We start from the raw sequence: 72,089 nt of genomic DNA, 5'->3' as shown, positions 1-72,089 counted from the left end.
AGACTTTGTCATTCCTCTTGGGAGGTGTGATCACATTGAAAGTGAATGGCTTTCTTTAAGTAGTTTTAGTGGGCATCATCTCTTCAACGATGGGCTATTTTCAGCCATCTTTATTTGTCTGATGGAATCTTTGAGTAGCCTCATTAGCTCCTCTACTATATTTATGAAAACACATACCTCTTCTACAGAGGCAAGTTCTTTGGTTTGGGGAAAATCACTCATGGCATTGAAGAAAGTTTCCTCCCCTTCTTCAATAGCATGAGTTTCTTCAATCGGCTTGATGAGGAGTGATGGATCAACACGGTCTTCCTCATCAGAAATTGCCAAGGCATTCGAAAGCGTAGCATAATTAACACTTGGCTTCTTGCTGGCAAGAGGAAATGGAAGCTTGTTGTTGTCAATCAGATCTTGAATGGCTTCTTTCAACTTCAAGCAGTTTTCAGGAGGATAGCCCCTACCTTGATGGTATTTGCAGTTTGCATTGGGGTTCCAACTAACCATCCACTTTTCGACTGGCGAATCGCCCATAGGTCCAATAGAAGTTATAAATCCTTTAGCATGAAGGCGATCAAATGTCGTATCATAACTCATGCCAATAGGTGTGAAGTTTCTCCTAAATGGCTTCTTTTGTCCTTGATTGTTCATGGCAAGGACCTCATTCAAGTGAAAGGTTCTAACGTTGTTTGAGTGGGTAGTTTTAGAAGAAGAAGGATTGTCGTTCTTCTTTCCTTTCCATCCACTGTTTGTTGTTGTTAGAAGCTTTTTGTTTTGTAAGGTCGTCCTCGATATCAATACCTATGTTGTAGACAGCCTTGAAAGTATTTAAGTTATTTTGGTATTTCAAGTGCTTTGAATACTTTTCTTGGAGGTTCTTGATGAACATCGTTACAGATTCCTTTTCAGTAGGGACCTCGACCATTTTCGTGGAAGTTTCCCTGCACTTGTTGAAGACGGAGGTAAATCCTTCATTTTCTTTTTGTTTCAATATCTCGAGTTCTCTATGGTCGGTCTCGACTTGAATGTTGCACTTGTACCTATCTATGAAAATGTTTGTAATAATTTCTCAAGAAGAATTATTCTCCTTGTCTAGGGAGAAAACCATTATTGACAAAGGGTTTCAAGGGATAGTGAGAAAAGCGAGGGAAAAACCTTCTTATCGATTGCCTTTAATATTCATTATGGCCTCAAAAGCTCTTAAATGAAAGTAAGGGTTATCAGTTAGTTTGAACTTAGGGATGTCATTGGCATTGAAATTCTGTGGAAGAAGTTCTTTGTCCACTAAGACCCCTTGTGATCTAATTCCATCGAACTTATAGTCATTGTAAATTTTTTTAAGGCTTTCCCTCATGAGCTTAAGCTGTATTTGCCTGTTAGGGTCATTGATTTGAAGAGTGAGAGTCTTGATCATCTCAATAAGTCCACTGATGTTTTGTCTCATCTCATCAACTTCTTGTTGGGTAGCCATTATCACAAACTTCTTTCTATGCCGTATTGGTTTATCCAAGACTAAGACCTAGACGAAAGTGTTGTCCTTGGTTAAACACCCTTCTCTTTTTGACCAAGAGCTGTAATATTAAACCACAGACTTAATGACTTAACTTAAATTGACTTTGACTTTTATTGGTTTAAAAGACAAAAAGCAAAAAAAAATGGGTGCATATTTTGGGGATCAAATTATTGTTTAAAACAACATATTTATGTTGGGAGGATAATATCCATTTACCCGCCTAAAAAATTGACGAAAAACGCACACATAAGATTTTAGACATGGTCATAGTGAAATACATATACAAAGTGTGTGTTATTGATTAGTGAGTGAAAGTGACATGCTTAACACTTATGTAAGACTATGGGACTATGTGCCTAAACTCGATTAATGACCAATTTATGACCTCGGTTATTAATTAATTAATAATTAGACTCGACACAAAGACTTGAGCAAGAAATTAAACCGTCGCGTGACCAACGGCACTATCGCGTCGCGATGGACCCTGACATTACGTGTCACAAGCGAAACTTCCGCTTCATAATTGGCCCTCAACATGATCATTGGACCGCATATAAAACTCATTTCAAGCCCAGTTTAGTATTTTGGCCATAACTTCTCCGTTATAACTCGGAATTGGGCCTATAATATAATGTTGGAAAGCTCTTTTCAAACCCCATCCAACTACATAATCATTGGACCCATATAATGGACCAAACTAAATTAGATTGGACGTTTTTCATAAATAGGATACGAAATGGATGATTTTCGAACTAAGAAATGAATTATTTTTATTAAAACGTTTTATAAAACAGAAGAATTCACAAGACTCTTCCACATTTCACCTCGTTCGATATTCAATGACGCGAAAGGTACTCATCACTAGGTTTGGTTTTTGGGGAGACACAATCAGGTGCCTACAAGGAGCAATTGTTATTCTTAATCTTGTATGCTGATGACAAACTACTCATAAGGAATGACACACTAGTGCATATTGAGAAACAAGATCCACGAAATGAATCTTAAAGAATGATTGGACTAAATAAAGAGACTTATGTTGATAAGGTTCTTGACAAGTTCAAAATGCAAGACTTTAAAAGAGGATATCTTCCCAGGCTTCATGGTATTATACTCAGTAAAACTCAATGTCTTCAAAAGCTAGTAGAGTTGAGTCGTATGGATAATGTACCATATGCTTTTGCAAAATGGTCCATTATTTATGCCATGATATGTACAAAGCAAGATGTTACATATGACTTGAGCATGTGTAGCAGGTTTCAAGCAAATTCAGGATAAGCATAATGAAAGCTACTAAGAACAAATCCTTGAGTACATGAGAAGGACTAAAGGAATGTTTCTAGTTTATGAGATAATAGATATGAGATATGAGATATCACCTCTTTTATAAGATAACAGGCATGACAGTCATACTAAAGTCTTGGATTGTAGCAAGTTATGTAATTTAAGTTCACTACAAGAAATAAGCTATTTTGCGACAGCCAAACTCTGCCGCAAAAATAGCAAAAACTGTCACAAAAAGTACTTATGACAGTCAACTACCGCAATTGGTTTGTCACAGTCAATCGTAGAATTCATTCTTTACGACAGTTTGACTGTCGTAAAGATTTTTTACAATGGTTTTACTAATTTCAACGACAGTTTTGTATTTTATCGCTGTAATTAATTTACGACAGAAATAAACCGTCGCAAGTTACGACGGAAAAAAAAAACTGTCATAAAAAAAGGTTTTACCGACGGCTAGCCGTCAATGATAGCCGTCGCAAAAAAATAAAAAAAAATATATTAAAAAAAAAAGAACGGCCTTCCCCTGCTCCCTCTACCCAGGGCTCCCCGTCTCCCTACCTCTACCCCCACCCACTACAACCTTTTGCACCACCGCCACGCACCGACTCGCCCTTCCCACCACCACTGACAACCCCCTCATCTTACAAAAAAAATGTTCAGATCTAAAATTAAACCAAACAAACAAAAATATAACAAAAAAACCTTACATAATAAACAAAGATAAATGAAAACATCAAACAAGAAATAAAAAATATACATTATATATAATCAAAATCCCAAAAAAATTGAACAAAATATATTGAAACAACAGAAATTATTGAAAATAGTTCAAAAGTCGACCACAAAAGCCACAAAAAATCAAACGAAAAAAAAACCCCACCAATTATTCGTGACAAATCGAACAAAAGTAGAAATTAAACACATAAACAATAATAACCTTTAGATAAAGGAAATTTACCCCTAAAACTCAAAGTTAACTTAAAATTAATGAAAATAAACACAAATAACCAATATAAAATAATAAAAATCATCAAATAAAAAATAAAACGGAAATCTTTAGACCCAAAAAATCATAAAATAAACAAAAATCACAATAAGAAAAACGAAAAATACAAAAAAATAACATACCTTCGAAAATTTCCTTATCTTTGGGTTTTCATGATGAAATTCGACCATAAAAACTTTAGATCTGGAATTTTTATGGTCAAATTTGACCAGATGAACTCCAACATCACGAAATTGGACCTTAAAAATCCAACCACCTCGACTGAGAAATTCAACAATGAAGAAAGAGGAGTGAGTAACAAAGAGAGTAGAGGTGAAAGAAACTGAGAGAAGAGAGAAATAAAGAAACTACGAGAAGAGGATAGAGAAATAAAGACACACAGAATGAGGAGGAGAAGAGAGAGAAACCGAGAAAGTGGAAGAGAAGAGGAGAGAGAAATTGAGAAACCAAGAGAGAAGAGAGAAACGGCGGAAATAGATTAGGGTTTGTGGGCTTGTTGGGTACTCCGTATTAAATACCCCTAATTTAAAAAAAAACAACAACTTTGCGACAGTCATAAACTATCGTAAATTACGACGATTTTCAAAACCGTTGTAATTTACGACAGTTTATAGTTGTCGTAAATATTTAATTTTTTTATGATTATTTTTAATGTCTATTACGAAATTTTTATTGCCAAAAACCGTCAGTTTATAAAAATCGTCGTAATATTACGACAACCACTAAAACCGTCGTAAAATTAAAAAATTACGACAGTTTTGATAGCTGACGTAGAAAAATTGTCGTTATTTGCCCGGATTTTAGTAGTGGTTGTGTGTGTTTTGAGAAAAAACGTATTGCATAAGGGATACATATACTTGCAGAGTTATGTTTAAACAAAAATTTCATTCTCTTATTTAATTATGGTTTTGGAAATTAAATAAAATTTTCAAAATAATTATGAATTGATGGGCTCATCAGGTTGATGACCTGGTGAATGCAACCCCACATGTGAACAAAATTCATATATTATTTAAGTTCCTATTTCGAAATCATTAAAGTGGACATAAATGATTTCAATAAATGGACTAGCGTGTAAGATTGATTGGATAGCGCAGTTTCATGGATTATAGGGGCATATGGATTCTCGGTTAATCACTTAGATATGCATGAATGATGCATGATCGAACTATTGACCTACTTTGAAGTTTAGGTATAGAGCTTCCAAATATGTTAGTGGATTTCTTTGACATGAGTAGAACATTGATTCTATTCAATGATTTATTTAACTATGGTACAAACGTCTTCCCGTAACTGGAGATTATAAAGGGAGTTTCCTGGTTATTACTTCAAAAGTTGAGTGGGAGCTATGGTTGCTACAAGATTGGATTGAGTCTACCTATTAAATTAGGAAATGTGTTATGGCTGCTTGAAGAGAGAGAATTCAGAAATACTTGGCCGTGTTCAAATGTATTAAACAATAATCATTTGGTTTTGTAATTCTAACTCAGATTTCAAGAAACAATTTATGAATTAATATGTTCTCGACATGGGATGCAATCATATTATCAATTCGAAACACATTAACTTAAGGAATTTGAATATTGCTTACTTGTCTTAGACAAGTGGGAGATTAAAGAATTTATGTCTTCGTCAAGTGCAATACTAGATATATAAATGGATTAAATTGTAGCTAGAGGTACTAACGATCTTTAGGCTAGTAAAATAGACCAAAGCCCGATTGGACGGATCCTATAAGGACACAAAAGGCCTAGATCGAGCATTAGAGGACGAGGCCCATGATTGGCCTCATCACTCCAGGTGGCCGGCCATACAGTGGAGTATGGAGGTGTAGACACCCAAATGTATCTTCCCAAAACCAAACTCAGTGATGAATACTTTTTACGTCATTTGATAATCGAACGAAGTGAAAGTGTGGAGATTCTAGTGATGTGGATGTTTTTATTAAAATATCTCTGTTTTTGTTTTTGAAAATATTCCTTTTTACACTATAGCCTCTCTTTTATTTTCTCTCTCTTAAGGTTAGATTAGGATTCTCTCTCTCTAGTTTAGGAGTAGTTTTAGAGAGAGAAAGCTTGGATTTTCATGGAGTTCTGAGAGGTTGAAAAAGCAATTTGTAGATTTTCTTCTCATATATTCAATGAGTCTGTCTAACTTTCTCTCATCTTAATTGCTTTCCTTTAATTCTTGTTTTTATTTATTCTTTGTTGATTAGAGTTGTTAATTAGTTTAATAGTTTGATTCTAGCTTTAGTTCTAGTTTTACCTTGTTTTTCTTGTTCTTCTTTATCATGTTAGCTTAGGTTTTATTCTAAGGAATTGGATGAAGATTATGTTGATGAATTGAATGATTGATTGTGATTTGTATGCAATTGATTCTTAATTATTGTGTATGGATGATGGTTATATGGATTAGAATCTTTCTAGCTAATTGATTCTATGTTCTTAATTGTGCTTTCAATCAATTGTGCCAAAGTGAGTTGTTTGAGAGTCTAAATTCTTCCATACCTTTGCTAGGCTAGTTGCACGAGAGTGAATTAGTTTAGTAGGATAATTAGCATGCTTAATTGCGCGAGAGTGAGTTGAGTGTGTTGATTCTTCCTAATTGATGTCATTTTCATCTAATTGCAATATTGTTGTTGAATGCATTGATGTAATTGGATTCCACTTTCCCTAGTTTTAGTTGTTTGCTTTTAGTAGTGTTTAGTTGAATCTCTCTCTATCACCCAACCTTTCCTAGTTGTCTAATTAGCATAGATTGATACACTTAGTCTCTCTATCACCCAACCTTTCCTAGTTGTCTAATTAGCATAGATTGATACACTTAGTCTTCGTGGTTCGACCCTTTACTTACCACTAACTAGTTTTGTGTAAGTTTAGGCATATAAATTTCTAATTTGATTAGGGTTGTAGACCAACGACCTTCTTTACCCTCGATTAAGGATTTGTATGCGGGCTTATGTGCCTCACATATAGACGGCATGTCTCTAGCAGAAAGGGCCAGGCGGCAGGGCTACTTCTAGCCCACCCTTGAAGAAGATGCCATGGCTTTGGTAAAGAAATGTGATAAGGGCCAAAAATTTGGCAAACTCATACACCGTCCGGCCACAGATCTAACGCCCATACATAGCCTAGTATCATTCGTCAAATGGAGCATGGACATTCTTGGGCCATATATACTCCGGCATCAGGCGGACGGCGGTACATGCTTGTTACCGTGGATTACTTCACCAAATGGGTGGAGGCAGAGACGGTCAAAAACATCAAGACAAAGGACGTCATCTCCTTCATTTGGAAGAACATCATCACTCGGTTTGGGGTGCCTATGTCTATGGTTTTTGACAATGGTCCTCAGTTTGAGACGCCTCACCTCAAGACTTAGTTGGGAGATCAAGGGATCTCACACTGTTTTGCATCAGTCGGCCGACCCCAAGCAAACGGCCAAGTCAAAGCCTTCAACAAGCTAATCTCAAACGGCATAAAAAAGAAAATTGAAAGAGCTGGCGGTCTATGGGCGGATGAGTTACCTCACGTCCTATGGGCCATCATAACAACATAAAAAGGGGCAACTTGAAAGACCCCATTTCTCATGGTTTACAGAGCAGAGGTCGTTTTGCCCATTGAACACTATGAGCCGACTCTTCTAGTCATGTTATATGATGAAAAGGCAAATTAGGAGGCCATGCAGCTAGCATTGGACTCACTTCCCAAGTGCAGGGGCAATGCTGCCCTGCGACATGAGAACTACCGTCTGAGAAGGACTAGAGCCTACAACAAAAGAGTACGCAAGCGGCCCTTAAAAGTAGGGGACTTTGTGTTACGAAAAATGAAGGCAGTCGGTAGGGTGAATGAACAAGGAAAGCTAACCCCTAATTGGGAAGGCCCCTACCGAATCTATGAATAAGTAAGAGGCAGCACTTACTGTTTGGAAACATCATACGGAAGACAGCTAGCCAGAACTTGGAATGTAGATAACTTGAAAAAGTACTACTTCTGAAATTTTGTAAATTTTTGAAAGAAAATCTTAATCAATGAAAGTTGCGTTATATTTTCAAACCTTCTTATCTATTGCTTTAAATCAGGGTACCGCCTGCACAATGTGCAGACGGCCTGCGTTCACTTAGCTAATACAAGCTGAGTTCAAAAACTCAGCGGCTAAACCTCGTTCCAGACACTAGTTAATGAGGCTAACAGCCGAATATAATCTAAAAACAACCTACCGTCTACTCCGACATGAGTATGATCGTCTGCTCCAACATGAGTATGACAAACGGCGACGCCCATTTGGGTGAATTCGTCGAAGAGAGCATCTCCCATTTGGGTGGTACATTGCTCTATAAACCAAAAAAAACAAATGGCCCTACAGACTATCTGGATTAAGATAACGCTCGCAACTGTTTGAATTAATCTAATTTGAAACCTAAAAAGCTCAGCATCTCAACTGGTCTAATGAAGGCGGGAAACGACCACTATTTCATTTTAGAGGCTCCAACATATATACGTCACTGACTGTTATTACTCTGGGGCAATGCAGGCGGACAGATTCTTTTTAAATAATTATAAGTTAAGTCCGAAGACTTAGCAGCTTAAAGTTTATAAACAACTCATCAAGGCCTATTGCCAGATATTCCTAGCACTTACCCGTCTGCTCAAGATGGCCGACTGTCCGCTTGGTTTGGGGAAATCACCATAGTGATTGGTTGACTTAGAAACCAATCATACTCTTACAAGTATCAATAATTTCCAAGTCAATCATTCCACCCTTGAAACCAAGCGAACATCCGGCCAGGGGCAAAGACATCCGGTTTTGCAAACAAACGCATAGTATATAGGCAAGTTAAATACTTAGCTAAAATTTATGCATTCCAAGAAAAAAAACGCTTTTAAAATTATTAAGGCAAAAAAGATCAAAATGATAGAAAACAAACATAAGGCCAAAGGATTCATTAATAAACCAGTCGTCCCCATGGACGACTGTAAAAGTTAACCGAAGCGACCGGCAGAAATTGTTGAGTTACCCGACCCCTTGGTCGGTAAAATGACAAAATTACTCGGCACGCAAACCTGAAGTGATTGCAAATGGCCATTCGGCAGCAGAAAAAATAGAAAAAAGCTTAAGTCTTAGAGAAGAGCACTTCAGTGTTAGCAACCGCTTCATCCTGGGGTCCCTTAGGCGGTTGCTCTTGATTTCCTTTCTCTAGCTCCTCATCTAGATCAGACTCCCCGAAAGACGACCCCTCGGTTCGTAGACACCTAAAAATGTCTCCCTAAAACCAAACCCGATGATGAACAACCTTTCACCGCCATTATTGGCCGGGTTGAGTATTTAATCTTGGAGTGCTTAAATTCATATTCAATCCCAATACATTTAATAAACCAACCCAATTCCTAGCCCATTTTCCCAAACCATAACTTATTTTCCTCTTTTCGTCCTTTAAACCCAAAATAATTCATTTCGTGTCCCTTAAAATCATTTATTTCGTGTCCTTTTTATAAAAACGTTTAGACCAGCTTATTTTGGTCCATAATCTGGGTCCAATGATTGAATATTTTGATAGGGATTGAAAAGATCTTTCTAACGATATATCATAAGCCCAAATCGGAGTTATAACGAATAAATTATGGTCAAAATACTAAACTGAGCCTAAACCGAACCTAAGCCCACCTTACCTACGACCCAATGATCATGTGGAGGGTCCAAAGGATTTAATCCCATTCCTAAACCAATTAGGATTAATTAGAATTTTCTATAAGTTTCTAAAAGATCTTAATTATCCTTTTTGAAAAGATAAGATTAAAAGAGTTTGAAATTGAATAAAACTCCTCTTTTTTTAAAGTCCTAATTCTATTCGAATTGAAAGACGTTCAAAGATAGTCAGATATGATTTTTGTGCCACATATTCTTTATCCAAATCTTATGTGGTTGGATAGCTCTTGAAATTTTCTTTTTAATGATTTATTATAATATTAATTTCGAGCTATAACGAAAAAGATATAAAAGAAATACGAAACTCTATCCAAAGCTGACACCGTCCCACTATTTCGACCATATCTTTTATTCTACAATGTATTTTTACCTGATTAAATTGTGTTATAAAGTAGACTTCAAGATCTTTTCAACGACATATTATTTATCTTATTCTGATTTCTAGATCAAAAGATATGATAAAAACAAAAACCACAAAAACTGTTGCCTATCGCAAGAGTTTTATTCCGATTCGAATTTGGATTTTATCTTAATTCTTCGACCCTTCTTTTTTCTTTATAAATAGAAGTTATATCGCCCCTTTTTCAATCATTAACAAGCTTGATCACAAAATCATTCTCTTCTCCCTCTTTAGCCTAAACACTAGCCTCCCTATTCTTCCATAATACTTCCCCTGAGCACTCCAAGGAATCCATACAATACCCGAAGTTCTATACTTAAACCAAGGCGTGAAAGGTATAATTAACTGAGGGTTTGGACCAAATGAACTCTACTTTAATTTAAACGTTTTCAATTTAATTTATATTTTTATTGAAGTTACTAACAGTTTATTCATGATGTAGCAATTTAAGGAAACGCGGAAAAGTGAGTAATTAATCACTTAATTACTCTTATTTTTATTCTTGTTGCTAGTATCATGATTAGGTTTATTATGATGTGATTTGACTAACAATTTATTGTTGAATTGCTTCCAATATTAATGTTGATTTTTACTATATTTGTTGATCACTATATTGCATGTTTCAAGGGGATATGTAATCGAAAATCACGCCTAATAAGATAATTTGGACGACCGGTTTAGGTTCCTTTTTAATCTTGTTGTTTAATCAAGTGATCACGATATTTTAGAATTATGTGTTGCATTAATATTCAACCAATTTAGCATAATAATAGTTTGGAGCAAATGAATCTTTGTTTGCATGCCTTTGAGATCGCAGGAATACTTTTCGCTATAAGAATCGAGTAGAGGCCAATACGGGCGAATGTGACTCCATGACTCACTTCGTACCATCATCCCCGATCCTCCTTTCGTAGTTCTGAACCATATGGAGTTAGTAATCTCATGGATTATGAATGGGTTTTAACCTTCACAGGTCAATCATTGTTGCCTATCGTTGTCCCTTATTCGTGGTTGCCTTAAATAATCTGTGAACGGTTTACAAGTTCCTTAAATACTTGTTGGCGGCTCCCTACTTTCCTTGTCCCTAATCGTTTTCCCTAATCGTATATGTCAATTCCCACTTCCTATGAGTGCCAAGCATATTCACAACATGCTTTAACGTAGGCGCACTTCGAACGACACCTACACAGTTGAGTCGAACGACTCCTCCTTTTCGTCTCTCTCCGTCTCCTCCTGGGCTTCTTACATAAGCTTGGCATTGAACTCAGAAGAGGCTGAGTCGAATGAGGTTTTCCATCCATCATAGTCTTTTCCAGGGAAGAGAGACTTTCAGGTCATCCGCATAATAGAGTCGTAATCATCCATCATCTGCTTCACCAGGATCTCTTTATCCTCCTCGGCCCTTGACTTAAACCTCTTTTCGAGTTGGGCCTCCAGGTTTTGCAGCTTCTTCTTAAGTCTGTTGACTCTAATGCGAAGACCATCGGCCTCCTTGTCTGCGTCCTGGAGGGGCTCGAACTTGGCATTGAGACCCTTCACTTCATCTTCAAGCTCGGTGATCCGCCTCTTTGCTGCGTCCAAATCTTTCTTGACCTGCAGATTGGCCGTTACCTGAGAATATAGTATGTCAATGGTCAGATATTCATTTTGAGAAACTTCAAAAGCGATTGTATTTAAAGAAGAGGTGGCCCGAGAGTTTGCAGTTGTTACCTCCTTGGTCTTCTCATTAAACGGCCTTTTAAGACTGTTCACCCGTAGCATAGCCTGCATTCGACAAAAGGAAAAAGGGTAAATACAAGCAGCATGAGAAATCAAAAGATAGAAAAATTTTGAAGTATATTATACCTCTGCAAGGAGGGCAAGGATGGCGTCGAAGTTGAAGGTGCCGACTCCTCTAACCGACCCCCTTTCCTCAGCAGGGATAGCCCTCAACATGGTCTTAGCCATGTTTTGGAGATCCGTCCTGGGAGGAGCATCTGAACAATCAAACTCTGTAAGTAGGAGGCATAGATCCGGCCAAAAGACCAGGTGTCTTCAGAATTACTTGACGACTGTTGATTGAACTTAACCCTATAGGGATAAGGAAAAGGGCTGAAAGCGCTTATACCTTCCATCTCCTCCTCCTGCCTCTTGTCTCTAGGAGCCCGCTTGCTCCCCCCTGCTGCTGAGCTGCCAGTAGCATCGAATGGACTCTTTCCACTCTTCGACGCTTTAATAGCGTCCGGCTTCCTCAAGCCTTCAAGGTTTGAGGGGGATTTCCCTCCAGTAGAGGGATAGGTGCCGTCTCCCACCTTCTTGTGGGGTTTGTTAGCATTGTGCTTTCGGGAGAAGCCGGGAGTCTTCACGACCCCAGCCGACTGCTTCTGTAGTTTTGGATTCGGTTTCATGGGGGTACGCTTGCTCGAGTCTCCCTGTACACAAATCAAAAGATTATAAGCAAATGAAGGAAATAACATTTAGCTCAAAATTGCTAAATAAAATGAAAAACTTACCTTGGGGGGTCTGTCTGCCTCCTGGTCGGAGGGCTTCCTCTTACCCAGCACTTGTGCCCGGTAATGGGCGGCGCTGGCAGACGACTTCTTAGTGGCCGAGAGTTTCTCCATTGCTTTATCTGGAAGAAGAAAAGATTGGAGTTAGTATTTGTCGGAAAAACATTAAGTCTGACTAAGTAAATCTAATCAATCGGCCAACTACCTCTCGGCCTCTCAGTACTTAGACCGCAGGAGGCCAAGTAATTCTCATCAGACAGCCACTCGTGGCGGGGAATGTCACTCTAGGGAATGAGCTCTTTCTCCCCGGTCACTTTGCTAGACCTGATGACCACTCTTAAGAGGTCGCAGTCAAAGATTTGCTCTTTTTCTCGCCTAGGAACAGGCGGCAGTTCAACTCCACCAGAATGAAGTGGAGGGTTCCGGTTCTATTTGTTGTATTTTTTGTTCTTCAGGCGATCAAAGGTGATGATATAAAACTTGTTCCTCCAGTCCTTCCACTTGGACTCCTTCCCACCGTCATCATAAAGCCTTTGTGGCTTGTCAACGTATACCATCCGGACCCGCTTGCCTTTGGGGTTCGGCTGAGGTAGTGAATATGGGTGAACACCTCAAAGCTTGGCTCTACCTCGAGCATTTCACAGGCGGCAACATACCCTAAGATGTTGACCCAAGAATTTGGGGCAAGTTGCAAGACACCCAATTGGTATCCGCCCAAGATCCTCTCCACAACCGGATGGAGAGGGAATCTGAGACCAACCTCGATGGCCGCTTCATAGCAGTCGAAGCATTTGTCCCCGTAGCTTGACCCCTCAGGCCAAACTATAGTGTCCACAGGATCAGGGACACTCAAAATTATGTCATGTCCCACAACATAGTTGGCCCTGAATTCTCCCTCCTTGTCCTTCATGGCCTTACGCCTCCCAGCAGGGACATGGTGGAAATAGCCGGCATATTGCTCGCTGAGGCGAACAGAGTCCTCATCCTACCCCTCACCCATTTTAACGGAGAGAGAGTCTCTCGCCGTCTCTAGCCAAGAATGCCTCTCCTTAAAACCCTCAGAGGCTCGGTCGGAGGTGGACGGCTCAGAAGCACCGTCAGAACTTTCGGACTCTGAATCCGAATTGGGGGGCCTAATGGCTAAGGCCAGCAATGTCCTCCCCCAATTCTTCATCCGAAGCCAGATCAAGCGGCTTGAAGGCCATTCGCTAAGGTTCATCCTCCGAATCTTCCAAAATTGAAGAGCCCGGGGTATTAGGACTGGGCGGATGGTAAGAAACTTCATTAACAGGCGCCCTAATGGAGCCCTCTAATAGACTGTAGAACTTTCCGAATGGTACCAAGAACCATCTGGATTATACTTCCTACTTGTCTGCTTTGTTCTGGCCATGGTGCCCTGCACAGACACAAATACGGTCGGATTCAGAGAAGTTCGCAAAGGAGAGTCCAAGAATGAGCAATCGTCACTCCTACTTCTAGATTCAGCTGTCCCCGGTGACCGACTGATCACTAACCTAGGTCGTGCCGCGCGCATTTAGGAAACCATATTCAAAAGAAAGAAACAAAAAGTGAGGAAAACAGACGATTACCTTACAAGTGAAGGTACGAAGAGCCGCTTGAAAGTCTTAGACGTCTGCTGAACAGGCGGATTGGGTGACGGATGGCGGATGCTTTCACAGAACTTGACAAATTCTCAAAAGTCAAAGATTCTCTCTCAAAGTTTTTTCACAAATGTGTGAAAATGAAGGGGGGTCAACTCCTATTTATAGAAAGGGTGAAAAATTTAGGGTAAAAACCCTAACTTTTACCCATGGTAAACGGTAAAAAGTCGAACCAATGCCTAGCTGACACCTGTCACAATCGTCACGTGGCATGCCACATCACCTCCGTGAGGGGCAAATGATTTGGGTATTTCTACCCCGCCACATGGCCCAATGAGAGCGCGACACATGTCACCTGAAAAGGTATCCAAGTGGACCTTTCAGGGGCTGACACATGTCAAGCAAGTAAGCCCTCAAAAATCGGCGACCTTCAAGGCCTAATTCCCGAGGTAGTCGCAAAACGGCGCAGCCCGGGATACTAGGTCATCAAACCCTAGGACAGGGCACACATTTCTAGGACCCTATAAATAAGGAGATTCTCCCAATTATTGGGGCACCTTAAAATCATTACATCATTTACTATTCTCAAAAACGGAAAAACACTTGATCTCGGAATCTGAGAAGATATTTAATTTTCGCATGTTTTTACTCCGATCCCGTACTAACTTAACTGTCGGAGGCGGACCTCTGAACATCCGGAGTTCCGTTGTTTTGCAGGTACAGGCGGCTTGGATCTAGTCTGTGAGCTGTAACTCTCCCAAGGGATATAAAAAAAAAACCCCCCCAAAACAGGACAGAAGTACCAAAACCTATATTTTGTAACTTTGATGAGTACCAAAATAAAATAAAATTTTAGATGGTACCAAAAATTAATAGGGGTCATATTGGAGGAACCAAAATTCAAAATTTCCTTATTTTTTATATTGGTGTTTCTTTTTCTTCAATATACTTCATATGTTATTTACGCGTATAATTTTTTTTTTCCCCTATCCCCAATTTGTTGATAATATTAAGTGAAAATATGATAACCAAAATAACTTGCAACTATATTTATCTTGATTTAAGAATATGAGGGTTAAAGGTGAAATTGTTTTCAAATTTTAAAAAGGTGGGATTGTTTAAGAATATAGTTACAACTTAAGAATATGAGGGTTAAAGGAGGGATTGTTTCTACTTCCTCAGTTTCATAATAATCAAAATAATTTTCATTCAAATGCTAAAGTTGTAAATATATTTCTACTCCCTCTGTTTCATAATAATCGTAATACTAGCCTATTAGGTATCGCATAAAATTTGAAGGTAAGGACTATAAATGAAACACATGGTGTGGCCACATTACATAATCACATACTATAAGGCAATTAATTAAGTAATAGGGGTCCAATGATGTGCAAATAAGGTTACCTTTACGTATATAAATTACTTAAATGAGAAAAAGGGGTTATTCTCTTAAACATGTGGAATTATTCCTTATTTTTTAAAACAAAAGAATAGGGGTTACTCGAATGAACAAATTGGGTTACTTATTTCAAAATTACTTTATTTTACTCGTATAATAAATTTGGGTTACTTTATAGACAATATGGGGTTACTCTTACGAAAAAATGAAGTTACTCATACATTTGAATGAAGATTACTCTTATAAAAACAATGTGGCTACACCATGTGGTTAGCCACATACAAGACTTTCCTAATTTTTATTGAACTGAAATTAATTTTACAATACATAAATTAATTTTACTTATTAAAACTTATTTATACTCCATATTGATTTCCTATTATATTTGTTTTTCAAAGTTACTAATTTTTACCGATTAAAATTATATTTGCTAAATTAAAAGTACTTTTAATGAACTAAAGTTATTTTGTTGAATAAAGCAAGGCCCTAGTGGGGTTTGTAAGAAAGAGATATTATAAATCAGTGTCCGATTCATGTCGTGTCAACTTTTGCCAGCTCTATACGGCACAATGTCAATTGTATGTGCAACATGGTGTGTGCAAGGGAGGATGTAGCAAAAGCGAATCCGTTTCTTCTTTATTCTTGTAGTTTCCTTCTATCTTTGGCTTTCAAAAAAATCAATGTTTATGAAGCTTTTGTCAAAAATTGAATACTGAATTACATACTACCCTTTCACTTAATAATCTAAATTCTAAACATATGCATAGTAAACAGTCTCAAGAAACGCGATGCAACTTATACAGCAACACAAAATAGTGTGGTTCAGAAGTAGAAAATAAACAATTATTGTTGAACAAGGTAATCATAGAACAAATACGAGAAAAGATCAAAACTTTTCTACCAACACAAAAGTGCGGGATGAAGCCATAGATTACTCTATAAAGACTACGAGATTTCCCCATCTTCACCAAGTTCACCGTCTTCGAGATCATCATGGGCACCATTTTTCCGAGAACCTTCCCGGTGATCCCTCTTGTGCTTTTTCTGTCTACTTTCACCATCTGAATCAGGTGAGTGTTCATGCTGTAAAAAATTTACAGAGAAGCATTATATCAATCACCACCATTTTCAGAAAATTTTTATTGTATTGGATTGATTTTAAATTTTATACTGCCATACCTTTCGAGATTTTTTTCGATCACTGCCATGTCGGCGGGATTTTTTGTGCTCCTCTTTATCATCTCTGTCAGAACTAATATCATCAGTGGTATCATGATGCCGCTTTCGGTGACGTTTCTCCCTGTCGTCTTCTCTGTCAGAACTTACATCATCAGTAGTATCATGGTGCCGTTTTCTATGCTTCCTCTCTCTGTCTTTATCCTTCTCTTTCCTATTCTCATCCTTATTGCTATAGCTATCAGTTGCGTCCACAGCTTCATCATCTGACTCCTCTTTCTTAGAGCGCTCTTTTCGCTTTTCTCTGTCACGATCTTTATCTTTATCCTTCTTCTCCTTCTCCTTCCTTTTCTCCTTTTCCTCTCTTTCTTTCTCCTTTTTCACCTGTATCCATTCAGCACCATGATAAAATAAGACATGAAACTACAATATGCTAATAAAAACTATAATTATTCTTAAAAGATGATTAAAATAAATACATAGTAAATAAAATAAGTTTTTTGATTGCCTATCTAGATAAATACATAGTAAACTATAATTATTTTTAAAAGATGATTAAAATAAATACATAGTAAATAAAATAAGTAAATAAACACCCCCTGGCTTTACTCAGAAAAAAAAAAAAAAAAAAAATGGTGCACCCAATTTCAGGCCCTCACCATATTGGCTTAAAATATTCTGGATCTTTATTAAATATAATAATCAAAAAAAGGCAGCACCTTGTAGTCTTGTACATCCAATTTTAATACACTGAAAAAACCAATGAGGTATCTTGTCAGATTTGTATTACAATGTGGATCCGAAGTCGAATTATCTTCCTCTTTCAAGGTGATAAAATAGGTTATTCATTACTCAGAACCTCATATAAGATGATATACAGCTACAAACAGCTAATTGGCATGGCTAATTGGCTATACATCATAATGCCAAGCTCTGCTGAAATATCATAGAGGAACAAACAGTCAAGACCAATATTAACCTAAACCAACCCATTATCTACACATTTTTAAAAATCGCTAACAGCAGCAAGACAAGGTGCTTCCCAGTCCCAATACCTTTTCCTATATAGTAGTGATTAAGGAGATGTAAATTGGGTACTTATAACAAGAAAATAGTTCACTAAGATAGGTGGCTAGGCCAGTGAGTTCTCATTGAATGTATAGCAGGTTATGTAATTGAATGAAATTTCACCAATATATAATATTTGTTCACAGATTGCACACACACAAATAGACTAATAGTGATCCTAATTTAGTTGATATTATACCTTTTCTTCCTCACGCTTTCGTTCTTTCTCTCTTGCCTTCTCTTGCATGTAAGCAATATAGTCCTCAAAGGTCTCCTTCACCAATGTTTCATTCCCAATTTCCCTAGATAATATCATAGTTTAAAAGCAAGTTAAAAATAATGTTAAGAACCTCAAATGAAACAAAGCCTACCAGCATCAGTGACTTAGGTATACCTGTACTCTTCACTTTCTTCAAAGAGTTGTCTAGAATCTTCCCAAGTAGAAGATACAGTTACTTCCTATAATGACAACACGCCAATGAGTACAAGGTCACATCAAGCAGCCAATCACAAGTTATATGAATTCAGAGGTACCTTAAGAGAACGCAATAAATCAGTAAAGTCATCCAGAAGGCGCTGGCGCTTCTTAGCTTCTTTCTCTTCCTTTTCCTTTATCCTCTCAAACTGCTCTTCAAAAACCAGCTGTAAAAGAGTAGATAATTGATGAATCTATTTTATATATATTTTTATTCCCTGTCCCGTGGTCATATTTGTGCTTATTTGAGCTCTACGGAGCTATTTTTATTACTAATATACGTTTTCTAGTGTTTTTATAGTGTTGGTATTATTTTGTAGGAATTTGCAAATTTATGACAATTCCTGAGCTTATTGAGCCACTACGAGGACATTGGAGTTGAATCGTATTTTATGATCGTATATTTAAAGCCGAAGACCGAGCTAATTAAATTTGGTTCGGTGATTAAGGGCTCGATTTGACAGAAGATTAACTCTACAAGCTACCCATTAAAGTGCTAGTCCAAATAGAATAATCAAAGATAAAGCTCAAGCTTGGGCCCAAAGCAAAAACAAGCCCAATCACAAGTAATCAGCTATTGGGCGTGTAAAAAGGCGGGCCCGATCGGGGGCCCAGTGCCCGATCGGGCGTGAAGCTGACGAGCCCAATTAGGTGCCGAATTTCTTGCTGATTAGAAGTTGTCTGGGCTTTGTTAACAAAAGTCCATCAGCTTACAAGCTAAAGGAGATTCGGAGTCCTAATAGTACAAGGAGTAGGAGTAGGAGTAGATATAGATGTTTGACTTTTTATCAAATTCCTTTTCCTTTCCTTATAAAAGGAGGAAGTAGTACGTAGGAAAGGGGGTTAGTTTTTAGTTTTAGTTTAGTTCTAAATTTTGTTCCTTTATTAGTTTTGTTCATTAGTTTAGTTTTATTACTTTAATTTTATTAATACTTTTGTTTTGCTTTTGTTTATTTGATTGTTTTCATATTTAGTTATTATTATTGTTTTTATTTTAGTTTGCTTCCTTATTAGTTTTATTATTTTTGCTTTCAATCATGCTTTTTTAGTTGCTTTGCTTTTAATCATGTCTTCTTTATTTGCTTTGGTCAGTTTAGTTTTAATTATGCACGAATAGTTTTATTTCTAGGGTTGTGGGGATCCATACATAATATGAAGGGGTAATTTATTATTGTTGATTGTCAATGCTTGATTAATTTCCTATTGATTGATTTAATGCTATGCAATTAGATTTGGCCAGGTTTAATTGTATGAGTTATGCAATATTGATTCGAGATTCGAGATATGAGAATTGATGTTTAGGCTTAGTTTCAATAGGCAGGTTAATTTATAAATGGTTAAGTCAAGATTGAGAGATGCGATTTAATACCGGTAGATTATTTTTGTGATTGTAATACGTAGCGAAAACCCTTTATGATCTGATTAATTGATGCATTAATGATTGATTATTGTGTTTCAATAAGCAATGAATAAATAAATCAATACTTCACCCCAAAAAATAATTTAAATCAATAAATGTAATTCAAGGCAAATCCGACAAATAAGTATTAAAGTCAACCAATCAAATCCATCCAATTACCAATCTTCCCTGTCAAATAGAGCAAACCACAAGAGCATATAGAATTTAAGACTAGTGCTAAAACACTAACTCTCATATATGTGGCGAGTAAAAGATGTACTCGATCGCTCTCCAACCACCCCTTTAAATATGAACAATGCCCTCCCAAACTCACACACTCGTGTGTTTAAAAAGACAATTCATTTTTTGCATTGATAAACAACTAATTTCACATTCATACAACTCTATGCACAAAGATCAAAAGGTCTTCAAAGCTTGTAATGTAAGACTTAGGTAAAGGGTAGGAAATATTTGGGAAAATGTGAGATTAATTATCATATTATCACTAAAAACAAAGCATCAATTCTCAAAGACTCCTAGAGATAGATTGTGATAGATATGCACCTAGAGATTGGATGTAAGTTATAAAGCACGTTACAATGATGATCACACATATAATATCATAAGGAGACTTCTACAAGCAAATATTTGAGCACGTTACAATGATGATCACCCCATTAACTACTCTAAACTTTGAGAACCATGGTAGAACCACCCATTAACTACTCTAAACTTTGAGAACCATGGTAGAACCTCCAATAACCACACAGCACCCTTCACGACCTCACCACTATCCTCCAACTACCACCACATAGAGCCGCTTACCAACCTCAATTAATTCATTTAGGCCATCAAGGGCACACATCCATCGATATGAAAAAAATGAGAAAGTGAGAAAGAGGGTACTGGCCCCTAGAAATGGCAAATGATTTATCTCAGCACAAGAATAGCAACCACATGCGTATCTCATAATTTGACACTATCATGGCCAAATTTGGCTACCAATGTTCCAGATTTTAAACCTCCAGGCAGATTAAAACGCAATAGACAAATATCACCATATTACACATGTAAGCTGGTGATGGCTGTGGGCTGTGGAAAATAATAGGACAGAAGTCGAATTTCAATAATATTAAAAGGTGAAAAGGTATTATAAGGCATAGACCCAGTAATTATCAAAAAAAAATATAGGCAGTTGAGATGGTGGCAAATTGGCGGTGATGATGGTGGGAGGAGGGGGCAATTAGTTTTTAGAGGTGGAAATATATTTATCCAGTGAAACAACAGGAATTGAAACCCCTATTCTTCAAACCAGGCAAAAGAGGTATTATACGGGTTTTGATTTATTACCTTTACTTGATTCCTTTCCCTAACCTTGAACCAAAGAGCCCTTAGCGTACATAAGTAGCACTAACAGTTGCAAAAGCTAAAAGGACATAAATCGAGCAAGCAATAAGTTGATCAAGGTGGACATCTTCAACAACCCTATTGACTATTCTACAAATCTAAAAAAAAAAACACAAGAAATATGTACATATATATACCTTCAAATTGATATCTGAAATCGGTGGAGACCCAAGCTCTGGAGAAATAGATGACTTGAATTCCTCAAAGGTCCATGTCGAAGTCATAGTAATCTGTGATAAAAAATTAATATTTATAATTTTCTATTTTCAACCACCTGTCTCCAGAGCATACAACTACTAGACAATTAAAATACAAATGCAAGCAAAACAATTCATGTCATCTTACCTTGCTCAACTTCATAGCATCTTTTATTCTACTTTTGTCGTCATGATACTGTCAGGAGAGCAAAAGAAAGAAGACTTATCAGAAATTTATATATCAATTAGGACAGGGGTCTAAAAAGGGTGGAAGGCATCAATCACTAAATTACAACAAATAACCAGTTCACATGATAACATGCTCACAAATAACACATGAAGGTGGAAAACTAATGTTATAACACGAGAAATTTTTTTTAATTAGATTGATTCTAGCACAGAAAATCTAACAAGTTCATGAAGTCTCTAATTGGCTTATGCAAGTGGTGGTAGAAAATTCCACTTGAGCCTGTCTCCCTGACATGTCATCTAGAGCAAGTATAATAGGTGTCAAACTGGGAGGGACAGATGACTCATAATTGTCTCCTGGTAATTTATTTCAAAGGTTTGCCCATAAGACATATAGGTGGTTGCAACATTAATTTTGTGGATTTTGGTAAGGCAAAGATAAAGTGGCGATATGCAGAGATAGACACGCTGCAGATTATTTGACTTAAGCATAATGCCTTTATTTTCAACGGAATGCAGCTTCCAGTGATAGATTATGGAAAAGGCAACTTTGATAGCAACTTTTGGAATAAGGAAGCTAGCGCTTTTCATAACAATTCTATTCAACTGGACCAATTTCAGAAAACAATTACTAATGTCCCATGAGGACTCCTTGTTCTCCTGCTGTGATTCTTACTTTAAACATTTATAGTATCTCCTTGTCAAAAATAATTCGTTGGCTGCTGAATGCCATTGCCAAAGGCAATTAATGCATTATTTTAAGACTTATGTAACAAAAAGTGCATTAACAGAGGATAAGTATGGGTGCTAGATTTGTACCTGGTTCTCCAGCTCATCAACCACGTCCTCAAACAAATCTTTTGGAGTTGACCCTGATATGTTACGTGCCACAGCAAGATAAGCAGGAGATTCTTTGACCTGAAATTCAAGAACATAAATTCCAATAACCATATATACTGAACAAATTACCATTCCTTCTTCATTTAAAATCAAAAAAGAGAAAGACGAACTTTAGCACAATAATCGCGCCAGATTGATTTTGCAGTGAGAACACCAGCCGCAACATCATCCTCCAACATCTTGCGAAATTCATCACGATTTTTTCGTTCTGCTCTCCTCAGTTGTTCCTGAAAAGTTGTAATAAATAAATAACAAGAGAATACCTCAAATTTTCATACTAATAATATGAGTGCAAAGCCATTCAAGACATATTGAAGGACCTGCAGAAAAAGTAAATGATCTCCAAAAGAATGTGAGGGATGATAAACAACAAAGATGCATATATATTTATATTCACAAACAAGGGTGAGATAAGAAAGTAGGCAAACCTTCTGAAGCTTCTTCTGCTCCTCTTCTTCCTTCTCCAAGAAACGAATGTAATCCTGCCAAAGACCACAATTAAACAAGAAGTTCCATTAAAAATAAGCAGATAATAAGATATGCTATAAACCTGGAATATTTCTAAGCGGTCAATCTTTTCAAGGCGTGAACATCTCTCGTCATCCTCCAAGCGATCCTGAACTTTTCTCCATAGACTGTTTGCCTGCCATCCAAAATAACCTCATAAACCAAGTTGATATGCTCTGTAAAACAAAAATATCAAATCAAGAACTATAATTATGCACCTCAATAAAGTCACAAGATTCCAGATACTTCCAGTAGTCTTCTCTATTCCGCCTATACTCTTCATCAGCCTTCTCCTTTTCCTGAAAAAAACTCAGCACAAGAAGCATAAACTAAACAAGGTGGTGGTATACTTGATAATTCATACTAAAACAAAAAATGAATAGCTGAAAACATAGAGTAGAATAAAAGTGAAAGATTTTCAGGATATTGACTCATTAACGTGCTCAGTTATTGAATATCTAAATCACAATGAGAGAAAGTGCGAAATATGGTTCAAGACACCAGTCTTTTCAAATTGTGAAAACCACTTACAGTTCAATCAAAAACCCACAAGCAAATTTGCTGTTTGAAAGACTTGATTTAAATAATCCAAGCCTTTTGATACCTAACAGGGCCTCTTTACTACTGTAATTTGCAGAAATTTAAAAAGTCACGGCATATTTAGCTAACTGTATTATACTTCCATTGATTCTTTATAATTATACATTTGTAACTTTGCACTACTCAGATACTAACTCTGTGTCTCTGACCACATTTTTACTGATAAACAAGAAATGAAAGATAGCTTAATAATTTTTACTAACATATTGAAAATATTAATGGTTAAAGTTGTAAATTGGCAAATGTGCTAGTCAAATTGTTACAAATTTGAAGGAAACAGAGGAAGTACATTGTCGATGGGGGGAGCTAAATACACTGTTCTCAACTCCCTCCACCTCTAGCTTAATAAAGTGCCACATCACTCACATAGAAACTGACTACTACAACCAGAGACAAAATTAAGGAAAACAAGTAAACTCTTTTGCAGGCTGCACAATGCATAACATTAACTATCTACTTCAAGATGTGGAGTGTATTAGGGGTACATATTATCCATTCTCCATTACAATTAGTGATAGTCAATTTTTAATCAATTTTATCCTGCACGAGATGCTATTAAAAGCCAACACTTACTTTCTTTTGGAGTTCCACCAAATAATTTTCAAAAAGTTCCTGCTGATCTTTGGGCTTTTCAACAGCTTTGAAACGTTCATCATCTTCAAACATGGTAATAGCTTTACTGAAAACATCAATATTAATCAGAACAATTGAACAGAGAAGAAGCAATCAACCAAGACGAAGAAGAACGAGCTTGTAAGTTGTAATGCCAATATGCCATAAAACACATACCTCCATTTCATAGATGATTTTAGTACCTCTGACTCCTTTAAAGAAAAATGAAAAGATATAATCAAAATCACAGCCCATTCCCCCACCACAACAAACAAAATTATAAAATAAATAAACATGATAGAATTAGAGGCAAAAGCATTGAAAGAAAACAGCATACTTCCAACATTTTTGTAAACTCTTCCTTTGCTTTCTTTTGCCTCAAGCGTCGCTCCTCAGCCTCCTGTTTCTTCCGCTGTCCCAGATACTAGAACAAAGGAAGTTGTAAAGAAACTTGTAACTTTAATATTATTTATAGTCCTTAAAGTACAAAAGTCAATGAATTAGCAGAACAATAGCCTCAAGATAACAATAAATTATATGGAGGGACTAGAAAAGCATCATCAATGTAATACTACCTCGTTAAAAGCTTGCTTCCGCTCTCCTAATGTCTTCAAAGCACCATACCTCTTGTCATTGACTATCACCCTCATAGCCTGAAAACAGATTTAAAAAATTAAACCATTGGCAGGGTAATTTGATAGACTTTAAGCCACTTCATTCTATTCAAGAAAGATCCAAGTACCATACCTGATCCCAGGACCAGTCAGACTGAACATTTGCAGACTCAAGAAGCGACTTAAATGCATTTTTTGCTTCCTAAGAAGAGAGAGGATAAGTCAATGTAAACACGTAATCAAACATAAATAAAGAGAGAAACTCAAAATAATACAAAGAAAAACCAACACAACATGCTTGACCATGTCATCTGAATGCTGAATACCTGCTTGTTGGCAAAAACCAAAGGCTCATCATTTGTTGGTTTCTCACTCAAATCAACTTTGCCTGCAGCTGCCATCCCTTTCCGTGCTTCCTGGTATTTATGCAAAAATTCAATAACGCATCACACTAAGAAAAACATTTTTGTCGACATCATTTTGGTCAGCATGAATGCATAAACAATTTACTACAGCACAATGCAAGTCAGATAAATATCATCATCTATTACAACATATATCAGGCCTACCCATACCTGAAGATCATGCACAGAACCTCCGTCTGTCGAGGTTGAAATTTCCTGAGATGATACTCTGTCTGAAGCACTCCTGTAAAGAGAGTTATAATTAGAAGTTTAGTACCATTAGGAGATGATTGGATTGGATCTAGCCCTTCATTTGACCATTTGTTTGAACTGATATTAAAGAGTGAATATTTTTCAGACATTACAAATATTTTGAAAAGCTAAATGTCAAACTCTTCTTCTTTATTCATCAGTCCCCCTAAAATTGTTATAAAAAAAGACCTAAGTGTACGCCTTACCCCTCACTACTAGGCTACTAGGACACCCCTATGTCACTCAGACTATTAATTTCATCTCAAATACCCATGTCAAATCCTCGGACATTGGTAAGACACTTCAACCCTTTATTTCACCAAAATCATGGAAATGCATACATATGTCAGACAAGGGTACAAGAGTCCGAGCAAAATTTAGATACCCCCTTCTACGGTTTTGATTAGAAAAGGTGATTTCAACTCCAAAAAGGCATGTTCTCCCAATCTCAGTGCACTAATTCTCAAAGATGAAATCATCAAATTGGGCTAAAGAAATCCCTTGGCCCCCTTGACAAAGTATGACAAGCTGGATAAAAACCCCGAGTCCCTGACCATAGCCACAAGATCATCAAGGAAGCACTACTTTCCATGTGTTAAGTATTTCACCAAACCTTTTTTTTCCTCGTTGATTACGACGAAATGAAGACACCACTAGTATAGTACCACTGGATAGTCTAGTGGTACAAGCAAAATCTTTAGCAGTATACTTTTCTTCTTCTCTCCTTTGTCTGCCAATAGTTGGTAATTTTTCTTGTCACATCCTCCCTCTCTCCCTCTCTCTCTCTCTCTCTCTCTCTCTCTCTTCTTTTTGTTGTCTTCTTCCATTTGGAAATCCCTAGAATGCCTGCAACAGCATCATTACTCCCTCTTGCTAGTCCATCCCCAATAAAACTAAGAGCCTTCTGCTTTTTTAGGTAAAACACAAAGGACACTGAAGTATGTACACAACTTTCTATCTCAGACACCTTCTCCACTTGGGATTTCAAAAAACACAACAAAACCTCATAAGCCAAAACAATTAACTAACATTTAACAACTTGGCTTAGCTCATCCTATCTCATTTACAACTAAAATTTTTGGCTTAAAAGGATTAAAGCAGTGTTACACAATGGAGCTTTAACCCCAAACTATCCAATATAATTGGGTGCTTGTTTAGATTTTATAAAATTATCCATCATCACTCTTAAACCTATACGCAAAATCTACATCAGTGTCACTAGGCTCCCTTATGCTGAAAATGGGTGAAGATAGCGATGAGGCCTCATTTAATAGTACCAAGTCTGCTGCAGGTCTAGCATGTACATCATACGCTGAAAAGTGGTCCCTTCAGTGGAAATCGACTTAAACATAAAAGCCTATCTTTTTAGCATTGTGGAAATCGACTTAAACATAAAAGGCTATCTTTTAAGCATAGAGTTTGCTCTCCAGATTGCAGTTACATAGAATGGACATGACTCTTTCTTTGGATAGACAGATCAGAAGTTATTCTCTTGGTAACATTATCTTGAGTAATGATTAAGCCTCTGTTCGGCAAGAATGGAGATATTAACTATAGAACATTGGGCCAGATGATAGTCGGACATGGATCCAAGGTGATTAATTAAGTAGTAGGCTCACAAAATAAAAAAGGAAAAACTCACATGATTAATCCCAACTATCGGTGGTCTTCCCATATTAATCCCAACTATGGATTGTTTTGGAAAAATCTCAACTAGGTGCCTTCCAAAATTGATCCGGTGAGCTGTGTTAACCGTTTTAGCGGGTCTCTTGGGCTAGGTGGCATATCGTGATTGGTATATAAGCTTTTTATTATTTTCTTTTAAAAAATCAGCCTTAGTCTATCCAAAAAAAAAAGTAAATAGAACAAACCGGCCAAGTGGGGGTAGCCGGGGGCTGGTTTTGGTCGCAAGTAGCAAAGTAGAGGGTGGTGGTGCCACGATGGTTGCTTACAGAGGTGCTCAACTTAGATGGTTGATGATAGTTGTTGGTTGTTGCTTATTCATTGATTTTGAATGAAGAGAAGAGAGAATAATCAGGGGTGATTTAAGTAGGACAGAACGAGAGTGCAATATAGTGGTTAAGGAGATTTAAAAATCTTCAACTTCTATTAAAGATTGGGATTTATATCATCCTAAGCATTTGATTGGAATTGCAGTATCCTGGATAGCAAACTGAATTTTCCTTTTGGCAGTATTTTTTTTTTTTAGTCCAATTGTTGCCCCAAATTGTTTCGTAAGGCACATGGAGTTTTCTGTCAGTTCATGAGAAAAGGGACTCTCTAGTAATAATGCAAAACATGTTGTTTCATTGTCTTGAACACGAGCCAGCTATGATTTTATGGGCGCCAAAAAAATTTAAGTAGTTGGATCAGAAAGATAGATCCTAAAGCCTTATTGGTGGATGCAAGTGGTTGGTGGTTGCTGGATGGTAGCAGGGGTGGAGTGGACTGGTGGTAGAGGAGCCGGGCAAAGAGAGGAGAGAGTTATTTGTTGATAAAAAAAATTACCTGTTTAACTGGTTTCAAGTCATCTGGATCATTTTTGAAAGGCAACCCCAGTCCCCGTTCCCCACAGAGGGATTGATATGGGAAGACCACCAATAGTTGGGATTAATCATGTTAAGAAAGAAAGCTAGATTAGTATCTGCGCATTCCTTCTGTGTTAAGATATCAGCAGCTCTCTCTCTCTTCTAAGATGGATAATATCGCAACCCGTTTTTTAAATATCTTAATAATATAAACACAGCAACAAACAATACAATTTTTAATTGACTTTCTCATTCATACTACTATCACACCAAAAAACAGATTTAGATCTGACCCCATAAATAGAAATAAATGGCATAAATGAGACTAAGAAAAGCAAGACTAAAACAAGGTCATGAGTATAAGTGCATACACTGTTACAGAGGATGCATTTAAGGCAGCAGGAAGAACAGCATCTCCAGAAATAGAAGCAGATAGAGGAGTCACTGCAGGAGGATTTGTTACTGCCAAGCTGGTCGGAGCAACGGAATGCTCCACAGAGGGTTCTGATGACGCAACATTAACTACAGGTAATGGGTTGACAGCTGGTGGAAAACTTAATGGATTCGAACTTACACCAGAAGCAGATAATAAGCCATTGGTGCTGGCCAAAACTGGAGTGGCTGGAGATGCTTCCTCAGAAGTCAGACTTACAGTTGCCGCGGGTTGAGATATCAGCCCAGCATCTCCCTGACTAAATTCTTTTTCAGCTTGCTCACGAGCCAACTGCAAAACCCAAAACCTAAATAATAAGATTATAAACCAGAGGTCAGCAAGTACTATATCAATTCTCCCAAGACATTTAATATACCTTCAAATCTTCTGGTATAGTCCATTTTGATTCCTTTGTAACCTTATTATAGTAATACCTAGTAAGCAGTGCATACAAATTGTGAGCCAACACAGCAACAAATTTACAATGCAACAGCAGGTTAATAAACCAACCAGCAACTCATAAGTAATATCAAATTGAATATTGACCATACTTCTTCCCTTCTGGTGTAGTGAACTCCTTCCACACAGTTGACGCATCAGCTCTCTGTGAAAAAATGAAAGTTATTAGATTCAAGAAAAAATACAACATTAGAAGAAAAAATACAACATTAGAACCGCTTCAGAAAGTCAAAATCTGAACGAAAATACCAACATACTCTAATTCATAGGCGCGCACACATGCTCTCTCTCTCTCTCACACACACACAAAAACACAAAGAGAGATAAAAAAAAAGGGAGTAAAGTCTGAAACTAGATACTAGAAGCAAGAACCAAATTGAAGAAATTGACAGTGACACTTTATGATTCAATAAAAAATTAAAGCAAGTGGACAGAGCTTGTTGCTTCTCAAATATGAAAAAACAGTGTCAGCATTGATATAGTGATGTGGTGGTTCAGCAAAACCACCATGGATCAAGACAGATGATGTGCAAACACAAGTACACACTATAACTATAAGGAGCTTGCCAAATGTCCAAATTAAAACCTTTTAAGGAAACAAAAGGCCATACAAATACATAATCAATCAGCTTTTAGGAACTAACATAACCCAAAACAGCTTTGCACAACAAAATAATCAAGATACTTGATTTTAATTAAAAGGTGATGTAGCCACTTGGTAAAATATAAAATTTAATAAGAAGCTCAGCTGTTGTTTGAAGGGATAATGAACTTTTATTTATAATGGGAAGGTCAATTGTGGGCAGAAAAAGAATCAATTTTCAAACAACATAAGAAGAAGAAAAAAATTCAACATGAAAATGAGCAGAAAAGAAAAGCTATTCCTATCTAAGAAAATAAGTGTAGATAGCAAATCATTGCCTGCCTTGCAAAAGTGAATCCGCCGTCAAGATGAGATTTAGAGTAGTCTCCTGACTTGCCATGACATCTACAAACCAGGGCAACATGCAAACAAAAGGAAAATTGGAATAAAAAATTTTTGTCCATCTTAAGTATTCCTTTCATTGAAGATATAGTTTGCCAACAATCATGAACAGGAACATGCTCAGCCAGTAATAAGCAAAAAAAATGCATAATTCCCACTAATTAACTTAAGACAAAGCAATTAAAACACACATCTGCTAGGATGAAAATGATTAACCTCTGTTGGAGTCATCAACTCTAATGGCTTCTCCCAGCTAGACTGCTTAGTTTTCTTGTTATAATAATACCTGCTCAAGAGGATAGGATAAATTGCAATTAACAAAATGGAAATCATTAATGAGGAAACCATACACAAAGATTTAGTCTTTCTTTTAACCCCCTGAATATAAAAGGAAAGAAGAAAACACAGGCAACAGCCTTGCATATCAACCAATGCTGACTAACACAATCTATATAGATGTATCATGTACTCAGCAGAATCATACAAATAGATACACCAAAAATAGACAGTAAAATTGATGATGATAAGGCAGAACAAATACATACCTTCTTCCATCAGAAGTGTTGTGCTCTTGCCAATCGGAAGAAGACTGTTGACTTGTATCCGAAGGGTTGACAGCCTTACATCAATGATTATAAAAAAGGTTAATCATACGCAAACTTATAGCAAATATACAATGACAACAAAAAGTAAGAGGGCAGGATCATTAGAGCTATCTTCTTATGTTGTAACACTGTCTCATTTTCTATCGTAAACGGTCCTAAGATAATGATCTGCTTTAAAGTAATTGGGAAAGGGCTCAGGTAGCATTCCTGCGCAAACACTCTGGTATACAAGAACATATAACATTCGTTAGATTTAGGAGATGGATGGTGTTAAGATTTAATATTAATAGATTAAGCCAGAGATGGAGGTGATCCTCATCCCATTTCCCCCATATAATTAACTAATTCAAAATGCAAAGCTCCAACAACCTCAAACATCATCAACAAACAACAGAATCAAACACTGCAGTTAATTGGGAACCCAATTCAACAATTTCAACCTCATCAATCCAAAACAAAACGAAGCTAATCCTCTTTTTTTTTTTTTAAAAAGTTTTGCATGTACAGTAACGAGAATGTGGATGCTGATTAAAAGATTGGATTTATCAAGGAAGTGATGACTGATGATTTGAGGACAGGGGCGGATCTAGGGGGGTTCAAGGGGGTTCATTGAACCCACAGATTTTTTGAAAAAAAATTATAAGTTTAATTTTTTAAAAAAAAAAAAGAAAGAAAAAAAAGGTTAAAACGAATTTTTGTGAAGTAAATAACCAAATATGTAAGTCGGGCGCATTGGTAAGGGAGTGATTTATAGAGCAGCGAGGCTCCTCTTAGATCCTGGGTTCGAGACTAGCCGCCCTCATTTTTTGTTTTTTTGTTTTTTTTTTTTTTCTTCCGTTGTTCTTCGTGAGTTTGTCCATAGTTGGGTCAGTAATTTTAGGAGTATTATGTTGGTCATTTTGTTAAGTTAGAGAGACAGATGAATTTAGAAGTTAATGGGTTTAATTATGGCATTATGTTTCCACTTTTTTAGCTTATTATTTGTTGTTTGTTAGCCTATATATATGGCTCTTGTATTTGGTGAGTTAAGCATGAAGAAATATTATTGAGTTCCTTATTTTACTTGCTTCATACTTATCTAATATTATTATTTTTATCCTTTAGTACGTATTAGTTTCAACAGTCCTCTTATTCCTCTACTCTTAATTCTTAAATCTTTATTTGTTTGTAAATTAGTGATAATTAGATTAATTACTAATTTGTTTAATTAGTTTTGATATATTGTTGAATACTTGAATTGTTGACAAATTGAATTGTAGAAACTTAGAATTTAAAATTTTTACTTGGTCTATTAATTGATAATTAGAAGAAGTTTACATTGTCAAATTTGTGTTTATTGAGACTTGAGATTTTATGTGTAATATTGATTTTTTGCAATAGCATTATAGATTTATCATTTATAGAAATAGTAATGTATTAGCACGCTTTCAAAGTATGAAAACTCGAAGAATGCTTTTCTTTTTTTTTTTTTTTTTAATAACTGTGTAATCCATCCATTTGTAATAAAAAATTTGAACTTATGTATTGTGTATTTAATTAATATATGATCATCGTTTGTTTTTTAAGATTCCGAACCCATGGTTCAGAATTCCTGAGGATTGAGGTACGGTGATTAATGGGCATTTACTCCTTCTGATCCAATTTGTTCCAATTGAAATCGAGGAGCAAATTAAAAAAAGTGAATCTTAATGAGGGAGAAACTAAAGGGGTGGCGGTGGGGGGACAAGGTAATTAGTGTGGGCCGTGTGGCAATTGGGGAAAAAGAATGATGATTAAAACTTATTTCAAAAATTTCATGGAAAAGAGAAATTGGTATTAAATTTTGGCACTCACAAAACGAGAAGAACTTTATTAACCTTCCTAATCGAAAACGAGAAGAGCAAATAGGATCGAAGTAGTATGACAGATAAAGAGGGAATGGATGCAACAATTTGGAAGATGAAGAAGAGTGATGGGAGGTGGTGCTTTAGGAAGGTGGTGTAGAAGGTGGAAAAAAGTAAAGGTGTAAATGAGCTAAAACATAACAAACTACTCGCAGTGCGAGGCCTACAATGACGCAACGTGTAAGGGGCATTGTGCAACTTCTTAAAAATGAGGCCCTCCATTTTGTGAGGGTTTTCCAATTATTGGGGTCGCAATACTTGCAAAACAAATTGTATATTTGAATTTTGATTATGTTAAAGATTTATTTTTTATTTTGTAAAAATGGAAAAGTTGGTAAATTGCAAGTCTCATAATATTTTGGGAGATAAACACAATTTAATCAATTCCATCTTAAAATTGAATACTTTTCTATTAAAAATTAGAATTGATAAGAGTGAAATTAATTTGGGAGATAAAGGATTTGTGCAAATTCATTGAGTAACTGAAAATTTGAAGATAAAAATTGGTAAAATAATTTGAAAAGTAGTATATGTGGAGTTAATAGGAGAGAGAAATAATAAAACATTTATGCAAGTGGCGTTAGTGAAGAGAGAAATAATAAAATAGTAGTGGACCCTAACTAAATTAGGAAGTGCTATAATTATTATGAAACTGATGTAAAAGAAAAGTGTTGTGATTATTACAAAATGGATGGAGTATCCTAAAACTACTTTAGTATATTTATAAATCTTTAATCGTATATATTGTAAAAATAACAAATTATTTCATCGTATGTTGACATGAAAACTCCACCATTATCTTTTATAGAAAAAGAAAGAAAGCATCTTGTATTAAACTAAGTGGATACATTAAATCTTGAAAGAAATCATTTTTAATGATAAAAAGGGTTTGTTTATTTAATCAATCTTGATTTAAGCTTGTTCAAGATCAAGCTTAAACTCGAAATGCAATCAAACAAATTTGTGAACAAAGGTTCAACAAGCCAAATTCTTTTAACAAGGTTTTTCAATGCTCGTTCAAGCTTGAAATACCTCAAACCATGTAAGCCTCAAATTCTTGACTAGGTTCCTTGACTACCCCAAACCATCTAAGCCTCAAATCCCATATTTCATGGCCTTTACCCCATCTTAAAACGACTCATTTTGAATATCAGACTTTAATATATTACAGTGAAAGAAAGTGATCCCTTCTCTCCTTTTCTTAATTTGCTCTTATAATTTCAACCCTTCTATGACAAAATTTTAGAAATAAAATAAATAAATAAAAACTTTGGATAAGTTTTAATATTTGGAAAAGCATTAGTAAGAAAGCAAGATTTCACTTCTAATTGTATAAACTCACAGGAACAGCAGGAGCAGAAACTGAAGACTGGTCTGCGGTTTGTGGAACCGGTACAAAAGGCACAGAGCTTTGACTTCCAGATGATAACCATGGTTGACTGCCAACTGGTGCTGGTGCTGCAGGTGATGACAAATGGGATACTGGTTGAAACTGTGAAGAGGTGATCAACTATTTTAGCCAGTGCTTTTAAACAGTAAATAATATGACATATATAGCATAACATAAGACTGTTCAAAAAAAACTATCTTACTGTATATGACGACGAAAAAGGAGCTCCCATGCCACCTACACCAGAGGCGTGATTGCCAAAAGGCGGTGCAGAATGCTGATTCTGCTGCACACCCAAATTCATAGGCCTGTTTGGTTGACCATATGGCATATTCATACCTTGTGACGACATAGGACCACCAGGCATTCCAGGTCTATGTGGTAACTGCGGCATTGGTTGAGAGTACTGCATGGGTTGAGAAAACTGCATAGGTTGATTTGGACCAGAAGGCATATTCTGTCCAGGTGCTAGAAACTGTTGCGAAGACCCCGGTAAATATGGCTGCCCTTGCTGCCCCGGGACTGCGGGACGATACTGTAATAGCAATTACAAATGAGCAAAATCCAAGCAATTCCCACCATAATAATAAACCTCAAAATACGACAACAATCTACCTGTGTAGACATAGGAGGGCCATAGTTTTGTGCAGTGCCCATAAGAGCAATCAGACAGGGGCTGAAGCTGTTTTAACAAGCGAAAATTAAATCAAGCTAAAATAAAATAACGCACTGAACATCTCAGATAAGTGCATTTGAAACTAAAACTAACATAAACCTCACTAAATTGTAACAGAGATCAAGGATCAACAGAAAGAACGCTACTAAAATAGACGCGCAATAGCGATCTCAGAAGCCACAGTCGTGCAGCACGGGCAATAGAAACACCCAGACCCAACTAGGGCCAACATACTCGGGTTTGGCTCGAGCTCAATAGAATATAGGCAGGCTATCAAAACACGATGAGCTCAAAACCCAAGCACGCTCAAGCTCCAACAGCCTTAAAAATTTTAGGCTAGGTTCATGGACTCAATTAGGCTCAAAAATTGCAACGCATTAGCAACCAAAATGGACTCGAAAAATCACATAAAATTCATTTAGCTTAAGATAATCAACGTCATGGACTCAATTAGGCTCGAAAATTGCAACGCATTAGCAACCAAAATTGACTCAACTATCAAATTAAGCTCGAAAAATCACATAAAATTCATCTAGCTTAAGATAATCAACGTAAACTGCACATAGCAAAAATTCTAGCAACAAAATCGCTCATTCTAATAGTTAATAACTTCAGTAATCATAACCAAAAGCTCAACATCCAACTTAGAAGAACCCTAAATTGACTATACCGACAATTAAATTAACGAAAGTGTGAAACGACACCCTAGATTGTTAAATTGATATTCGACGATTAAAGAGAATATCTTACCTCAGAAGGCGCTTCAATGGCGGGGAAAAAGCTCGGAAGCCGCTTCAATGGAGAACTCAGAATACGGTTTAATGGAAGAGAAAGAGGTGCAGCGTAAAAGTGAAAATGCTTCAAAAGGGGAAAAAAAAAAAAAGAAATAATTGAAATCTAAACGAGGGCGTCCCAGGTTATCATTTTGACAGCGAGTGAGTAGTCCAGGCGGTGCCCGAGTTGTTACTATTATACACGATCAATCGATAACAATTTTTAAAGGTTTTTAAAATTGTAATTGTCATAATCAAAGTAAAATTGAGTTTTTTTTTAAGTATATTTTTTTTAATTGAATTTTGTGGTTTGCATTTCTATAAATTTTTTTACATATTAATAACATACTTGATAATTGGCTTAAATGGTGAAATAGTTATTCTTGTTATAAAAGGTTGAGGGTTCGGTCCATCTTATATATCATTACAACAATAATGATTCGAGTATGGGAAAAAGCGGTTGCAAGAATGGTTTGCATGATATGGGTAGCAGGATCAGGTGTGTTGGTAATTGCTCCCAAGAATCGGAGGGTTTGGAAGAAATTGTTTGTGAGGGAAGATCTGATCCTATTTTCCCATATAATGAAGGGCAAAGTACCCCGGATGATAGTGAACTAAGTCCAACAGGGTCACAATACTTGTCCCCTTTAAAAACAATCGAGACTGTTGAAACAGTCTTGGCTAGTAATCACATAAGTGTTGTGAGTGATGTGGAGGAACCAAAGGTGGGAATGCTATTTAAGACATGGTAGGATTTGGAAGAGTATTACAAAGAGTATGCTGAACAACAAAGATTTGGAGTGAGTAAAGTCCAAGTCGTGTTTTCTAAGGGTGTCTTACGCATTAGACCTGTAACAACATGGAGGTGTGAGTTTTGGGGTAGACCAAACATGCGGCCAATAAAGCTAAAAAAGGGCAAAGGTTATGGGTGTGGGTGGGTCTGATGGTGTAGTAAGTGGAAAGGTATGTGATGATGAGTTAAATCGTAGGAAGAGGAAATCTAAGAAATGTTAATGTGGTGTGATGCTATATAGTGGCGTAAATCATGACAAGGAGTGGGTGGTGAGGAAAGTAGTACTGAAACATGACAACCACGACCCCATCCCTAGTCAATCTAAGCTTGTGAAGGAGTATCGGATGAAGCACTTGACACCAAGGGTTAGGAAGAATTTGTTGAATTTCTATGATGAGGGAGTTCCTGTGTCACAAATTCATGGATGCATGGCCGTGGAGCGTAAAGGGTTGGATAACATGACCTTAACTGTGAAATACCTACAACATGAGGTGTATAAAGCAAGGGGTTGAAGATGGTTGGGGGAGATGCAACTGCTATGATAGCGTATTTCCAGCACTTGCAGGCCACCACCAACAACTTTTATTATGCTCAACGTGTTGATGACCAAGGGCGATTGAAAGACGTTTTTTGGGTCGATGGTCAGAGTCGGGTTGCATATGCAGAGTTTGGAGATGTTGTATGCTTCAATGCAACGTATTTAACTAATGAATACGAGCTTCCATTTGTTAATTTTGTCGGTGTTAACCACCACGGGCAATCATTATTGTTGGGATGTGCATTGGTATCCCATGAAGATTGTGATACGTTCTTGTGGATATTTACACAGTGGCTTCTAGTATGGATAATCGAGCACCACGTGCCATACTTACTGATCAAGCGGCCGCCATGAGGAAGCCTCTTAAGGAGGTAATGCCTTAAACATGTCATCGATGGTGTATTTGGCACATAATGAGGAAGATTCTAGAAAAGCTTGGAGAATGTAAAAGGTGAGGACATTTTTGTATATGTATTTGAGTACAATTTAAATTAAGTTGGTATTTGTTTTGTTGCATTAGGATAGTGCTATGTTTGTAAAATAACTGGTACATAATTTGTTGTCATTTTATCAAAGGTACAAGGAGTTCAAAAGCCAACTGAAGAGAATTGTCTATGAAGTTGTTGGTGCTCCTTTATTGTCGAGTACAAGTTGCAGATCAATGATTGGTTGACTACCCTGTACAATGAGCATCATATGTGGATTCCTGCTTTCATGAAAGATTATTTTTGGGCTAGAATGAAGACCACACAAAAAGTGGAAAGCATAAATAGCTTCTTTGATGGGTTTGTGAGTCAGCATACAAAGATGTTTGAATTTCCCCTAAAATATTCAAAAGCTCTCAAAAAACGTGCACATGACGAAGCAGATGCAGATGCAAATTGCACTAAATATGTGTGGAGATTGATCAGTGGATTCGAGGTTGAGAAAAATTTTCAAAAAGTGTACACCGACACCAAGTTTCAAGAAGTGCAAACAGAATGTGCTAAGATGATGTATTATTTTTGCCGAGAGGAAAAGTTCATTAGTGATACAGTTATTCAGTACATTTTGGAGGATCGAGTGTGGATTGTTCCTAAGGGAATGAGCGAGGAAAAGCTTACAAATCGTAGGCGGTTTTTATCTGCAACTTACAGGAAGTGGTGTGTGATTGTAGTTTGTCACTAATGGTATTATGTGCAACCATATGATTAGAATACTCGATCAAAATCACGTCTTTGAAATTCGAGAAACATACATTGTCAGTAGATGGCGCAAGGACATATCAAGGAAACACACCCGTGTGAAGGTAGAATATCACAATCCTTCGGAGAGTGTTAAGGTGAAGAGGTATAACCATCTTATGACTGCATTCGAAGGGCTATGTGACCAGGTAGTTACATTAAACGACGAAACCATAGAATTAGTCCTACAATCTATTAATCAGATGAGGGCTCAAGTTGAAGGGTGCAAGAAGAAGAATTTAGGGGAATCAACTCCTACCAATAACGTATATGCTGGCACAACAACCACACAGAACCCGAATTTGAATGACACTACACACCAACATGATGCCATTGTACCTCTAGACCCTATTCGGAATAAGAAACCACGTGGCCCGCCCAAAGGGAGTAGAAGCAAAACACTTGTTGAAATGGGGTTTAAACAACCTCAACAGAGGAAGGGAAAGGTAAATGATGATGACCGTTGTTAGGTGTAGTTATTCAACTAGTTAACTACATTTACATATTAATATATGTGTCGTTCAACGTTGATGATATAGGCTGCTAAAGATGGGGTGAATCAGCAAAAGTTCGGCATTCGCAACAGCAGGAAAGTCAAAATTTCCGGTAAATGATGACATCTTAGGGTTAACGCCAACACCATTTTCTGGATGGCCACACCGTTATACACATAACTTGTGTTGTTAACTTAATGTTTATGCAGGTATCGCGCAATCCGAATGTCATGGCAAATGAACCAAACGACCCACACGAATTTGATATGCTGCATAGTGAAGGGGGATGATGAGTTCCTTACCCGCAACACTTTGTACTGGTGTAGGGAATAATTCAAGCATCCCACACTTGAGCCCACTGTGATCATACACTTAAGCATGGTGGCGTCCAAAGGGAAGGAAGGTAGAGTAAAAGAGTCGCCAACAAGTTTTAGGAACTTGTAAACCGTTCACAGGATGAAGGTTACACCCCTTCACGATCCATGAGATCGCTAACTCCATAGTGGTCTGGAACCATGACTGGATATTCGGGGATGAAGGTACAAATCCAACCTAAAAGAGATTGAACCTGCCCTAATAATAGGCCTCTGCTTTATTCTTCTCATATCCATGTGCACTTTTTGACTAACATACAACCAATAAATTAACCCTAACCTGTTTAATCTAGGTTGGTTGAATATTAATGCACAAACAAAACTATTATTGGCGATCACTTGAATTATAATCAAATTAACCTAAACAAGATTATTAATTATCTTATTAAGCGTGATTACAAGTACAATTCCCTTTAAACCTGCAAGAGAGGGCGTGATCAAGCAATAACAATAATAATATATCAAGCAACATAATAACAATAACAATCATCATTTTCATAATAATATTCTCAATAAAGCATAATAATAGCAAGATCCTAGGCAAGATACTAACGAGATTAATAACAAATCCTAGCATGTCACTAAGCAATAAAGATCAAAGCTTTATCCCTAACATGATACTAACATGATATTGGAAAGAATAGGAAGCATCATACATGATATTAGAATTCTTAGTTATCACCCTAAACATAATACTAGGAAGCAATAAAATCATCCTAACATGATGATAGGCCGTCGTCGAGCCTACCAAAGATAAAAACCTAACTTGGTCTCTCTAATGGGTAGAAAGGGCAAGTAAGGGTCGATCCCACAAGGACTAAGGGGAGCACTAACAAATATTGATTTGTGATAAGCTAAGACAAGTCTTTTTGGGTTTTGAGTTATAAAGAAAAAAACTACAAACAATAATATAAAAAGGATCTTGGGAAGGTATCCACCAATTAAGTCATTCACAAACTACAATTTAACATACAAAACATAGCAATTGGGAATAAATTAGGGGAAGTCATCTAAGGCACCCAACTACTCTCTCAAGCTAGAGGGATTACTTGAATCATGAATACAACCTACTCTCGTGGTTACAAAGCATAAAGCAAGTGTTAAAGCATAATCACGATGACATAAACATTCCCTTGACTGGAAATTCCTATTCTCATGGCATTTCAAGTTAATTAAGCATAATGGAGCTAACTCAAGTTCATCTCTCGATCCTTCGTTGAGAAAGCTTAGATAAATAGTTCTAGCAATGGCCACTTACAAGAACTAACAATGAAACCACTTAAGCTCAACTAATTAACATCCCTCATTAGCTAAATCAACACATGCATACAAGTATTTGTGAATTCATCAATGGTTTCAACCATCCCAAGTAAATAAACTACTCACAAAACATTATAAATTGCAAAAGCTAAGGAATTAACAACTAAGAGCATGAAATCAAACACTAAATTAACATAAACAAGTAATTAAACTAGAAAATATGCAAAAATAAGTAATTAAAGCAATAAAATAAGAGAGAGAGTAAGAAATTCTCATTGATATTGCAAGAAATAATCAAATCTTCAAGTCTCCTTCCTTCAATTCTTCATATTCCAAGCTTTCAACAAGTTTTTCCCACTTTCTCTCTCTAGAAAATGAGAGTTTCTCTCTCTAAAAACCCTAACCTAAGCTAAAATTACACTAAGAAGCTCCCCCTTTTACAATCGGAGCTAAGAAGGTATTTATATTACCCCAAATAGAAAGGACGGAGAAAACGAGAAAAACGACCCGTCTACAGGTCGGCACGGACGTGCCAAAGGTTGCACGGACGTGCAGACCTGTTAAAATACGAGCAGTAGCTACTGCCTGACCTTGCACGGACGTGCTTCATTTGGCACGGACGTGCAGGGACCTGCACGGACGTGCCACTTATTGGCACGGACGTGCAGCCCTTTTCTGGCGAAACAGCTTATTTTCGGAAGGTCATAACTTCTTCGTTACTCATCGGAATAAGGCATGTGACCAGTCGTTGGAAAGCTCTCGAGATGAACTTTATTCTCCAATTTGAATCACTTCAAAATGTTAAGTAGAACAAAAGTTAGAGTCAGTTGAAGTTGACCCTTGTGCAAACAATCCTTCAAAGCTTTCCATTTCTCTTTAAGGCACTCATCCTTCTTCCTCCATTGCTCTATCAACCAAGCTTGCCCTTCTCCTTGTTCACTCATGATTGATCACATCCATATATGGTGCTAAAAATAGCTACATTACATCAAAAACACAAACAACCCATGAAGCATGGATGGTACAAAATTTGTATAAAAATAGGATAAATAATGAACTTTGATGTCGAATAATCACGAAAACAAGGTTCAAAAGTACCCTAAAATCGTACCAAATAACAAGTTATCAAATCCCCCCAAGCTAAGCTTTTGCTAGTCCTCGAGCAAAACAAACATGTCAAATCAAGAAGGAAGATAACTTGCTAATGATCAAACCAAGGAGAGGTAATAAAGAGGAAACACAAAAACACAAATCCGCATGGTAACAACCACAAACACTTTTAGCACAAGTGAAAAGCAATTTAAACCCCTAAGTCGCCTAAGAGGACGAGTTTTTATCTCGTGAGGGTTTCCATTGAGCTTAACCCACAACTCACACAAACTACAACACATCATCAAAAATCATGCATACAATTTCAATTTTTTTTTTTTTTTTTTTTTCACCCAAGTCAACTCATCGGGATATGAGACACAAGCAAGACAAGTGAGCAACTCTCAAGAATTACCAATCATACAAATGTACACATGAGTTGGGGGTAAAGAGGAAAACTAAGCAAGGTTGCACTAGGATACTTCTTTATACCTTTTACTAGTTCATTAGAGCACATCTAGATATTCCAAAGTTGCAACAAGCCCTCTTTCGGTTATAAAATCTCAAAATGCAAGTCCCCCTCCCAAAATGCACACCCAAGCCCCTTTAACTACACTCTAACTCGGGAATTACACAATAAACATCAAAATAGATAATGTGTGGGAGGCATCCACAAGTTGACCTCTAGAATAGAAAAAGTGAAAATTTTGAGAATTTTGGAGGAGTTTTTTTTATCTCCCTTTCTTTTTCTATATAATTTTTCTTTTGGTTTCTCTTTTTTTTTTTTTGTTCTTTTTTTTCAACATTCATTGCCCTCGCCTCTTTTAACTGTGAGCGGCTCTTTCTTTATTCAAAACATGTGGCTTATTATGCCACTTATTACACATGATACAAGTAGAACCAATTCCCTAATAGAGTTTCATTTTGGGGAGGAGAGGAGGCACATCAAGGGCACAAGGGACCGCAATTCGATTCAAACATATCCTACTTTGGGCAAATTTGACAATATCCTATGCTAGACGTGCAATTGAGCATTCTTTGGCTTTCATTCCATATACACTAATGCAATCAAGATTAATAAGCTTCTAAATGACCCCAACTCTAGCATACACCCATCTAAAGAACTAGTACTCATCACTCAAGAGTCGAGCAAGCAAAACATATAAGCATCATCATTTGAGTCTCATCCTTGGGCTTTTTTTTTTTGTGTTTTTTTTTGTTTTTTGAAGTTATGATAAAGAAAAGAAGAAAAAGCATGAATATCCAAATGTACAACTATGAACAAATTCAAGCATCAAACTAACAATCAACCCCCCTTCATGAAAGCGTGAAGGTACCCCCCCAAGCTTAGACGAAGCGTTGTCCCCAATGCTTAGAAGAGATAATCAAGAGAGAGGGAGGGAAGGAACACAATCAATCTCAACAAGTACATCTAGTCCAACATCCATAACTACAACGAAAAACCACAACATACAATAAAATCTAGCCCCAAGCCAAACTCTTAAACAAGCAACCAATGAATGGCAAAAATAATTATAAAATCAATAGCTTGAGAAGAGATGAATAGAGGAAGAGATATTACTCAATTTGACGCAAAATTCTTCATAAAATCTTCAAAATTTGGTAGAGTAAGATGTGTCTTCCAATGTAGCAAAATTAAAACTCCAAAATTCTTGTGAATTTGAGATTATAAGATGTAATTTGGAGTGGAGAGATCATAGAGAGTACCTAATTGAGAATCGTTTCATAAAGCTCGTTAGTTCAAATCATCATACAATTAAAATTCATGCACATCATTATTCAAAAATAAACAAATAAAAAAAAAGGGAAGAAAATTTGCCTTTCTTTTCGGTCTTTGGCTAGACCTTAGCTAGTAAGTAATTTGACAAACTCCTAAGGAGCTTATCATATGCACTTGAGCACATTTCATAAATTAAAACCATAAAAATAAGAAGAAAATTTAATAAGAAGAAGAAAAGAATATACATTAATTTACAAAGCTTCCTAAAATAAAAATGAAAAGATCTAAAAAAGGTCCTAGATTGAAAAGAAGGAAAAATAAAAGTATAACTATCAACAAAACACATTGGAGATTCATTTGGTAAATCAAAAACTATATTTACATCAAATTCACCAAATTGAGTATCATTGGTTGGAAAATGGTCATGCAAATCATAGAATGAAGTACAAAGAGGCTCATGTGAAGTGAACTTGGGAAGAGAAGGGGGGCAAAGGTTTGGAAATGAGACAATAATATCAAGAGTTTTTGAGAAAGGGACATGAGGCTCAAAAAAAGAATGTTCAATTGGTAAAGACTCAACAATTACCTCACTCTCAACTCTATGGTCCTGAAAAGAGGGATTTTCCTCAAATTCATTCCTTTTATGCTTACTTTCCCAAAATTCATCATGAATATCTAGGCTACTCTTTCCAAATTGATAGTTATCCTCAACAACTCTTGAAAATTCATCAATATAATCAAATTGAAGAATACCATCAACATTACATTGGGACTTTAGTAGGCCTATATCATTAGTGGAATTCAACAAACAATCATCAACTTTGTCATCATTCATAATTAATGGTACATTAAGCTCATTATGCAAATTAATGATATTTGGAAAAATAGGGTCATCAAGCAATGGTTTTTCAAGAAGAGGCTTCTCAAAATTTTCATTTTCATTCATTTGAACCCTAGAAGTTTCACTATGATGATTCATGGATGTACAAGTGTTGTTTATGTCCATTTTTTTCCTATACTCTTCACAACCCTCCACAAAACGTTCTAGAGCAAGCTCTAAAGAAGACTTGGGTTCTTGAGGATGGGAGAAATTTCGAAAATCACATTGGGAAGAGGTGTCAACATTATGCACATTAGCCACATCATAAGGAGTATATGACATAAAATTGGAATCCAAGAAAAAATTTGGAGAATTTTGACAATTTGCATCACCAAAACTCGGAACATTAGAATCCAAAACATTATCACCACATTCTTCAAATGAAATTGCATCATTAAAATTATCATATGTCTCGTAATTAGCCATCTCCCAATCATAGGTATCTTTAGCTAGCCACACAAACATACTCCAATTCTCATTAATGGTATTAGACATATATTGACCTTCGGACATGGATTCAACAACAACTCGCATTTCATCATTTAAACCTTCAAAAATTACTTCACAAATATCCACCTTTAAAAGTCTATGACCATAGTTATAACCAATATAATCATTAACCCTATGGAAATATCTCCAAAATGTTTCATTCTCATATTGGGGAAGGGAAAAAATTGCCATTTATTTCAATGGAAGAAACCCCAAAATAAAATTAAAAAAAAAATAATAAAAACAAAAGAAATAAAGAAAAAAAAAATATGTACAAACACCTAGACTCATCTAATCAATATTTAACCAATGTCAACCGAAGTCCCCGGCAACGGCGCCAAAATTTTGATAGGCCGTCGTCGAGCCTACCAAAGATAAAAACCTAACTTGGTCTCTCTAATGGGTAGAAAGGGCAAGTAAGGGTCGATCCCACAAGGACTAAGGGGAGCACTAACAAATATTGATTTGTGATAAGCTAAGACAAGTCTTTTTGGGTTTTGAGTTATAAAGAAAAAAACTACAAACAATAATATAAAAAGGATCTTGGGAAGGTATCCACCAATTAAGTCATTCACAAACTACAATTTAACATACAAAACATAGCAATTGGGAATAAATTAGGGGAAGTCATCTAAGGCACCCAACTACTCTCTCAAGCTAGAGGGATTACTTGAATCATGAATACAACCTACTCTCGTGGTTACAAAGCATAAAGCAAGTGTTAAAGCATAATCACGATGACATAAACATTCCCTTGACTGGAAATTCCTATTCTCATGGCATTTCAAGTTAATTAAGCATAATGGAGCTAACTCAAGTTCATCTCTCGATCCTTCGTTGAGAAAGCTTAGATAAATAGTTCTAGCAATGGCCACTTACAAGAACTAACAATGAAACCACTTAAGCTCAACTAATTAACATCCCTCATTAGCTAAATCAACACATGCATACAAGTATTTGTGAATTCATCAATGGTTTCAACCATCCCAAGTAAATAAACTACTCACAAAACATTATAAATTGCAAAAGCTAAGGAATTAACAACTAAGAGCATGAAATCAAACACTAAATTAACATAAACAAGTAATTAAACTAGAAAATATGCAAAAATAAGTAATTAAAGCAATAAAATAAGAGAGAGAGTAAGAAATTCTCATTGATATTGCAAGAAATAATCAAATCTTCAAGTCTCCTTCCTTCAATTCTTCATATTCCAAGCTTTCAACAAGTTTTTCCCACTTTCTCTCTCTAGAAAATGAGAGTTTCTCTCTCTAAAAACCCTAACCTAAGCTAAAATTACACTAAGAAGCTCCCCCTTTTACAATCGGAGCTAAGAAGGTATTTATATTACCCCAAATAGAAAGGACGGAGAAAACGAGAAAAACGACCCGTCTACAGGTCGGCACGGACGTGCCAAAGGTTGCACGGACGTGCAGACCTGTTAAAATACGAGCAGTAGCTACTGCCTGACCTTGCACGGACGTGCTTCATTTGGCACGGACGTGCAGGGACCTGCACGGACGTGCCACTTATTGGCACGGACGTGCAGCCCTTTTCTGGCGAAACAGCTTATTTTCGGAAGGTCATAACTTCTTCGTTACTCATCGGAATAAGGCATGTGACCAGTCGTTGGAAAGCTCTCGAGATGAACTTTATTCTCCAATTTGAATCACTTCAAAATGTTAAGTAGAACAAAAGTTAGAGTCAGTTGAAGTTGACCCTTGTGCAAACAATCCTTCAAAGCTTTCCATTTCTCTTTAAGGCACTCATCCTTCTTCCTCCATTGCTCTATCAACCAAGCTTGCCCTTCTCCTTGTTCACTCATGATTGATCACATCCATATATGGTGCTAAAAATAGCTACATTACATCAAAAACACAAACAACCCATGAAGCATGGATGGTACAAAATTTGTATAAAAATAGGATAAATAATGAACTTTGATGTCGAATAATCACGAAAACAAGGTTCAAAAGTACCCTAAAATCGTACCAAATAACAAGTTATCACATGATACTAAGAATCAAAATAATATAAACATGCTTTCTATATCAAAATAATAATAATTAAACTACTTATTGGATGCCTCGTATCTCTTTCTAATAACAAAATACACGCGTTAGTAACTTCAAGGAATATATTAAACAATTAAATTAAATAATTGAAATAGAGATTTGGGACCAAACCCTCAGAAATTATCAACCTTTCACGTCTAGGGCGAAGGCAACTTCGAACTTGGCTAGGTGTGACTAGAACTTGTGAATGTGGAATTTTGTATGAGGGAAGGTTTAGAAAAAGAAGAGAGAGAGAAAGCTTCTAGATTTTAGAGAGAAAGAATAGAATTAGAGAGAGATGATGATTGTGAATTGTTGATGATTCTTCCTAAAAAAACGGAGGTCTAGGACCCTATTTATAGAAAAATAGTCCGAAAACGATAGAAAATACTTCAAGTTCTATACGGAATAAAACTGACATCTGTCGCCAGGCGATAGACATCAGTGCCAGGCGACAAACTCTGTCGTTTGGCGCTAATTAAAAGATAAAACGCGCTTTGTACGCGGAATCCTCTTCTTAATATAATTAAGCAGCAAATTCCGTGTTTATCAAATTAAAATCAGGTTTGTCATAAAACACTTATTTTATTCCAAATAAAACTCTTTAAAAATATAATTATTAATCATAATCTCATTAGAATTTAAAAGAACCTTCTAAATATTCCAGAAGATTAAAATCAATCCTAATAACTTTAGGAATAATAATTAATAGGTCCTCCTCTAGATCATTGGCCCACATATAAAATTCGTTTCGAGCCCAATTTAGTATTTAGGCCATAACTTCCTCATTATTCATTGGAATTGAGCTTATAATATATCGTTGGAAAGCTCTTTTTGAGCCCGATTCAAATACACTATTATTGGACCCTTATCATGGACCAAAATAAATTAGATTGACTATTTTCATAAATAGAGCATATTTTCAAAAACAGAAAGAGAGATGTTTTATTAAAAATAACCGCATCACTAGACTTTCCACACTTTCACTTCGTTCGATAATCAAATGACGTGAAAAGTATTCATCACTGGGTTTGGTTTTGGGGAGACACATTTGGGTGTTTACAACTGGTGTGATGGAGAGTCACAATCCTTCTAATACCATCGGATATCGTTTTCCATTCCTTTCTCTGTTGTATTTCTTACTTGTGTAACTTTGATTATGTTTTAGCTTGATGGATAGTCACTACCTACCTAAAACCTTCAAACGTTGTTTTTTCATTCAGTTGTTGTGTTGTATTTGAAGTTTTTTATAAACATGAACTTTGTTCATCATAATTACCTTTAGGAATGACATTTTAGGTGTTTTTAGTGTTTATATTTTCAGTGACAACCATGCAGAATCTATGTTTCCTATAATGGATAACCTCTACGACGGATATGAAGTTCTTGGCCTACACACTTCTACCCCAACTATCTCTTTGTATGAACTTTAAATTTTTTAATTTAGTTTTCGGTAGCTAAAAACTTAATTAAAATTAAAACGTAATTTTAATTATCCCCATAATAAATTTGTTTTCCCTAAAGTTCCAATAATTGTTGCGTGATTAAATCTATGTCTTTCTCAAGGCCTAGTATATGGTACGAAATTTGAATAGTCCATATGTGTAATGGCCTAGCCCACCTTTTTATAATCCGTAATTGTCATTGGGTAGCCCAACATCATACAACATCATTTACTTTTGCTTTATACTCCTTGTGTGTGACAAACTACTCCCCATTTTACAATTCATATTATTGATTGGGTAGCCCAAATTTTGCAACGTCATGCACTAATGACACCATTACTATTTACTCGAAATAATTACATTTTGAAATGCAGTTATGAATAGTTTAATATATATTAGATCAAAAACATAATTTACGCTCATATATTCACACATATAAATGTAAAGAAAAAGAGATGTGTATTCATTAATAGATTATATCAAGTAGTAAATACATTAAACTAGTAATTAAAAAAAAAAATTATATAATGTGTTTGTTAGGCTTGAACCTAAGACCTAGTGAGCAAAATGGCACTCCCAAATTCCAAACCAAGCTTAGCCTATAAGCCAATCTTATTTCAATTTTGAATTAAAAAAAGTAATCCAATGTATCTGTCAGGCTTGAACTTAGGACCTAGGGAGCAAAATGACAATCCCAAATTCCAAACCAAGCCCATCTATTAAGCCGAACTTATTTCAACATTATAAAAAGATGTATAATGTACATAAACCTTCCTACTGCATACATACTAGAAAAAAAAAATATTGTTTGGCATTTGGGTGACAACTGTGCCCCACTGTTATACCTTGATCCCCTCAAGAGGACACTTCACAATAATTAATCAACAATTTTACCGAAGAAGTTATACGCTCTAGTGGTTGTTGGGTCTTTAATGCAGGCTTGGTTCTCCGTTTGATTTGGTCCTGGGTTCAAATGTGTTCCCTTACATTTTCTCGACAACATTTGAATTATTTTCTTTTATGTCTATTATTTTTTTTACATTTTTTTTGTTTAAAGAAAGTCCTTTTAAATACGTTTTGTTGTATATGAATTTTCTGCCTTCCTTTTTTTTTCCTTCTTTTTGCATTAGATCTTAAAGTGCATTTACTCGATCAACTCTTCAAACCTTAAGGTAGTGCCCTTTAAGTATTTACTCAAGTTTGTCATTTTTTAATTATTTACAACTACATAGATTACTGTAATTAAATTGAATAGTTTGGACCTAAATTCGAATTTCTTTCATACAGAATATACGCTACTAATATCATTCACAATACTGATATTATGTTTAGATTATTCGCATGTCACCCAAAGTTTGTAATAAATGTGTTAATTTTTTATGTGATTGCTTTTTTTTTGTAAACAACATTTGCAAATAAAGACTTGGTCACACTCATGGAGTTGTCTATGGGCAAAAGTTTTTCATTATTTCACCAATAGCAAAGATCATTACAATTTCATCACACAACAGTAGGTACAAGTATATAAACCACTAAGGCTTATAATACATTAACTCCTAAAAGTTGTTCAAACTTCCCATTTAAGTACGACTACTCCAGACTAATACTTCTACTAATATGCCCGCCATACATGTGGCTATATTACACAAAAGAAGGTCTACAAGTTCATTAAAACATTAACAACACACCAAAATCCCTCCAAAAGTTCCCTGCAGCTAAAGATGGGCAACGTGCCGTACCGTGCCGTCGTAGGCCGTGCCGCGATGGTGGGCGCGCTGTGCCGGCTCCGCGGCGGGCCTTGCCGTGCCGTGCCAAAATTTGGCACACCCCAGCCCACGGCACGGCACGGCCCACGTGCCTGATGGGCCGTGCCGTGCCGGGCCGCGGGCCAGCCCATGGCTTTTTTTTTCTTTTAATAATAAATGTAAATAAAAAAACGATATATATATATTTTTTAGTACAACTTAATTTTATATAAATAATGTTATTAATTTATGTTTATATTAATGTTAATATATTTTGTATTGAACAACTTTATTTTAATTAAGGTTATATAAATTATTTATCTAATTATGTTTAAGTTTATGTAAATAATTTTATTAATTTAGCAAAAAACAACAATGCATATAATAAAAAAAAAATTACGTGTGCGATAAGCCGAAAACACAAAAAATTGAAGAATAACTTATTTTATTATATGCCGGTAGCCGGTACGATAAATCGATAATACAAATAATTAATGATAATTAAAAATTGTACAATAATTGGTGAATAACTTCATTTATTATACGGAATACGAGGTTCGATAATACAAAAATTGTACAGTAGTGTATAATGTAAATATGTAATAATGTAATTATTATGGTTCGTCTTCGTCTTCTTGTGGTTTAAGTTCATCGGCCAATTGAGTTGATTGAGAAGTATGAGAACTAAAAGAAGTCGACGTTCCTTCATCGTCGTCGTTTTGTGCATAAGTACGATCTTGGGAATGAGTTTCGGCATCCAACCAATCCTTGAAGCAAACGCACATTTCAAGTGTTTCGGGTTTTGGTCTTGTTCTTATATCGTCTAAAACCCGTCCCGACGCACTAAAAGCTCTTTCGGAGGCAACGGAGGAGACTTGGATAGCAAAAATATCACAAGTCATTGCCGACAAAATTGGATGTTTCATGGTTTGTGATTTCCACCAATCAAGGATGTTTAGGCCGAACTTCTCTTCATCGTCCTTGCCTTTCATGAAATCGTAATTTAGGTACATTTGCAACTCCGAAACATCGCTTTGTGTTCTCGTAGTTGATGATGGTTCCGTACCTAAAAACTTGGACATCATGTTAGCAGCTTGTGCAAATAAACCTTTGGCCCGTTTACTTACGTTTTTGGATGTTTGAGAAGGGGCAAATCAAGACACGGTTCCATATTTACTTTCATAAACTCTATATAAAGAGAAAAACTCATTAGTCACCTTAGTTTTAAAAGTTTCAGCATCATCTTCAAAATCCATGTTACTATAATAAATATCAATTAATAAAAAAGTGCCATCATACTTTTGCCTAGGATCTAAAATAGAAGCAAAAATATAAATCATAGGAATATTAGTGTAATATTTACGCCATTTTTCCTCCATAGATGGAAGGTATCCATGATAATCTTGTTGTGATCGGTGTTCGGCAAAAAGTTGTGCAAGTAAACATGCATTGCTAAGAAAAGAATGGGAACAAGGATTATATACAGAAGAAAAACAATGTGTCATACTATATAGTAATTGTAAAAACTTCATATATTTTTCACAATTACCCAATCATCTTCTAGTAAAGCATTTTGTGGAAATTTTTGATTATAAAAATGTGTTAAAAGAACCTTGTAATCGATTGCCCTACTCAACATCTCATAGGTGGAGTTCCACCTACTTAGACAATTCGGTGCTATTTTTATAGCCTTTACCCTTTGTTGCCTGCAATAACCTTTCCATTCTTGATATCTTAAGTTAGAGCTATTAATAGCCATAATAGCATTCCTAATTTTGTGATAAAATGGACCAATTGCTTGTGTTCCATCATTCACACACAAGTTAAGAACATGACAAATGCATCTAATATGAAGTGCATCTCCATCTAATACTAAATCGGTTAATTGGGGTTTAACCAAATTAGCACTAAATGTCATAGAAGTTGCATTATCAAAAGTCATAGACATGATTTTATCCCTAAGACTATATGCATCAATAGCTTGCATTAAATGATGAGAAATGTTAAGACCGGTTTGAGGGTACTCAAGCATTTTAAAATGAATGATGCGTTTTTGTAACAACCAATCATTATCCAACCAATGACAAGTAACACATAAATAGTGAAGTCCGTAACCACTATCCCATGCATCGGCAGTTAAAGAAACTCTACTAGGAAGATTACCCAATTCATTTTCTAATTTCAATTTATACTCTTGATAATTCTTCATGGCAGCAGATCGAACGGTTTTTCGGGAGATTTTTTTGTGTTTGGGTTGTAGTGCTCAGTTAATGTAGTTGTTAAAGGCATCATTTTCGGCGAAAAGAAAAGGTTGTTCGACATGTACTATCATTCTCCCAAGTTCATCCCTATCTCTCTCATAACTGTAAATGAAGCCTTGTGGATGGAATTGAGAAATTTTGGGTTGGGTTGGATCACTAGATGGTTCACCACATTTTTTTGCATGTCTACTAAGGTGTCCCGTCCCTCCCTTGGTTTTGGCCGAGAAAACTTTCATACAAGTCTGACACCGAGCTTTCCATCCATCTTTACTTAATTGATAATGTGCCCAAACATCACTCTTTCGGTTGGTTTGAGCAAATTCCTCTTCGGTACACCACTCTAATATGTTTAGAATTTGGGTGTTTGGCATGTGGGTGGATTGTTCACTCGACCCGGAGGCTTGTGTTTGGCTACCTTGGTTACTAGGAATAGAAAATTCATGTTGTGATCCGTATAAATGAGGTGAGAATTGGGTTTGTTGAAATTCCGAACTAGGCATAGTCCAAGGAGCCATATCATCCATTTGTTCGTTAGGGGTGGGAAAGGGCATGTTTGAAAAGGGCATGTTAGGGGAGGGAAAGGGAATGTTAGGGGGGGCATTGAAGTGTTTGGGTTTGGTGATTCCCTACGTTTTGACTTGACTTTTCTAGAGGAGGAGGAAGCGTTCGGGTTTGATGCCATGATTAATATTTAATAATAATAATAATAAGTCAATAACAATAATAATAACAATAACAATAATAATACAAATAACAATAACAAATTAACAATAACAATAATAATATCAATTAACAACAATAATAATAACAATAACAATAAGAATTACAAAGTAGTTTTTATATAAATTAAGTTTGTAAAAATAATTATAATAATTGTAAATTACTTGGGTCAATGAGATCCCAGGTAGGAGTGGTTAGGAACGGCGTTGTCCTGAGCCCGAGTCCCGCCTTAGACAGATTTCACTAACAATCCAAATTATCCACAATAAAAATAGAAAGTAGTTTTTATATAATTAAGTTGTTCCAAGAAAACAATATTAACAATAACAATAATGATAATAATACTACTACTACTACTACTACTACTACTACTAATAATAATAATAATAATAATAATAATAATAATAATAACAATAATAATAACAATAATAATAACAATAATAATAATAATAATAACAAATTAAAATAAAGTTGAGTTAGATCTTACAATGACGCTTCAATTACTTTCCCAAACTTATAATTTCCCGAATTTAAATATAAGATTTTTTTTTTTTGGTAGTAGACTAGTAGAATTTATAAGAGAGTAGGAATTTTTTTTCTTTGCACAAAAGAGAGTAAGATTGTAGGAATTAGAGAATAAGAGAAGAGAAATGAGTTGATGAATTGTGAAAAATTTGGAGGAAGAAATGGGGTACTTATAGGGATTTTTGGGTGGGAAAATTGGTCAAAAACTAGCCGTTAATAGTTGTTGGAAAACAGCTAGTTTATAACAGCTAGGCGCGGGCCGTGCCGTGCCGGGCCGTGCCTGGCGGGCCTCATGCCGTGCCGGGCCGGCCACCGTGCCATGTGTCGTGCCCGTGCCGAATCCCCAATTTCAGTTCACGGCACGGCCCATGGCCCACAGGTGGGCCGCTGTGCCGGAGTCGTGCCGGCACGGCCCGTGCCCATCTTTACCTGCAGCTACTTACGTAGCAAGAGCATATCTATCTTTCGAATCATCAAAAGGCAATGAATAAAAGGGGAAAAAAAAAGCAACACTTCATGCGAAGTGTGGTAAGCAGAAGATGATGTCTTTGTTCTTAATTCCAGCCTCACTTATGGTGTGGTAGGAAGTTAATATTTTTTTTTCCCTGATTATGATGATAGAGTGAGGAGCAAAACCCAAGCATCGAGCCCATTCTTCCTTGATCCGAATGAATGAAGTTGCCACATGTCCAACCATTTTCAGCACAACAGGGAATGTAGTCAAATCTCGAACGTAAAACAGCTTCAGATTAGTGTCAATGTTATGCTCTTGATTCTGCGAGAGGCAAAATGAACAACGTATGTTAGTGCACTCGAAATTCAAAATTCCCAAATACATAATTCGAATAAGATATTGAAGCATAAACAATATGAAATTATTATACAAAATGATCATATAATTGAAAGTGTTAATTAAAACCTCACCATTCCTCTAACAAATAGCACTTCACCATGGTGAATTCCAATAGAAAAAGGCGTGCCGTATGGAGTCACGACCATGCCTCCCCTTTTGATTATAATTTCACAAGGTTTCCTATCAACCCTTCCTGCATAGTCACCATACACGTGTTGAAAAGTAACATCAACACGAAGTTTGTATAAAACACCCATGTCATGGACATTGGTGCTTCGTACTTGAACTACAATATATCCACCGCCATATATAGAGCCTTGAATTCCCCCGAAATTCCCCATGGCTCCGATAGTAGATGGAGGCACTTGCGCTGCTGGTAAATAGGCAGGATAAGCAGCACCTGAAGTAATAGCTTGGGGTGGTGCTATAGCTAAAGGATAATACGGAGTCACAGTGGGACGGATCACCCCACTACGTGGACCCTTGGCTTCAGAAAAGACCGGGGTGGAAGCAGCAGTGGCTGCCTGGACAGGAGGAATAACTTGTTGAGTTGATATCGGATTTTCATGCACAGTGAAAACCTCGTCGTCACAAGGGTGACTGACATCATCTTCATCACTTTAACCACAGTCGTTGACCATTTCATCATCGGAGATAGGGACAACATTCTGACTGGAACTACCCCTAGCCGACCAAGTAGTTTCCATCTTACTACGACGGTAGGTTGAAAAAAAATTGTGCTCTAGGACATGACGTCGTAGGCTACGAAGACGACGCTCATTGAATGAACTTCGAGGTCTTACCCTGGAGTTCGGAGGAAGAAGCCAATTGTTGGGTTCACCGGCTAAAGAGGAAATGGGTGGTGAATTATCCATGTTGTGTGGGCTACATGATCAATTAGATATTAAGTAGGGGGATAAGATGAGTGATGTGATCTGCAATCTTAGTAATGCAAGTAGTTATAGCAAAAACTCTGAGGAGTTATTACACTAAGTCTTTTAACTATAAGGTTAGAATTAACAAACGTGAACTAGGGCATAGGGATTTCAAACAAAATGGCCTTTTGCCACTATTGTTTTATTCCCTCAACTCAAAACGGAGTTAACAACGTCGTTGTGCAAAACGTGACAGAGTTACTTCTTCCTAAAGGGATTGCATGGTTGGCACATGGCCGTCCTCAGATGGATTTTAGAAATCATCTGCTTATTGATAGTTGAACTCGAAAATCGAGAAACACTTTTGGACGTAATAAGGATGACGAAGAATCTTACCTTATAGTTCATGAAGAGACATTAAGTGACATAGGAAATAGGCTATACACTAACAGCGCATTTGCCCGGAAGGACAAGTGGGAGATTGAAAGGAATGGTGTCCTTCGAACAAGTGTATTATTCCGTTAGAGGGTTCGGAATTATTAGGAAGCTAATTATTCAGTGAGGTCAAGTGATCGGAATGCCTAACTAGAGGCCGCTAATATTAATGAATAATTAATATTACAGTTAAATCTTGACTGAATCCTTCAGGTCGCACCCAATCGTGTAACTTAACCGAAACGACGAATTCATCCGAAGGATTAAATAAGTCAATAGAGTTTTACGAACAAAGATGTAACACCCCCAAATATCCCTCTACGGAAATACTAGAAAAATACGTATGATTATACCATAGAGATAGACTTAGGCATATTACCGCCGCATGATTATGCAAGGCTACCAAACTTACTAAATAAAACCAATACTTTGCAGCGGAAACTTGAATACTCTTTTATTAATTAAAACCATAATAGTAACCATTGTCATGAGTACTCATAATTAAAAACAAGAACCGACATTCCTAATCTAGATGAAGACATTACCGGGACTCCAAATGCTCACATATTGACTTCACCTGAAATAAGTCAACACTGATTACCATTACGGTAAACAGGGCGAACCAAACACAAATAGGAAATACGAATTAGCAAAATATGCTAAGTACGATAAGTGCAAGATAATTAAATTCAATTTAGTAGCAAACATACTTTTAAAACCAATTTCAATAATTAAACTAATAATTCCAATTCATGATTTAAAACCAATTCCATTATTTCAACCATTCCAATAGTTCAATAATAATTAATAAAACCAATTCCTTTAAATATCCAAATTCCCTACCCAAGTGTGCACACCTCCCAAGCTAGTCTCCTTATATTGCAAGGCTATTCTTGAGGAAAGACTCGGTCATGCAAAGTCCAAAGTCTTATCAAACCAAATCCGCATAGTGGGATTACTAACATGCTTATAAAACTTTAATAATAATTATTCAATAATTCCATAAATCCTTTTTAATAATTCCAACATAATTCAAACTCCTTTTTATTAAATTTCACATGCTTTCAAAATCAAACCTATAAAACATGATTAATAATTTAATTAATCAAGACATGATATAAAATCAACCCTTAATTAATTTATTAAAACCAATTTTTTAAACATACTTTTATTTCATAAACCATAACTCAATGAAATCATAATATCAAGATCAATTTATTAAAACACACATTAAAACCATACTTTATTCCATAAATCATAATTCAAATCAATTTAATTCAATCACCAATAAAAATCATATAAACATGTTATTCAAGCCAATAACTTTTAAAGATATCTATCCACCTAAACATACCTCGATCCTTGCTTAGCAAAACCACACAAAAGAACTCAAGAACCTTGATTGAACACACCCTACAAATAAATATAATCTTAATTACTATAAGGTTGACAAATAATGACAACAATTAAATTAATAACCCCCAACTATATGTACATGAACCTTTTAAATTATTTTCTCATAAACATCATTAAAAATCTGATTTTATTTGATTAAAACTAGTCATAATAATTTTTATAAATCCCCCATAATAATTATAATTAATTAAATAAGAGAAGAGAAGAAGAAAAGACAGAAAACCAAGGAGAAGAGGAGGAGGAGGTGGCGGCAACAGGTGGCTGCCGCGGCTGGTGGTCGTCGGTGACTGGCGGCGGCAGGTGGCGTCGAAGGTGGTGGTGGTGTACGGTGAAGATGGTGGTGCTCACAAGGAGGAGAAAAGAAATGAAAGAAGAAGAGAATTTGAGAGGGAATTATGAGAATTGGTGTGAGTGTTTGGTCATGAATTAAAGGGGTATTTATAGGCTAGTATGGGCATGAATTATGGTAGGATAATATAGGAAGAATTATGGCAAGAAGAGTTAAGGAAATACTTAGAGAAGTGAATAAATAAATATGGAAAGTTTTGATGTTAAGGTGATTGTGCATAACAAAAATATGGAAGGTGTGTTGTCATGAAAAATAATGTGGTAAGGGAGATTATTTGGGGAATAATCAAGGGAAATTAAAGGTAGGAAAATATTATGATCAAATATTAAGAAGATGGAAAAATGGAATTAAGGAAAATAAAAGATTTTAGGGAGATAAATAAAAATACAATTTACCAAAATAAATTCCCCCAAAATTAACCATGAAGGTCAAAAATCTTGAGCTTACCATAGCTCAGATTTTTGGACCTCATTAGTGAAATTAAGGAAGATTTTGCCTTTTTACCAACTATCCCACATTAAAAGATGATGGGAATTCTTAAGGAGATTTCCTTACAAATACCCATGGGGTATTAGGAACTTCACTTGAGTTGGTGAACTTGAAGGGATCTACAAAAGCGAGAATACCTCTGTTCTAATACTCTAAGTGTTTTCTTGGTCTAGCCCAGACTAAGCTTCGGGGTAGGGGTTGACTCGGTTCGGTAGCGAGGGTGTTAGTTGTTGGAGGTTCGCGCACTTGTGGGACTCAAGTCTGAGCTGATTGGTGAGCGAAGCACGCTTCGAGGGTAATAATTATTTCTCTTTCTTCTTGTTAATTATGTGATCTAATTATGGTTTTATGCATGCTTAGTTGCTTTAATTAATGTACGAATTTTGGGCGAGTTTCCTTCCACGTAGCGTTGGAGACTACGAAACCCAACAACATGAACTTTTTGCTCTTGAATAGAGCTATATATATCCCACTTCTTTAGTTGGAGCTTTTTAGGGAAAAAATACCCCCACACGTGGTCCAATCCCATAGAGACGCGTACCCAAATGAAAAGGCGACACGTGTCCCTATAAGAAGATGACACGTGCCAAACATGAAGAGCCCCTGAATGAAAGAAGGCCTCCTTACATCAGAAGGCCCAAAATCCGAGAAAGCCGCAAAAGCGGCTCCCCAAGGGGACACGTGTCCTCTCCTGATTGTGCTGCCAATCAGAGCACGCCATCCTAGGTCACTAACCCTAAAGGGGCACAATTTCCCACCCCTATATATACCACAATCATTTATGACGGGTGGGGTGGATTGTGACATAGCATAAAAAAAGTATTAAGAGCTCCAATTTCTCTTTACTTTCTCTCTCTAGCCTTTTGGTTTCCGGTTACTAACTTAATCGTCGGAGGCGAATATTCCGGTAAATGGAATATTCGTTATTTTGCATTTGTCAGAGCCCATCTGTGTAAGAGCGTGACCAGTATCCCAAGGGAATCACAAAAAACCCCAAAATAGAAACCACTCTTTATAGAACTGGAACTTCCCATAAGAGTTCTTATGGATCTTTTGGGCCTCAACAATCACATCATCAGCATTTTGCCCGCTACGCATTCTTGCCTTGTCGATGCTACCACACCACTTGACAACCGCCAGAGCAATTCTTAACTACTGTCCCTTCATACTATCAGCAATTCTAATGGCAATCTTCTTCGGGTTTTATTTTCTTGCTTTGTCGTAGGACGCTAGAACCTTTTGCCAGAATACATTTGATTTTTGATTTGTTTCGGTAATTTGATTGTTGGTTGTGTTCATGTACGCAGAGATTAAAGCGGTTGTCTCTGAATCATCCCAATTTTTTTTTATTGGGCTCTTCAGTAGATTTAGCAGTGGGACGAGGTGCAGATTAGAAGGTCGGTTGTGTTAGGAGTTCGGTGAAGTTCATTTGGATGCATGGAGCATCCAATTCCTCCTCCTCGTCATCGTCTTCTTCATCATCAAGTGCATAATTTTCGTCTGTGCTCCCGCCTCCTCCGGGTGTTGACTGACGTCAATAACCACTTCCTGGACTGTAACACTCCAATAATTCTCACTTTAAACCTGTAAATACCTTTAATAAAATACTAGATCAGCCCCGTGCGATGCACGGTTTTAAAATAAGAAATAAATTATAGACTCTTTTAGCACATGTTGAGAGAAAACAACTACTTTCTCTGTACATACTACAATAGTAATACATGACATATATTTTATGATGTCCAGATTGTGGAAGGGATTTTATTATAATTCAATGTAGTAATTTTAATTGAATCTAATTAATTCATTGGTGCAGGTTGATGGGCTAGCTGAATTTTTGGCAGAACAAGAATCTAAAACCCAGGGATTCCTTGAAAGATCAGCAATTAACTCATCTTATGCTCCCCGGACCACGGCCACAAGAACTCGCTGTAGTACAAGGACTAGAGCGGTGGAAGGAACTGATGGAAGGAAGACTCCGGCAATGCGAACGACTCTGAAAAGAGCATCTCAGGAACCCTCAATCCAGAAAAATATGGAAGCTGAATTTGAGACTGAAAATGACCAATCTGAAGTTACTGACAACAGTGTGTTTCCAGGTATCTTTAATTTTTCTTTGCAATCATTAAAGGCTCCAAATGGTAACATTTCCTTAGTTTTCTATTGTGTTCATTTCTGTGTTCTTGATTTTACATACCTAGATAAAGGTACTGCTGTTTTTGCTGTATTGAACTATTGATTAAGCCAATTTTAGGTAGTGAATTTGGGAAAATTGATTTTGTTTCAAAATGTTGGACGACTTTTTGCTCAACTTTGGGGGTATTTATGTGGGTTTTAGCTCCTACAAGCATGCCGTCTGCTTCTTCCACGCATCTTCATAGCAAAATTACAAAGTTATTTCTCCTTGGACCGACTGTTGGAGGAAGTATGCAATGGAATTGAGAACCTAAGACTCTATTCAAGGCTGGTAAATGATGAGTTTCCCTTCGATGATCTCTATGTTATACTAGATCAAGATTTGGAGTTCAAGAGTATAACATGGGAAGTTGGTTGGAAGAGTATGTTCACTCTAAATGAAATTGAACAAGTTATAGGTGAGATTGATAAATTTATCTTAGGCAATTTGATTCAGGAGGTTCTTTTTGCAACCAAGATTATATTGTGGGTTTAAATGTGTAAATAACTGTTAGCTATGACATTTTTTCGCTATAAACTTAACGTGTAGTAGCAATTTTGTAATAAAATCTAAAAAATACAGTTTACAAAAGTATGACTTGAATGTACATATTTTTACAGAAATCTTGATAAATGCATTTTGAAATAATATAAACTCACAGTTGTTAAATTTGTCAAATTTAGGGGCAATCACCTCTCCATGTATCGAGTCATAATTAGCATTTTTTTCCTAATGAACGCTAAATGGTTTGATATGTAATGCATGTTTGTTCTTTGTCAATTGGAGAAATTTGACATTAATGATAATGTATTCTTCCTATACTTGTAATGTAAATCGTCTACATATCAAATATAACACATTAAGCTTAGTGAATACACTGTCGCACGTGGAAAAAGCTCCTAAAACTATTGCAGCAGAGTAGCAGCAGCAGCGTTGTGGCAGCACTGCAGCAGCAACAGCAGCGTTGCGGCAGCACCACAGCAGCAACTGCAGCGTTGCGGAAGCCCCACAGCATTGCAGAAGCATTGCAACAACATCGAGCAGCATTGCGGCAGTACCACTGCAGCAACATATGCGTTGCAGCAGCACTGCAACAACAACAGCATTATGGCAGTAGCACTGCAGCAATAGTAGCGTTGCAGCAGCACCATAGCAGCTTTAAAGCAGCAAAGGTTCGATTTCATTTTCCATTCATCTTAACAGATGAATGACATTGTGCGGAGAAGATTACTCCACTTGTGATCACGCTCTTTTCTCTGATGAAGCGTGAACTTCAAAAAAGAAAAAAGTAAAGGAATTAACGCACATAACAACTTTGTTAAGTAGTAAGACTTACATGGTGAGGTGATATTATAGGTGACAATCAGTCAATAATCATACTATATAGGATTATTACATTTAATAAACATGGTATGGAAGATAGGGTTTGAGGCAGACTTCAAGCGGTGTGGCTTAGGAAAAAAGCTTCATAAAATGTGAGAGAATAAGAGACCACACAAAAAATAGATCACTTGAGAAAATCAAGACAATTATTTTAATTTTAGAGGGAAAAAAACAGCAACCATTAAAGAAAATCATTTATGAAAATAGGGTCAATTGGCTTTGAAGAGGTGAGACACCAATCAAGAAAGATCGCATTCAAAAATTGAGGCAATTAGCTTAGAAGAGATAGAGAGAAGAGAAATTGAGAGAGAGAGAAAGAAAGGGGCCACTTAAGAAAGATCACTTAAGAAAATTGAGGCAATTAGCTTAGCAAAAGGGTTACTAAAATGAGTGAGAGAGAGAGAGAGAGAGAGAGAGAGAGAGACAACTAAGGAAAAACCACTTAAGACACAAAAATCAGGGCAATTAGCTTAGGAAGCGACCTACTAGAGAGAGAGATCAATTACGAAAGATCACGAGAGAGAGAGAGAGAGAGAGAGAGAGAGAGAGAGAGAGAGAGAGATAGAGACCATTTAAGAAATATTATTTGAGAGAGACCACTTTTGAAAGATCACTTAACAAAAAGAGGGTAAGCACTTGAAAGATTATTACTTATGAAAATAAGAAAAATTAGCTTAAGAAAAAGAGTTACTAAAATGCTTTAAAAGAAAGATAGATCACTTAAAAAATATCACTTTTAAAAAATTACTCTAGAAGAAATATCATTTAAAAAGAAAAATAACTTAGAAATCATAGTAATTAGTTTAGGAGAAAAACTTGGGGCAATTAGCTTAAGAAATGGAAATAAAGAAACCATTAGTGAGAGAGACAACTTAAGAAAGATTCATCACCTAAGTTTAGTGAGACCACTTAAGAAAGATTCAAACAAATAGTAAATCTATTAAAATGAATTGTTGCTAAATTAGGCCCAATTCATGAATAACCCGTAACAAATTATCTTTTTCTAGCTTTGGTCCAAGTACAAAAGTCAATCCATATTACTTATTTTACTAACCTATTTCCTTGCATAGATAACAATAAATAAATAAATAAATAAAAATAATAATAATAAAAAACAAACCTCTTAAATGGTTGCAAAAACTATAAGCTTATTAAAAAAATGTAAACTCCTATCTTTAGACTACATTTAAAATTATCCATGTCAAAAATTAATAAAAACAAATAGTAAATATGCTAAAATGAACATGTTGCTAAATTAGGCCCAATTCATGAATAACCCATAAGAAATTATCTTTGCTACCTTTGGTCCAAGTACAAAAGTCGATCCATATCCCAATTGATGAATTGGCCATGATTTTGACAAAGCAATACTAAAAAACCCCGGAACACGAATTTGTGATCACTTTCACTTGAGATGGAAACTTAGTTTATTAACATATTTCCTTGCATATAAAACAATAAAAAACAAACCTCTTAAAATGTTGCAAAATCTATAGGCTTATAAAAAAAAAAATTAAAGTCCTATTTTTTTTTTTTTTTTTTTTACTATATTTAAAATTATCCATATCAAATCAAAAAGTAATAAAAACAAATAGTAAATCTATTAAAATGAACATGTTACTAAGTTAAATTAGGCCCAATTCATGAATAACCCATAAGAAATTATCTTACCTAGCTTAGATCCAAATACAAAAGTCATACACTTCATTTTTTTACCTTATCAAAAACATTATTATCAATTTTTATTAAAGTTACTCAATATACATTTCTTTTTAAACTCATTACCTACTTGAAAAAAAAAGACCCCCACATTGCCACATTTCAAAGCAAGAATGACATGTTAAAATTTCATTGTTGTTGTTAAAATCATTCGTTTATTTTTTTTAAAAAATTTTATTGTTGAGTTGAAGCGAATTTACTTGAGTGGCTTCTGAAATAATTAATGAAAATTGGGTAAATCGGCTTTGGAGAGATGAGAGACCAATTAAGAAAGATCACATACAAAAATTAAGGCAATTAACTTAGAAGAGAGATAGAGAGAGAAATAATATTAACAACTAATCTCAAAATATAATGTTGTTATTTGTGATTAAAATCATTCGTTTCTTTTTTAAAAAAAAATTTGGTTGAGTTGAAGCGAATTTACTTGAATGGCTTCGATCACCATAAAACATAATACATTGTAGATTCGATCAACAATAGCCTTAATAAAAAACTTCAGAAAAATCACTTGAGAAAATTGAGGCAATTAGCTTAAGAAAAACAATTAGCTTAGAAAAAGGGTTGCTAAAATGAAAGAGAGAGAGAGAGAGAGAGAGAGAGAGAGAGAGAGAGAGAGACCACTAAGGAAAAACCACTTAAGAAATTAAAATCAGGGCAACTAGCTTAGGAAGAGGCCATTTCTTGTGATTAGCCACAAAATTCACACTAGGAAAAAGAGATACTAAAATGCTAAAAAGAAAGAGAGCCACTTAAGAAATATCTATTAAGAAGAAAAATGACTCAAAAAGAAAGATCACTAAAGAAAAAAAAGATAGCTTAAAACTTAAGACAATTAGTTTAGGTGAGAATCTTAAGGCAATTAGCTTAGGAGAGTAAAAGAAAGAAACCATTAGTGAGAGAGACCACTTAAGAAGGAAAAATCATTCAAGAGAAAGAAAGATCACTCAAGAAAAAAGATCACTAAAGAAAAAAGATCACTAAAGAAAGAAAGATAACTTGATAAACTAGGGCAATTATAAACAATTACTTTAGGAGAAAAACTTAGGTAATGAGTTAATAGTTGGGCTTAACTTAGAAAGAGCATTTTGTATGTTAATAGTACTAGTTGTGTTAAGCTAAGTATGAAGTAAACTCTTTGTAATGTAAGTGCCATTCTTTTTAGTCGTAGGAGTGTCTAGCAAAATTGAAAACCTTCAACTTTAAATTTAGGTCGGTGTTCAATCATAATAGTCTATTAGAATCAATATCATATCACTATAACTACAACTGAGAAAGAAGAAACAAAGACAGTCGTAGAGAACAAGAACGTGGCAGAAATTATTAAGGAATGGTATATAGGCAACATTGGGAATTTGCATCATTAAAAAACGTGCAATACGCGAAATAAATTTACAATAGTCAATCAGTCACAAGCTAAGTAGCTCGAGATGAATACGATGACGTAGAGAGTTTTGTTTATATCATTTATTTATTCATAATTGATGTATACACATCAAGATTAATACCAACAAATATTTCAGCAACATTATTGAGAAGACTTGCTAAAATGCGAGAGAAAAAAGAGACCATACAAAAGATCAATTAAGAAAATCAAGGCAACTATCTTAAGAGAGAAAAAGAGAAAACAACCACTTAAGAAAAAACAATTTTGAAAATAAGGTCAATTGGCTTTGGAGAGATGAGAGTCCAATTAAGAAAGATCATATACAAAAATCGAGGCAATTAGCTTATAAAGGGAGAAAGAGAGAGAGAAAGGGTCCACTTAAGAAAGATCGCTTAAAAATACGAGGCAATTAGCTTAGAAAAATCCAATTAGCTTAGAAAAAGGGCTACTTAAATGTGTGTGTGTGTGTGTGTTTGTGTGTGTGTGTGAGCCACACACACACATACAGAGAGAGAGAGAGAGAGAGAGAGAAAGAGAGAGAGAGAGAGAAAGAGAGAGAGAGAAATGGGGCACTTGTAAGAAAAATCATTGGAGAAAATTGAGGCAATTAGCATAAGAAAAAACAATTAGCTTAGAAAAATGGTTGCTAAAATTAGAGAGAGAGAGAGAGAGACCAATAAGGAAAAACCACTTAAGAAATTAAAATCAGGGCAACTAGCTTAGGAAGCGACCATTTTTTGTGATTATCCTCCAAATCCACACTAGGAAAAAGAGATACTAAAATGCTAAAAAGAAAGAGAGCCACTTAAGAAATATCAACCAAGAAGAAAAATGACTCAAAAAGAAAGATCATTAAAGAAAAAAAGATAGCGTAGAACTCAGGGCAGTTAGTTTAGGTGAGAATCTTAAGGCAATTAGCTTAGGAGAGTAAAAGAAAGAAACCATTAGTGAGAGAGACCACTTAAGAAAGAAAAATCATTCAAGAAAAAGAAAGATCACTAAAAAAAAAGATCACTAAAGAAAGAAAGATAACTTGAGAAATTAGGGCAATTATAAACAATTACTTTATGAGAAAAACTTAGGTAATGAGTTATTAGTTGGGCCTAACTTAGAAAGAGCATTTTGTAAGTTAATAGTATTAGTCGTATTAAGCTAAGTATGAACTAAACTCTTTGTAATGTAAGTGCCATTCTTTTTAGTCGTAGGAGTGTCTAGCAAAATTGAAGACCTTCAACTTTAATTTTAGGTTTGGTTTTTATGACCATATTCCTAAGTTAGGCCCATGTCATGAAAACCCATGCCAACAACACAAGCCAAGCCCCAAAACAATATTTAACACATACAATTCATTTTTTACATTTATTTTTCTAACGAGAATTCATTTCTTACATTACAATATACGATTTAAACTAAATTACCCATTTTGCATTTCAATTCAAACTCACATCATACTTAAATATTATATTTTAAAAAACCCCAACATTGCCACATTTTTAAATACAAATAACAAATCAATTTACACAATAAAAACGCGCGTAGCGCGCTTAAACTCCCTAGTTAAGCAAAAGACAAGGTTGTCCTCCCATATTCCAATTTGGAACATCAATAAAAGAAAAACCCCATGCCTCCTTTCGAAAACATCAATAAACATCTAATGGCAGATGGGCGCGATTCCGTGGCCATAGCTAGTATGAGATGTCATCTAACTCCTTATAGTTTTAAAAAGTATTTGAAAACATGAGACTCGTAGATCAGACGGCCTCTAAAAAGTACACGACTAATACCCCGTGAACCCCAACCCCTGATTGTCAATACTCTAGATGTGCACAAACTCAGAGTTTTATTGCTTTTCCATCTTGCACTTTACGTGGTTTACATGTTTAAACTTAGTGATGACTCAAATGCAAAACAATACAACCAATCAAGCATTAATCATTTAAGAAATTCAAATCTCCAATTCAATTCTTGATTTATTAATGACAAACAATATTTATTATTGAATCCTTTAACTACCTCGGTGTATAAACACCTTAAGTGCATAAGGCACCTCAAATCTTGAACATCGTCTTACAAGACTTTGATTCTCCCTTTCCTCATTCCATTTCTATAATCATGAACGAGTAATAAAATGATTCATTCCACTTATTCACGTATCTTTGTCTCTAAGCTCATCTTGCAAGTAAATGCATAAATATTACTTACAAGATAAATCAATACACATTTCTCACACATGGATTAAAACCAAATCATCACATTACTCACCAACCAAATTTACTACCATACAATTTCAACCAATCCACAAGTTCCCTCACATGATTCTAAATTTTCCAAGTCCTTAAACATGCTTCTAAAGTCAAGGTTTTTCGTATCCTTGTACGTACCTTGAGTAAACGAGTTGGTTGGCCACTTTAGGGACTAAAAATCGTCTTCTACAAAGTCCTCTCCTAAACCAAACAACAATAACAAAATCAACACCCAAGCAAATAAATTTACAGCAATACCAAACTACTTTAAAACCTCTTAAACCATCAAAATAATGCCTTTAAATTGTTCCAACTAGTCAAAGTTAATAATTTAATAGTTCAACTATAAGTTTATATGTTAAAATCATGAAAACATAGCATTTAACGTGAAATGCCAGCAACTTTAAAGTATAAATTTTAATCTGAAAATTTAGTTCCATAAGAACTCAATCAAACCTTCTAATTTCATACTTACCCTAAAATAAACATAATTCAAAATCTGAAAATAAATTATAATCACAAAAAATATAATTTTAACATAATTTAATGACTATATATATAAGTAACTTGATTGACACGCTTTAAGCCCTAAAATCATGAAAAAAATAAGGTTTAAGCCCTAATTTTCATACTTATAAAAATCTAAAATTTTTGTCATTAAACATAGAAAAATTCACAAATTTATAATCTTTTGTAATTTATATGCATAATCAAACCATAGTAATAGCTATTTAAGAACAAATTTTGAATAAAGATTAAAACTTGAATTAAATAGCAAAGAGAAAAAAAAAGGAGGAGGACGAAGGGTGTGTTGTATGGTGGTGGTGGTGGTGGTTGGCGGCGACTGCAAGCAGCGCCGGTGGTTTGGTTGGCTGCAGCAGCAAGCAGCGAATTTTTTTTCTTGTTCTGGTCATGAACAGTAAAGAGGGAGAAGGGAAAAAGAGAAAAGGGATTACATGAAAGAGAGGGGAGAGTTTAAGGGTTTTTGGGAGTTTTTATATGGGGTTGGTTTCCAAGTTTAAGAGTAAGAGTAAAGAGTTGGGCTTGAATAAAAGTTTAAGGTTTGTTTATTCTAAAGTAGGCTACAATACTATAAACAAAGTGGATTATTTTAAACCTGTAACACCCCAATAATTCACCGTAATTTTGTTGGTAAATTGGTCCAGTTGAGAAGTTTGATTGACTTGGTTTAGCGTAGTTGAACTTGGTGGGTAATCTTGACAATTTCCCTCGAAATTCAGGGTGAAACTTTGAGGGATTAGTTATGGAGAATTTTGTGGGTGATTAGGGGGAGTTTAAACCCAATTTTCTTGATGTAATAATTGGGTGGATTTTGTTGTGGGTTTTTTTTTATTTGCTATTTGTTTAAGGTCATGGATTATTAAAAACATAATTAGGAATATTTGGATCCATAATTTGTAATTTTTTGGCTAGTTTTGTGGAAGAAATTAAATTAAGATATAAACTTTTTTTTAAGAAACAATTGGTTCAAAAAGAGGTGATTTTTGAGATTGTCGAAATTATATCAATATGGATGTCTATTTATAAAGAATGAAAAAAATATGATTGTTGGTATTTTTTTAAAAATAATATGCTAAAAGTTATTAACGTTACAGAAATTGTAATGTTAATAACCGTTGCAGATCTAATGGCATGCATTGCGACACGTGGCGAGCTCTGCATGCTGCTAGTGTCACTAATTCTCTCCTCTCTTTTTTTTTAAAAAAAATTCACCTGACTTTTGGATTAAAAAATCACCAAAAGTCATTGCTTTGTTAGACAACAATTTCCCACAAATGGTTTGGTTTTCCAAACCGTTCATAGTTGTTCACCACACTATTTACCAACATCTGATTTTTTTAATATTATTTTATGTAAATAATAACTCAAACAATTTATTTTATTCATAGTTAAGGTTGCTCTAAGCGTATTCCCTTCGGTTTTTTTACTCCTTCCATCAATTTTTTGCCTCATTGCAATTAATGGGTCAAACTTTTAAAACTTTGACCATTAATTATCATTAATCTATTAATCTATGTATCTTCTATAACTTATATACTAAAGGAGAGACTAGAAGTGACGCATGTCATTTTATTTTATTTTTGACATGTGTTTAAACAAACAAACTAAACCACATTATAAAAAAAAAATATATAAACTACTATTAGTTGTTGTCGCGAGGATGTGTACCTTGTCTACGCGTTCCGTTCGAATCTTGTGGATGCTACATCAAGCAAAGGCCTTGTAGTTTGACGAATATTATCCACATTCCATCTAAGACTGACATTAGTGACATTGTCATCCCTTAACATGCATCCTAACCAATGAGATAGAATTTGTGTAAAATGTAACAGCCTGCAATAAACTCTTACTTAAGACCGAAGACCTTTAAGATGGGCATTCATCTCCGCATGTAAGGCTGATTGAGCCAAACCATGGGCCGCTCCCCCAACATTCCTTGTATATCAATCTCCATAGTTTCTAGGAACCACCCCATTCTTGAATATTGTGTACGTTTATTCCATGAGTCATTTGCCAATATTGGATTTTTACCAAACAAAGCTTGCTAGAGTTGGTGGGAAAATCACCTAGTGACTTTGAGGTCACGAGTTGGAGCCCTACCAACTACATTTGATTGGGAGTAGTGGGATTCCCTTACCTTTCCCCTTGATTCTCAAGCGTTGTTAACTTGTGGAGTTGAGCTGATTTGACCTATGAGAGGTGTTGCTTCAGTAGGATTCTTCATCTTACCTTAAAAAAAATCTACCATTATTGGTGTTGTAAAAGTACCACATTCACCATTATTCTATAAAATAGCCCTCATAAAGCCTGGTGGATGATCTAAGCCTTATTTGGAGGATGTAGACGTCGTAGGTTATCCCCCTGGTCCGTCATCTAATGGTTAAATATTTTCCTGCCAAATTTTTTTTCTTTTTTCCTTTGACAAACTTCTTATTAGGTTAGGTAACGTGCCATGCATGGTAATTGCACTATAATTTATAATTCAATACTATATTTTAAAACAAACAAAAATAAAATCTTTTGTATACTTCATGTGGACAAAATATAACCATAGTATTATTTTTTTTTCTTTTTTTTTTTATATAATGAAACATGAATTATAATGAAAGAGTAACTTAATTAGAGAAATTAGTATTTTAAAATTTTAATGATAAATAGATACCATTATTCATTTTATTTACTAAATAATTAAGTATTTAAAGAATGTATATTAAACACTATGGGTAGTAATACTGATTTATTTCTTCAAATCATTAGATTTAAGGCTTGTGTATTAAAAAGATGAAAATTTGATTGTAACATATACAGTATGTGTTTAAAACATTTAGGAGTGGAAATTATACATAATTTGTCATGCTTTTGATACATAAATAAGTAAAAATTAAAAGTAATCAAATAAGATTAATATTGTCAAAAAAATATGGTATTAGTAAGCCATTTCCTAATCAAATATTTTGAAGTTTCTAAACTAAAAATTCAAAAATAACAAAAGAAAGCAAATGGAATAATAATAATAATAATAACAACAATAATAATTACTTAAAATATTTAATTATTTAGTAAATAAAAGAGCGTAATATTAATCATTGTCGTAGGAAGATTTGCAATGGCCATTACACCGTTGCAGTTCGAGTTCTTTCTTCTTCAGGCGTTGCTCCTTATAATGACGTCACTCTTGCGGATTTACAATCAAAGGACCCTTCGTCTCCAGCTCCATTATTGCCTGATATACCTGTTGATCACCTTCATCTCGTTACGACTTCTGCTGTTGTTTTGGATCGGATTAAGAGTTTCCCTCGTGGCACATCATATGGTAAGGATGGTTTGCGAGATCAATATCTTATGGATTGCTTGTGTGCAGTTGTGGTAGTCTCATATGAGTTGTTGACTCTATTACTGGGGTGGTTAATCTCTTTCTAGCTGGAAGATGTCTTATGGAATTAGGAGAGTATATTGCTAGTGCTCCTCTTACATCCCTTGTCAAGCCCGGTGGTGGTATTTGTCCTATTGCTTTGGGTACAGTTTGGCGGCGTCTAGTTTTGAAGGTGGGTGCTGTTATGGTTGGTCGTCTTTAGGGAGTTACTTTGATGGTCTCCAATTTGGTGTTGGGGTTTCTTCAGGTGGCGAGGCAATTCTTCATGCAGTGAATCGGTTGATTGAGGACCGTGGTTTTGATGTTGGTCTTTCTATGTTGTTGGTGGATTTTCAAAACGCCTTCAACGTGAAGTACATCGCCGTTGTCTGGCCATTTCGCTATGGGTTGAATTCTGCTATTCTAATCCAGCCAGATTATATTATGGAGACCAAACCTTATGGTCGTCTCAAGTGGTGCGGCAAGGTGATCCCCTTGGTCCTTTGCTTTTTTGCTTTGGTTTTACAACCCTTGGTGTGTAAAATCGGAGAGACTTTTGATGTATGTCTTCAGGCTTGGTATTTAGATGACGACACTATTATTGGTGACACGTTGGTGGTGGGGAAGGTTTTGTAGTTGATTATGGAGGAAGGGCCTCGTTCTGGGTTACGTCTTAATATGGAAAAAACTGAAGTTTCTGGCCTACTGAAGACCCTCAAAGCAGGCTTGTGGGTGTCTTTCCACCTAATATTGCTCAACCTTTGCGTGGTGTTAAGTTGCTTGGTGGTCCCACTAGTTCCAATTCTAGTTTTAGTGGTGAGCTTGTGATGTAGAGGGTCACCAAGACCATTGCCCTTATGGATAAGTTTGATATGCTGGATGATCCTCAGTGTGAGCTGTTGTTACTTAGGGCATGTACCGGAGATTCTAAACTCCACTTTGCATTGCGTACTTGTTCTCCTAGTACTTTTGAGGCGGCTCATCAGCGCACTTTTGATTGGGCTCTTCGATCTTCCTTGGAGCATATTGTTACTGCTTCGGGGCCTGAGTTTGGCGATTGGCAGTGGCAGCTTTCCACCTTACCATTTGCGTTTGGAGGGCTTAGTGTTTATTCCGCAGGTGATGTTCGTCATTATGCTTTTCTTGCTTCTCAGTTGCAGTCTGCTGGGTTGCAGACACAACTTCTACGGCATGCTAGCATTGTTGGTCTTAGACGAGCCTTTGAGGATGCGTTGAATCTGTTTAATGGTACGGTGGAGTCTGATATTTTGGGTAATCCTAGTGAGGTCGCTGCCCCTAAACTCATGAGAAATTGGCAGATATATATTTCAAAAAGGTTACTGCTTTTGCAAAATTCGCTTATTCTTTAACTCCTCGACAATCAGCATTATGGAAATCACAATAGGGAGATCACACCTCTGCTTGGCTTCGGGCGGTCCCTGTTTCGGGGTTGGGTCAGACGATGAACGCCAAGACTTATCATTGTGTGTTGTGCTACCGGTTGAGTGTTCCATTGTTCTCTATCACGACGCCATGCTCTGCTTGTTCAAGGGTTTTTCCTGGGGATACTTTCGGTGATCATGCGGTGTCTTGTGCTGGAATTATGGGCATTAAACATTGGCATAATGTTGTTCGGGATACCCTTGTTGATGTTTGCTATCGGTCAAGGATTTAAGCTCGAAATGAGGTGGACATTGGGTTATCTGGAGGGAACGACGGGGCCCTCAAACCTGCAGATGTGTTACTTTATTTCTGGGATCGCGGTCGCGATGTCTGTGTTGACTTGACAGGGTCTTCTCCTTTGACACAATCTAGGCTATCTGACTATGTTCCTGGACAGGTAGTGACTGATGCAGCCAATCGGAAGCGGGATAAGTACGAAACCAATTGTCGAGCAATTGGATATGACTTCCTTCCTTTCTCTTTCTCTTCTCTTAGGGAGTTAGAAAATGAGGTAGTTGCATTGCTGAAGCGGATCCAGAAGTTCTCGAAGACTCAGGACATTGGGGCACGTGCTGCAGCTCATATCTTCACTAGGACAGGATTTGCTATAGCTAGAGGAGTGGGGGCCCAGATTGTATCTCGGCTTCCCACTAATTTTTTGTAGGTTGTATGACTTTGTCTATTTTTGAGATATAATAATAATAATAATATATTTCCTACTATTATTATCATTTTTATTATGTAGTATCATTATTGATTTTACCTAAATAAATCCATTATTAATTTCTTACCTAATAAAAGTTTTAATATCAATTTCTTTTAGTCTATTAAAATTGTCTATAAAAGAAGGTATTGCATGATTTGTTACCTTATATAATTATAAAAATGATTT

General features: G+C 35.9%; 2 protein-coding genes across 2 annotated transcripts; one reads left to right on the top strand and one right to left on the bottom strand.

The window, feature by feature from the left end:
* Positions 1–16,221: 16,221 nt before the first annotated feature.
* On the bottom strand, positions 16,222–35,050 carry LOC145586367 (pre-mRNA-processing protein 40A-like). Its single transcript, XM_081643188.1, has 28 exons — positions 34,902–35,050; positions 34,091–34,157; positions 33,678–34,010; positions 33,428–33,577; positions 30,143–30,216; positions 29,814–29,883; positions 28,705–28,757; positions 28,530–28,587; positions 28,092–28,444; positions 25,112–25,184; positions 24,863–24,952; positions 24,670–24,738; positions 24,498–24,575; positions 24,260–24,346; positions 24,100–24,134; positions 23,884–23,989; positions 22,929–23,009; positions 22,754–22,846; positions 22,632–22,685; positions 22,314–22,430; positions 22,123–22,221; positions 21,263–21,310; positions 21,055–21,147; positions 18,171–18,278; positions 18,031–18,095; positions 17,836–17,938; positions 16,572–16,952; positions 16,222–16,475 (listed from the first exon to the last, which is right to left on the bottom strand). Exons 2-28 carry the CDS (start codon positions 34,130–34,132, stop codon positions 16,338–16,340), a joined length of 3,051 nt encoding a protein of 1,016 aa, XP_081499314.1. The 5' UTR covers positions 34,133–34,157; positions 34,902–35,050; the 3' UTR covers positions 16,222–16,337.
* Positions 35,051–36,231: 1,181 nt separating this feature from the next.
* Positions 36,232–38,213, top strand: LOC145584069 (protein FAR1-RELATED SEQUENCE 6-like). The gene is made up of 6 exons (XM_081641008.1): positions 36,232–36,457; positions 36,547–36,626; positions 36,913–37,317; positions 37,412–37,924; positions 38,018–38,084; positions 38,182–38,213. Exons 1-6 carry the CDS (start codon positions 36,232–36,234, stop codon positions 38,211–38,213), a joined length of 1,323 nt encoding a protein of 440 aa, XP_081497134.1.
* Positions 38,214–72,089: the final 33,876 nt, after the last annotated feature.

The sequence above is a fragment of the Chenopodium album genome, chromosome 16 (genome assembly GCF_948465745.1).
Source record: "Chenopodium album chromosome 16, dcCheAlbu1.1, whole genome shotgun sequence".
In the NCBI taxonomy this organism is placed as follows: Eukaryota; Viridiplantae; Streptophyta; class Magnoliopsida; order Caryophyllales; family Amaranthaceae; genus Chenopodium; species Chenopodium album.
The sequence above is the reverse complement of the archived record's forward strand: the minus strand, read 5'-3'. Positions and strand labels throughout refer to the sequence as shown.

Coding starts and splice junctions, on each gene's coding strand:
- LOC145586367 (XM_081643188.1), bottom strand. CDS start 34,132: ATGGGCACTGCACAAAACTATGGCCCTCCTATGTCTACACAG. Junction 28,445..28,529: donor CTATACCAGAAGATTTGAAG/GTATATTAAATG, acceptor TGGGTTTTGCAG/TTGGCTCGTGAGCAAGCTGA. Junction 22,222..22,313: donor GGCGCGATTATTGTGCTAAA/GTTCGTCTTTCT, acceptor CTTGAATTTCAG/GTCAAAGAATCTCCTGCTTA.
- LOC145584069 (XM_081641008.1), top strand. CDS start 36,232: ATGGTTGGGGGAGATGCAACTGCTATGATAGCGTATTTCCAGCACTTG. Junction 36,458..36,546: donor TCCATTTGTTAATTTTGTCG/GTGTTAACCACC, acceptor ATATTTACACAG/TGGCTTCTAGTATGGATAAT. Junction 37,925..38,017: donor CTCAACAGAGGAAGGGAAAG/GTAAATGATGAT, acceptor TTGATGATATAG/GCTGCTAAAGATGGGGTGAA.